The sequence below is a fragment of the Mercurialis annua genome, linkage group LG8, assembly GCF_937616625.2.
Source record: "Mercurialis annua linkage group LG8, ddMerAnnu1.2, whole genome shotgun sequence".
NCBI lineage: Eukaryota > Viridiplantae > Streptophyta > Magnoliopsida > Malpighiales > Euphorbiaceae > Mercurialis > Mercurialis annua.
In genome coordinates this window covers 31,621,695-31,693,783 of record NC_065577.1, presented here as the reverse complement: position 1 = coordinate 31,693,783, position 72,089 = coordinate 31,621,695, and the positions used below count along the sequence as shown (strand labels likewise).

At 31.4% G+C, this 72,089-nt stretch overlaps 5 protein-coding genes and 1 long non-coding RNA gene across 10 annotated transcripts in view; 4 read left to right on the top strand and 2 right to left on the bottom strand.

The window, feature by feature from the left end:
* Nucleotides 1–1,115, bottom strand: part of LOC126660730 (uncharacterized) — a 12,494-nt gene extending 11,379 nt beyond the window's left edge. The window contains exons 1-3 of the long non-coding RNA XR_007635430.2: nt 863–1,115; nt 652–714; nt 1–139 (exon numbers count right to left, since the gene is read on the bottom strand). The exon at nt 1–139 is cut by the window's left edge and continues 8,716 nt beyond it. This is a non-coding gene — a long non-coding RNA (uncharacterized LOC126660730). The remainder of the gene's footprint in view (nt 140–651; nt 715–862) is intronic.
* A 4,099-nt stretch (nt 1,116–5,214) lies between these two features.
* Nucleotides 5,215–8,362, top strand: LOC126659540 (uncharacterized). Of its 3 annotated transcripts, none has more exons than XM_056104077.1 (3): nt 5,215–6,795; nt 7,666–7,746; nt 7,846–8,362. In XM_056104077.1, the coding sequence occupies exon 1, from the start codon at nt 5,259–5,261 to the stop codon at nt 6,636–6,638; it is 1,380 nt and encodes a 459-aa protein (XP_055960052.1). In that variant the 5' UTR covers nt 5,215–5,258; the 3' UTR covers nt 6,639–6,795; nt 7,666–7,746; nt 7,846–8,362. The 3 variants fall into 3 exon arrangements, with proteins under 3 accessions (XP_055960052.1, XP_055960051.1, XP_050208793.1); XM_056104076.1 differs by having other exon boundaries at nt 7,662–7,746; XM_050352836.2 differs by lacking the exons at nt 7,666–7,746; nt 7,846–8,362 and adding an exon at nt 7,573–7,647.
* Nucleotides 8,363–8,724: 362 nt separating this feature from the next.
* LOC126659967 (WAT1-related protein At1g68170-like) lies at nt 8,725–12,813 on the bottom strand. 2 transcript variants are annotated; one of them, XM_050353302.2, is made up of 7 exons: nt 12,591–12,813; nt 12,401–12,463; nt 10,585–10,701; nt 10,028–10,277; nt 9,756–9,914; nt 9,238–9,389; nt 8,725–9,146 (listed from the first exon to the last, which is right to left on the bottom strand). In XM_050353302.2, the coding sequence occupies exons 1-7, from the start codon at nt 12,788–12,790 to the stop codon at nt 8,954–8,956; spliced, it is 1,134 nt and encodes a 377-aa protein (XP_050209259.1). In that variant the 5' UTR covers nt 12,791–12,813; the 3' UTR covers nt 8,725–8,953. The 2 variants fall into 2 exon arrangements, with proteins under 2 accessions (XP_050209259.1, XP_050209260.1); XM_050353303.2 differs by lacking the exon at nt 10,585–10,701.
* Nucleotides 12,814–39,563: 26,750 nt separating this feature from the next.
* Nucleotides 39,564–44,492, top strand: LOC126661097 (ABSCISIC ACID-INSENSITIVE 5-like protein 2). Of its 2 annotated transcripts, none has more exons than XM_050354878.2 (4): nt 39,564–39,645; nt 40,038–40,725; nt 40,807–40,878; nt 44,057–44,492. In XM_050354878.2, the coding sequence occupies exons 2-4, from the start codon at nt 40,084–40,086 to the stop codon at nt 44,135–44,137; spliced, it is 795 nt and encodes a 264-aa protein (XP_050210835.1). In that variant the 5' UTR covers nt 39,564–39,645; nt 40,038–40,083; the 3' UTR covers nt 44,138–44,492. The 2 variants fall into 2 exon arrangements, with proteins under 2 accessions (XP_050210835.1, XP_050210834.1); XM_050354877.2 differs by lacking the exon at nt 39,564–39,645 and adding an exon at nt 39,737–39,834.
* Nucleotides 44,493–51,707: 7,215 nt separating this feature from the next.
* On the top strand, nt 51,708–58,371 carry LOC126660817 (serine/threonine-protein kinase CTR1-like). The gene is made up of 15 exons (XM_050354503.2): nt 51,708–51,983; nt 52,688–52,989; nt 53,083–53,227; nt 53,489–53,592; nt 54,183–54,388; nt 55,000–55,272; nt 55,354–55,394; nt 55,483–55,551; nt 55,632–55,732; nt 55,850–55,934; nt 56,093–56,191; nt 56,587–56,655; nt 56,747–56,878; nt 57,624–57,718; nt 57,959–58,371. Exons 1-15 carry the CDS (start codon nt 51,765–51,767, stop codon nt 58,068–58,070), a joined length of 2,052 nt encoding a protein of 683 aa, XP_050210460.1. The 5' UTR covers nt 51,708–51,764; the 3' UTR covers nt 58,071–58,371.
* Nucleotides 58,372–66,611: 8,240 nt separating this feature from the next.
* On the top strand, nt 66,612–67,892 carry LOC126662268 (protein TRANSPARENT TESTA GLABRA 1). The gene has a single exon (XM_050356191.2). The coding sequence runs from the start codon at nt 66,804–66,806 to the stop codon at nt 67,806–67,808; it is 1,005 nt and encodes a 334-aa protein (XP_050212148.1). The 5' UTR covers nt 66,612–66,803; the 3' UTR covers nt 67,809–67,892.
* Nucleotides 67,893–72,089: the final 4,197 nt, after the last annotated feature.

Here is a 72,089-nt window from a genome sequence, read left to right as displayed (position 1 = left end):
AATACATTGGTTCTATAACAATTTTGCACATTCATATATAAATTCATAGAAGTTACGGAGTAATTACCTCAATGATAACGCACATTTATTCCGACTTCATTATATTATTGCGCAACTTCACTTGCATCAAACCGAATACCTGAAACAATCAACCAATCAAAGAAAAAGAATTCCAATAATATCCAATTCAGCGAAAAATGATAGAATCCTACCACAAATTAAACTTCAATCTTTCATGCGTATAGAAACAAATAGCATAATTCATTCGTATGAGTAAAAGTAAACTAATAGGCGGATCCTAGAGAGTCGTCAACAGTAACAGAAAACACTAAATATCAACATTTTACATTTAAAGAACGCATATCCTACAGAGCTTTCTGCTCTACCTAAAACTACACGGATGAGAATAGGATTTAATCAGATTTTCTGTATATTATAATTTGTGCAATCAAACATAAGTGCAAAATTCCAGATCGCTGTTTTTGTGTGAATTTTAAATCAAGTCCGCAACTCGGTCAGATATTTTATTGGTAATTCGTTACAATTTCAATTAATTGTTTTTGCAAATTGATTGAACAGTTCCAACATATTTTATCATAGACAAACAAATCAAATTCAAAAGAACAGCTGTATATAAGTTGTTAAATTCACCTCCGCCTACGAACCAAAACTGAAGATTTTCATCAACCAGACACTCACTAACGCCATGTTCGCCTGCAAACAAAATTATCATCAGAACATCACAAGAATACAAGATTTAGAATTCAAGATTCACAAAACACATCCTACAAATACAAATCAACACATATTTTAAACTAATTACACTACTATAACTAAAATAAACAAAGATCCAAGAACGCACCGGATTGATTTGCTGCTATTAAAAATTGAAATTGATTTCAACCAAAAAATCGATAAATAATCTCTGTTTAACTCGATTAGCACGGCGAATTTAGGAATTTTGGATGTAAAATTTATTTATTTACATCTGATCACTATTATTATTTGAAAAGAAAATAAAGAAAATAAGAGAGACAGAGAAGAGAGAGTTTTAGGTTAACATAACATTAACATTTTGCCGCCTTTTACAATTCCTTCTCCCTCTCTTTTTATTTTGAATCGACTTTTCTATTGTGACGTGTTGCTGTACTGTATTTTCGTGCTACCAGATAATTACATTTTCTCCTCTAGATTCCAACATTTTTACGAGTTTGGTCCTCCGTGTTTTTTTCTTAACTAATTTAGCACAAAACTTGGCATTTTAATTAATAGATGAAACAAACTAATATAGCAATACAATATGTAGCACCAAAAGAATAATAAAATATGACTGAATATTTTTTCTTATTTTATTTTTGTGAAATTGTATGAGTAACACAAAAATTTATCATCACTTTTGCTATTTTTTTCTATTAAATAGCTTGTAATTAAAATTAAAATTATTTTAATTTTAAAATTATTTTGTACACAATTAAAAATTATTTAATTTTTAAATAAAAAACATTCAAATCTCATCTCATCATTATATGAAAATGGCCAAATGTACAGATTGGACCCTGACGTTTGGTTCGGTTTTAAACTTGGACCCTGTTGAAACTTTTTGTTGATTCAGGTCCTTGCCGTTTGAAAAAAGTACCCCGACGGAATGACACGCTGGCCTTTTGTTTGTGGCCAGCGTGTAAAAATCATCAAAACGGGGCCGTTTCCCCTTGGTTTTTATTTCTTTGTGCCTTGACAGAACTGTGTCGTTTTTCTCAACAGTTTATGACAATATTAGGGTTAAATGTAACCCAAAAACGATAATTTTTTTCTATCTCTTTCATTTTCACTTTCACCAACCTTTTCATCCTCCATTACTGCTCCTCACAACTTAAACCATTAATTGTTGAAGTATTTACGGGAAAAAAAAAAGGGACCACATGTTTAAACTTTGCTTGAAGGGTAGAAGTTGGAAAGAAGAACCACTTGTGAGAAGTGGTGGTCCCAGCAACGCACGGCTGAGGTAGGTCATTTTTCTTATCTTTTTCGCAAAAACAATAACTAACAATTATATTCAATAGCAATGTTAGTCTTTTTAGAAAAAGAATACTATATTTGTTGGTTTAATGAGTTAGGGTTTGGTTAGTTACAGTTTGATTAGTTAGGGTTTGGTTAGTTATGGTTCCATTACTTATGGGTTGTCTAACTAACACTAACTTAGGGCTGACCCAGTAAATTTGTGGAGTTAGGTTTTGTTGAATCCGGTTTAGCTGAGTTAGTTTTTACTGGGTCCGGGTTAACTGAATTAGGGTTGGATGTATAGATCAATTGCCTTTAATTTATAAAATTAGGGATGACTGCAACAATCTTAATTAGTTGATGAAATAACCCACTCAGCTTAATTTATGGAATATCTTTTCATGACTAAATTGAATTTAGGTTTGGTTTTAATGTTTGTAATTGCACAAAACTTTTACAGGATGGAAACTATAAAGTCTTAAATGCATAAAAAATCACCAATTTTCGCGTATTTTTGGTATTTAACACGAACTTTTAATTTTGGCATAAAAATATATGAACTATCTGATTTTTGCAATAATAACACGAACATCATTTTGGGTATAAAACGACACCGTTTCTCTCCTAAACGGCACCATTTTGCCTTAAAACGACATTGTTTTTTGAAAAAATGCAAACTTGGTCTTATATGCAAAAATTTGATAGTTCATGTATTTGTACGCCAAAATTAAAAGTTCGTGTTAAATACCAAAAACACGCGAAAGTTGGTGATTTTTTGTGCATTTAAGCCAACTATAAAATGTAGTGTTACATTTTGGTGGAAATGGAATGTGGAACCTAATGTGGCATATGTCAATGGTGAGACAGACCATTTTGAAGGGTTTAACATTAACTATTTATCATATACGCACCTGTTGAGAAGACACAATGAGGTATTGGAAGATAAAAAGGTTATTAATGTATTGGTTTTGTGTGGAAGTAGGCTACAAGAGGGGTTAGTGTTGGTAGAGAATGATAAGGGAATAAGAGAGGTAACATCCTTCATGGAAAGGTCTATGGAAGCACTCATGCACATATATCCTCAGTATGAGGTTGGTATTGCCCCCTTCCATGTTGCTGATCTTGAAGGCTTGCAAGTGATTGGTGATGCTGGCCAAGAGAAGGTTGATGGTAATGTGGATACTGATGATGAGATAGTTAAAGTAATTGCTACTGAGGATAACCAAGAGGAGATTGAGGCTAGTAATCAAGTTGAAACATAAGAAAGTATGGTCAATAACACACCAGCTACTCCACATTGCATAACTCAATCAAGTTTTGGTCAATGGTGTATAACATATTTGCAGACATTGATAACATTCCAGAATTATTTGATCTTATACCTAACCATGTTTATGAGGGTGATCACAGTGGTGGGAGTCGTGAAGAAGCCACATATCATGGCATGTCTGGGCAAGGTATGGAGGGTAATGCTGGGGAGGGTATTGGAGGTGATGGCATGGGAAGTAAAGGCTCTAGAGAGGGTAAAGATGGGGCTACTGTATGTAGTGAGGGTCATGGGGAGGGTACTTGAGGGGATAATGTGGGAAGTGCAGGGGCAGGAGAGGATCATGAGGGGCCTAATATGGTAAATGAAAATGATGTAAGTGAGGGCAGTGACTCTGAGGATTTAGATTACAACCAAGAAGAAGACATAGGAAAGGAGGATAATGAGGAGCCAGTTGATACTGAAGATGAGGAGGGATATGCCCATGAAGATGATATTGCTGATATCATAAAAAATACTCAGATAAGAATAAGATTTGATATGGATGATGATAACCCCCATTTTGTATTGGGGATGACCTTTAGAAATTCCATTGAAGCCAGAGATTCAATTGCAAAGTATGTTGATGAAAAGGGCCACGATTAGAAGATTAAACCCAATGAAAGGTGGAGGGTTAGGGCTACTTGCAAGGCTGATGGCAGTCCATTTTCAATGCTGATCTCAAGAGATGGCAAAACAGATAGCCTAACAGTTAAGATATTACAGCCAGAGCATACTTGCTATAGGGTGTATAAGAATTCAAGGGCCACAACCAAATTTATAGCTGCTGCTTTTAAAGGAGATGGTAAAAGTGAAGCTGAAAGACTTAATAAAATCTGCAGAGAAGGAGCTGAGATTGAATGTGACAGTAGGAAAATGTCATAGGGCAAGGAAAGCTTTAATGTCTGAGCTTGATGGTAGTTTTAAGGCTGAGTTTGGCTATATTGCAGCATATGCTACTGCAATAAGAAGGACTAACCCAGGAAGTTCAGTTGACCTGGAATTGTGCATGGAAGCAAGGAGAGTTAGGAAGATTGTATTTAAAAGGATTTATATCTGCTTTGATGCACTGAAAAGGGGATGAAAAAAAGGCTGTAAAAGAGTTATTGGGGTAGATGGTTGTTTCTTGAAGAGAAAGGGTCCATGTTAAGTGTTGGTGGCTGTTGGGAAGGATGGAAATGAGCAAATATTCCCAATTGCATGGGCTGTAGTGGACGAAGAGACAAAATGCAATTGGGTCTGGTTTCTGAAGTGGCTTGCATTAGATCTTGAACTCCAAGATGGAAGGACAATAACAATACCGTCAGACATGCAAAAGGTTAGTTCATGAAAGCTTATTTGTCTATATAGTGTCTGCTAGTTATATATTGCCTGGTTTGTGCATTATCAACCTATTTTATTAGTGTTTGTTAGTTATATAGTTTTTGTTAGTTATATAATGTATGTTAGTTATGTAATTTTGTTACTTATACTAATGTCTGTTAGTTATGTAGTTTTTGTTAGTTATATAGTGTCTGTTAGTTATGTAGTTTTTGTTAGTTAATAAATTTTAAGAAAATAAAAAATTGAAATCACTGCTTTTTTATCGGTTCAACCTCCAATTCATCGGTTCAACACCGGTTTTTAACGGTTCAATCCGGTTCGTTTCGGTCCAAACCGGTTCAATCAAAAGATTCCGGTATTATGCTGTTTTAAACCGGATCACCGGTCTGATTTCGGTTCGATCGGCCGGTCTTGTCCAGTTTTTAAAACACTGAAAAAGAGACGATAGAGACAGTTGAGATACATATCGAAAATTAGGAGACTATTTAAATACGTTTTAAACTTTAGGGACGGTTCGGTTGGAGGAGAGAGTGTATAAACTTAAGGGACCGTTGATGAAACTTACCTTAATTTCCATCAACAAGAAAAACAAACCAAAAAACCTAATCAACCAAATTAAACTCCAAACACAATGGCGCTCGACTTAACAATTTTCCAAACCATAGTCCCCTCTCGTTTCCTCAGTTTCACCATCCCTCATCCCACTCTCCCTACCCATCTCCTCCGAGTTGCCATCCTCGACTCACCCACTCCATCCACCGAGTCACCCCAGTCTGCAGCTCTCTTTGTCCCTCTAAACCGCGAGTCAGACTGGATTTTCTCCACCGAGTCGGGTCACCTACAGCTTCTCCTCTCATCTCCCGGCATCTCACGCCTCATCTTAATCTGTAAGAATCCAATCAATGACACTTTTGACTCACTTTATAAGAAAGATGATGATACCCAGTTTGTTAAAAGTCTTGTAAATCGCTTGAATCCTCTTTTTATTGCTTTATCTCCCAAGAATTATGGTAAAGATGAGATCTTTGATGTACCCATTTTGGAATATGTAGATAATTTGATTTCTAGTGTTGTTTTAGAGAGATGTAGGGGAGTTTTTGTTGGTGAAATGGTGATTGAAGATGTTGAGATAGAAAATGACAGCGAATCGCGAGAGTTTCGGAGGAGATTGAGGTTTAAAAGAATGCCAAACTTGATTCAAACAGAGATTCGTGTTGTCCCGGAAACAAGTAATGGCTTAGATTGTGTAATGATTGGTGGAGAATTGGAGTTTAGGCCTGATCTTGGAGTTTTAGTGCATCCGTATTTTACGCCGATGATGGCTAGTCTTTCTTTAGCTAGTTGTCATATTGAGGATAGGATTCGGAAGGGGTTAAAGCCTAGAGCTTTGTGTTTAGGAGTTGGAGGTGGTGCTATTCTCAGTTTCTTGAGAACTCAATTGGGGTTTGATGTTTTTGGTGTTGAAATGGATGAGGAGGTTTTAAGGGTCGCGAGGCAGTATTTTGGATTGGAAAACAGTGGAATTCAGGTTTTCGTTGGAGATGCGTTGGAGTTTCTTGAGACAATAGCTGGTCAAAGGGGCTCGTCAAATTTGGTTTCTAGCAAGGCCGAGGGAAATTATGTGAACCATGCATTTGGAACTGACTGTAAATTTGACGTTGTTATGGTTGATTTGGATTCATGTGATCCCAGGACTGGCGTTAGTGCTCCGCCGTTGGAGTTAATTCAGAGACATATAGTTTCAGCTCTGCGTACTCTCCTTTGTGATTTTGGAATCATGGTAATGAATGTGATCCCTCCGAGTAGACCCTTCTATGATACAGTATTAAGTATTTTCCGTGAGTCTTTCCATGATTTGTATGAAATTGATGTTGGTAATGGAGAGAATTTTGTTCTTATTGCAAATATGTCACCGGTTATATCTTCGGTCAGTAACAGCCAAAATACCTTTTTAAAGAAACTAAAGGAGGTGATTCTGGGAAAGTACTTGGATTCCATAAAGAAAATTTAAGCCTAGCAGCGCCGAATTTTATTTTTCAATGGTTTACATGGTACAAAAGCAAATCATGATTTTTATTCTGTTACGCCGTAATTTCTCCCATCTGTGAATTTTACATAAATCAAGCTTCGGAGCAAGATAAGTACATTTTATGGAGAACAGTTGCCAGGTAACAGATAGTCTATGAAGACATTGTATATTATTTATTACAATTCATAGTTCTAACGTCCCGGGTTGTCAATATTGAATTAATTGTTGCCAAGAATTCCAATCATATTAGACTTTTTTTTTTCGAATTTTTTTTATGTTGAAGTTGCCCGTATTGCATAAAAGTTACTTCTGGTCTACTAATTTGTGTAGCTTTTAGATGAAGATTGTTTATGTTGAAGTTGCTCTTGTTGTACTTTCTTTTCAACATTTGACCAGAAGTTACTTCTAGTCTTCTAATTTGTGTAGCTTTTAGATGAAGAAACAGTCGGCATTGGGTGATGCTTATAAATTTCCCAATTGATAATTTTTCTCACAGCTCAGATAGGCGAGATACATTTGATGATTTGATTTGTCTGCAGCTTATTTGTACCTTTCAACATGGTATATACAGTAAGAGTGTGTTGTTTTTAACTCGGAAAAACTGCTATAATTGCTGTGAACGTAAGTGTGAACTACAAGACAGTTATAATTGCTGTGAACTTCAAAAGGCGTTTCATTATAATATAGATATTTCTTAGAACTTTCATGATGTAGCTGAACATGATAGTATGGCTTTCTAGCCTTCATTCTACCCAGTTATGGTTAAGTTTACTACTTCATTCGAGGTTTTACATGATTAAGCTGTGAATGCTTCTGTGATTGAAGCTAAAGATTAAGAGTTCTCTGTTTCTAGCATAAACACCATGTATTTCTTTATTTTCATGTTATTTTCTGCTTTTGTAAATTGTAATTATAGGGTTTTCTTGCTCATTCTGAATTGAGCCTCTTGTCTTGCCTGGTAAGGAGCCTGAACCTAATCCGATAACTTAACATATCTTTCCTTAGGCAGTGTCAGGTCGGGATCTTGTTGGCAGCAGAGTGGATAACCTGGCGCACCTAAAAGGAAAAGAAACTAAGACAACTAGATAAGGTTGAAATATCGATAGCCATTGGATTTTCTTTAGTTCTCCTCTTCAACATTTTATCTTGTAAGTGCTAAATGCAATTTCTTGTATACTGCCTTGTACAGGGAGTTTCTGCATATTCCTTCTCGACGCAGGCAGCTCCATTGAAAGACTTGGAACATTCATATACGTGATGCCGATTTCATTGCGATTCTAGTTTATCTGACATGCACAAAGCACAGCAATGAAGTTGTTGTCAAGTATGTATATATAAACACTTTTTTTCCTATATGCACCTTATTTTCAGATTTTGCTTTCATGAGTTCTTATGCAAGTGCAAGTCCATAATTTGGAGGTTGGTTGTTCATCTTTTATTCTGGATTATCTTTGTTGCCTATTTGCCAACTTTATCGTAACCACTAACCATTTAATTATGTTTTGTTGGATTGCTCTACTTTATATATAACTATTAGCTGATCTCATTTATTCAAGAAAAACGTTCTGCAAAAATGCGTGGGCAAAGGCTGCAAGCATATGCATCCACCCTCCATCTATTCCAACAAAACCCGGGAGCAATTCGTACACTAGGCTATATTGCACGAGAACTTCTTGAGTCTTATGTTCGGCTTTTTTTTTTCCTGTTCTTTGGAAACACTTGTAAAGCTCTGAAACTCTGTGTATGACCTATTCTCGTAAAAAATTAGTTTCCCATAAAAATAAAAGAGATTGGAATTCCCTCAAGTTCATTTTGAACGTGAGAGGGTCATGTTCACGATCTACACCGTTCATTATAAACTAAATGATGTAGATAAAAAAGGTACAATTTTAATCAAATTAATCTTCACCATTCATTTTATAATGAACGGTGTAGATTGTGAACATGACCCCAACTTGAGGGAATAAGAATCCAAATAAGAGTAAAGAAACAACAGGTAGAAAGATCAACATAAGTACTAAAAAGTAGCTTATATGGCGAGATGATGAGCTTCCTCACTACAGAGATATAATTAAAAGTTAATTTATTTCCCGAGCCGATCAATTTATGAATAATAAAAACTACCTGCTGTTTATATGTTATCTGCTCACTACAACTGACAATAGCTATAATGTTACACTTTTAACTATTTTAAACAAAACATGAAGTAGTAAAAAAATATAAATTAAATATGGGTATCAATTAAATACATTAGATAAATTTTGGGCACTAAGGATGCAATTAACCGCAAATTTATCCTATGTTTTAGCCTCACTTTGGAGTTTGTTAATGTCAGAATGTTCCTTTGAGGTGTGATGGTCAGCTTGAGTAACAACTTCAATTGTGTGAACTTGAAGGGAAGTTGATTGAGCTAATTTTAGTTTCAATTCATTGGCTTTACCCCAAAGCACCATATAGAGTCCAAACACAATCAACCCTGCCCCTAATATGCTGCCATTACCAAAAAAAAATTAAGGTTATGTTGAATTGTTTTTGGCAAAGGAAAGAAGAAGAATAAATAATTAATTAGTCCGATACTTACGTTCCTATGTGCAGATTTTTGTGTAGGAACGTAGACTCGACGAGGGCTGTGAGCAGAAGCGATAAAGGGTTGAAGTTGGCAACGAAGACGGGGTCTCTCACTTGCACACACCATGCTATCACAATCACTACCACTCCAGATATCATTATCCCCTATTTTACCAAACTCGGTCGGTCCATTTTAAATCAAATCAGTCATCGGGTCAACTGAAAATTTAATATATATATATTAACACATCTAATTATTCTTGCATCCATATCAATATATGTTTAGCGTAAATTTGCGAAGCTTGTGTTTTAAATTGCTAAAAGGTTAAAGTTATTAAAAAACCCTTTGAATTTCTCAAAAGAGCACAGAGATCTTTTAGTAGTTTGTTTTGCCATTTGGACCTTCAACATTTTCAACTCTTTAAAAATGCTTTTTACATTATAAAATACGTTAAAGTTTATAATTTATTTTGCAATTACCCTGATATATAAAGAAGGTAAGAGAATGAGCAATAAAAGAATGTTACATACGGAATAGACAGCAATGAGAAGCATGAGATTCCAATGCAATTTCCATTCGCTCCAATTCCTCTCCATAGACAGCGAAAAAACGACGCACTGAACCGCCGCTGTAATCGACATTAAAGCTGCACTTGAGTAAGGACATGGATATCTCTTGCTCATCTTTGTCTGCCCTTCATAAACATTACAAACTCAATTCAATTTTTTTCTAGCTTTGTTTGATCAGTCAATATAATGGTAGACATATAACTACCAAATGGTGTTATTATGAAGAAGTAAACCTGGACTATCAACCAGACTGCATATGAGATTATACTGCACAACGCCATCAACGAGCCGATAGAGTAATTTTCATGAGCGTTAGATTGCGAATTTTGCAGCGGATTTTGTTTGACAAGATGAGTACCCATTGACCAGAACTTGATCTCCAAACCCTTGTAGAAACTCAGAACCATTGCTCCTCCTACTACTATTATTGTCCCTATCAACTTCGCCTTTCCGATTGTCGTCTTTAGGTTCAATTTCTCCATTCTATATTTCATCGTAGTAGCACATAACTATTATAATTTTTTAATTTAAACGTGTTCAATACAAAGATTAAAAAAATAGAAACAAAATAAAAATTTACGAATTATGTAATTTTCATTGGTTAATTTATTATAATATAGACTATAAGACAGACTAACATTATAGTTTTAGTCAATTAACATTTTAATCTTAAATTAAGCACTTTCAAAAATACAAACTCATAATTATAAACTTATGACTTTAAGCAAATTAGAATTCTAATTATAATTTTAAAAAATTAAATACATTTATGAAGAAAAAAGAAAAATACCTAAAAGAGAGAGCCAAAATCAATGTCAAAGCAGGGAGGAGATTGGACATAGCACTCACATATGTTGCCGATGTCAAGGCTATGCTTTCCACATACAAATTTTGAGTTACTGCCCCTCTAATATTGTTTAATGTATTAGTATTGCCCACAACATGAATATTTAAATCACCAGAATTTTTTTATTGTATAAGTAATATTCATTTTAAAAAATTTAACGAAAAGCTCGTATACAGCACACATCATTTTCCTTAGAAATGCCATGATTTTGAATATACTTTTAATTTTGTGAAATGAAATATACTTGTTTTTTATCATTAGAGAGGATTTTTAAAATTTATGGAAAAATTGAACTCATGATCTTAGCGGAGTGCTGCATGACGACCACTTGAGCTACTTATTGGTGAAATGAAATATGCTTATTCGCTCCTATTTATGTATTACATGTATCTGTTGAATTTGTAACATGTATACCATATTTGTAAATTTTTATTTCTCAGTTATAAAACACTAAAAATGTTTGTTGTAAAGTCAATGAAAGAATGAATGTAAAATGTACAATATAAATAAAAAATATTTGGAGTAAAAATTAGAAATGATATAGATTATAGAGTAATGTAATATATTTTTGATTTACAAATACAATTATTACTTAGGGAGCCAAATTGGTAAAAATTTAAACTAATTACTCACTCACTTTTTAAATGACACTTTAAATTTGGCTTAATACATCATTTGACCCCTAAACTATACCATTTTATTCTCTGCGACCTCTAAACTAATTTCGTATTCTTTTGGACCTCTTAACTCTTTTTTTTGTTCTATTTAACCCCTCATTCGGAATGTGCACACCACGCGCGATGACGTGGATAAAATTGCTGACATGGCTTTGCTGACATGGGGTTAAATAGAATAAAAAAAATAGTTAAGAGGTCCAACGGAACACTAAAATAGTTTAGAGGTCATAGGGAATAAAATGGTAAGAATTAGGGGTCAAAAAATATATTAAGTCTAAATAGTTTTTTTAATTTAAAATTAAAAGTGATGTACTTTACATATTATTTGAAAAACATCATTTAAGGCTTTAAAAATCATGAAATTTAGCGTGTTTTTCAATTTTAACACATATTTTAAAAATTCAGAATTAATTTGAAAAGTTTGAAATTATAAAAAAAATAAAAGATGATGTATTAAAAATTTTAAAATTAGAAATTTGTGAAACACACTAAAAATTATATTTTTTTAAAAAATTTAGTCTTTTTTAATATTATCACAGTATAGTAAATTTATATATTTTATAATATCGTTAAAAACAGACAAACTTCTATCATTATTGAAATGTAAACAAATATTTACATATATAAGACGTTATATTATGTAATTATTTGACTAAATTTCAATATTTTATTATTTTTTAAAAAGATTAAATGGATAAAAATTAAATAATTGTGTATTTTTGAGAAGGTTAAATGGGTAAAACTTAAAAGTTTGAAGGTGCAATAGGAAAATAAAATAAATTTAGGGGTCAAATAGAACAAAATAGTGTAGTTCGGGGGTTCAATAGAACAATTTATGCATTTTAATTATCCTTCACGCGCTTTAAAGCGTTTGAAAACACGCGCTTTTACCACGTTGGAGGAAAAAGGCCAGATGGGCAAAAGAGTTGCAGTTGACGGGTTAAATAAAACAAAAAATAAAGTTAAGAGGTCCAATAGAATATCAAATTAGTTTAAGAGTCTCATAGAATAAAAGTGTATAGTTTAGGGGTCAAATAATGTATTAAGCCTTTTAAATTTTATAGTTGCTAAAGTAATCTTACCCAAAGAATCCACACAGACATGCTTGAAAAACTACCATCCATGTTAGTTTTGGCCTCTTCTTCCTGCATATCATCAACCACAAATTTAACTTCCATGATTAAATTAATTACTTGAATTACAAGTAATCCACCTACTAAATTAATTCCAAATTTAAATAGAAAAAATGCACAAATCAAGAAGCAAACTGACCTTTCGACGATGAGAGCAAGCGGAATCAAGAAGGCAGTCGAAAAAATCCAACGATACGCAACAAGAACTCTCAAATTCAAATCTTGATTTGCAGCTAATTTATACAATATATTGACTATAGTAAGTGCAATATGAACTACCACCATAGCTGTTACTGCTTTTAAATCATTCAAAACTTTGCAATTTTGTCTCATCATCATCTTCTTCTTCTACAAAAATCAACTAATGTTTATGGTATTTATATATATTTAGTCAATGAATAATTGGGATGACTAGCAAATGAAAATGACCAAAACTGAAAAATATAAGTATACATTACTTGCATTGGAGAAAAAAATACTTTTTTTATTGAGGTAATATGCATCTTTTGTCTCATGTAAAGCATGTCTTTGATGCCCATATATAATTTCTATTGACATTCACATTTTTTTAAATGCAAACATGTAACCTCTTATTTTATGTCACATCATGATAATTTGACAATCAAACGTTCAAATACAACAAAAACAAGTAATGAAAAAAGACCTAAAAGAAACACAATTTGTTTTTGATAATTGGGAAGGAGATAACGTTTGTGAAAGGAATTGAACTCATGATCTAGTAGATTGCTGCCCAATGCTTATACCATTTGAGGCATAACTTATTGGAAGTAGAAACACAAAATTAACATATAATTTAATAACATTTTAGAACACAAAATCAATGAGTTATATTGATTGAGGTTATTACAAAAATTCAAATTTTTTACTAAAAAGTTGAACAATTCAATAAAATAAAAATAAATTAAGCAAATAAATTTTTTGTGAAAGCATCAAATTATAGTAACAATTAACTGTAATAGATTATCAATTAGACATATTTTAAAGATAACAAAAAACTTTCAAAAAATCTTTTTCAAGTTACTTTATAGCATAAAAAATTAAAAATCAAATTGTAATAATTTAATATAAATAAAACATCTATAATCAATCTGTATACATTATTTAATTAATAAGAGTGTATTTTAAACATTTATAAAATATTACCGGAGTACTAGGATGTCCTGATTAATTAGAAAATTTCTTAAATTTTAAATATAGAAAATTTAGTACTATTTTATAATTAATTTTAGGCTATTACTTATGGGGGTGCCAATTATTAAATTTGTAAATCGAACCAAACAAAAATATGTCAATTATTAATTGATTGAATTTATAAAACTTGTCTTGAATATTAATATCTTGTAAAAATATTTTTCGACTTATTTAAAATAATAGAATTGATATTGGTAATTTAATAGATTATTGTATACTATTTTTTAATTTTTTTTTTGAATTTGTATAACTTTATGAATTTTTAAAAAAGACAATAAGCTCATAAATCAAATTCAACTTTATATCTATGAACCGAATAATTATTACCAAATTATACATTTGATGTCAAAAATAGGTATTAATTTTAAATGTTTGGCATTAGACTAGATTTCTTATGTGGTGAAAATTTTAACTAAGATGCCACATCAGTAAAATTAGATTAAAATTTTATGTATGAAATAAAATTAATTTTTTTAAAATAAAATCAAAATTCGACAGATAATAAAAATATTAAATTTTAACTATCAGATCTAAATAATACAAAAATAACATGACATTCAGAGTTTAACGCCCTAGAGATTAAGTATTTTTTTGTATGAAAATCCATCTACAGATTTGTAAGAAGTGTGAAGTTAAGAAATTAGAATCCCAATAAAAAAGATGAATTTTATAGTTAGAAAAGAAAGCATAATTTTGTTTAGTTGAACAAATTATTTTCATGGATTTGTAATTTTTTTTTCATTTATACCTTAGAAGTTAGAACTAAATCATTTTAACATGGTATTTAATTATTAAAAAAAATATCAAATGCTACTTGTATTATCAAACTTTTATACGATTCTACTCTAAAATTGATTTCATTCGTAAATGAACCAATTTAGTAATTTAACATTAATTAATATATCCCATTAAAGTTTCAAAAATAAAATTATTCAGTAAATTTATTATTAGTAAACTAAACAATATTACATTCATTTATAAATAAAATATACAATTTTATTAAATGTATTTGAACCAATCACATAATTAGAGTGTTCAACATTAATAACAAATTATGAGGACAAACGAAATCGAAACGTAATTTGCTTAAGATATCAAATATTTCAAAAACAAATTACAAAGCTAAAAAAAATACATATCAAAAGGTAAAAAAAGTTACAAGATGAGGAAATTATACCCTATATGTTTTCTGTTTGAAATTTTTATAAAAAAACGTTTCAATTTTTTGCTATTATAATTTTTTTTTTTACAAAAGAAATGCCATCTACCAAAAAAATATAGTTTTATAAAAAAGTAAAGAAAACTAAAGCGTATTTTTATAAATATTTAACTGAAAATAAATATTTTTTTTAAAAAAACCCCCTTACAAGATTCATAGACAACCCAAAACCTAGATTAAGAAAGAAAAAATAAATTCAATAAGCAATCATTGCAAATCTAACATCAAAATATGAAGGAAAAAAATTCATAAAAAAAATATGAAGAAAAATTAACATAAATATTAAAAAAGAAAGAGGGAGAAGAAAATATAAATTATTAATATTTCAAAAAAAGTTATAGAATGCTGTGTGGGTTAAATATTTTATTTTGAAAAAATACTAAAAATATAGAGATTATTTTCCAAATACCTATTTTTAGCAAAATATTTACACCATTTTGGCTCATCTTTTCCTTATTTCTTACGATACTTAATAAGCTAATTTATTTACCAAAAATACCCACTATATAAAGAAGCCTTATCTTATTTTAGGTTAAATTTTTATATAGCCACTATTTTCTCTCTCTCTTCTCTCTCAAAGTTCTCTTTTTTTTTCTTCTTCTTCATTTGATTTTCAGTTTTTCTCCTCCGGTTATTTTTCCGTTCATCTTTTCCGTTCGTTTTTCCGTTTGCGCTTCCGTTCGTCTACTTCCTATGGATTTTTCGTCGTTTCTGGTCGTTTTTCCGTTCGTCTTTTCCGTTCGCGCTAATCCGTTCGTCTCTTCCGTTCGCGTTATGGATTTCTCAACTCGTTTTTAGATTTGTGTAATTTTTTTAGGTTTTTTGTAATGATTTAAATATTTTGTAAATAATTATTGTAGATCTATAATTTTTTGTTTATAAAATTGTTCTATTATTTATATAATTATTTATTTTGTCTTTCTCTTATTCATAGATTTGTTTATTGCTACTGATTTTGTAAAGAACAAATTGATTTATGGTGCATTTGTAGTAATTTTATAATATATTTACGTTTTAGTGTATTTTTGGTATATTTATAGTGTATTTCTGCCGTTTTTAGTATATTTATGGTGCATTTACAGTGTTTATGGTGTATCTGCAGTGTTTATGGTGTATTTGCAGTGTTTCATGGTGTTAACCACAAAAAAACACTACAAAATACCATAAATACACTAAAAATAATACACGCTACTTATACACTACTTATACACTATATATACACTAATCTTACACTATATAAACACTATATATACACTACTGTTACACTATAAAAAATAAAAAAAAATTCCAGGAAAAAAATCTATAAAAAATAAAAATTAACACTATATATACACTAATCTTACACCTATATAAAAAAACTGTCGGTCGGTTCGGTCGATCGAACCGGAAAACAGAAAACCGAAATTGAAAACCGAAAAAGGTATTTGTGAAATTAAAAAAAAATGGTATTTTTCATAATGAAAAAAAATCAGAAAAGAAAAGTCAAAACTTGCAATGTAAAATTTTAATTAAAATGCCGAAACATGTATTGTGGGAAATTACCACTTATCAAATTTCAATTTTTTTCGATCTATTTTTGATGGTGTGTCCATTTAAATTTATACATCACTTAAACTAGTATCTATTTTTTAAAAAGTTTATTCTTTGATAACCACTGTTCACAGATATTTTTAGTTTAGATGGCTATCTAAGCAAAATTAAATTATAAACATCTTTATAACAAAAATAAAATTTGGTTTCTTTTAATTTAAACGATACTCGCCTGCACTTTTATCACGTCCTTTTATCAACATTGATTAACTTGGGAGAACTTTCATAATGGATCTGACCTCCATTTTATTTATATACCTAACTATACAATATAAGAAATCTTATATCTTATGATTTTAAAAAAAAAAGAAATCTTATATCTTCTTTTAATTTATTTTTGATATAAAGGATTTTTCGATGCCCGGAGCTGTTTCTTGTCACGATTAATTCAGACCGAATAGAAAATAATCTATTAAAAAGGTGAAATTCTTTCATAATTTTTTTTTATAAAGTTGATCCATACCTATGACATGAACTCAAAACCTCCCATTAAATCCCAACTTCTGCTCGAATCTATGTTAATGGGATCTAAGTGGATCTATTTTTCAAATTTATGTGTTAAACATGACATTTATATTTTATAGAATATTTATATACTTGATTTAATAAAATTTAGCTTTTGATAAATAAATAAATAAATAAATAAATAAAGCCCAACTCAAATGAAAGAAAATAAAATCATACTGACCTGGGTTTGCATTGTATAGCAGCTTATTTTCACTTTCCATGAGAAGAGGTACATAGAGAATAATGTCATATTTATCTATCCATTTTTCTCTACCTAAGGACTGCATCTAATTTTCATCAATAACTACTTTCCTATGCATATTTAATAATACTCATTTTCGGATTTCTCAAGGCATTTCACTTTTTTAATTATTTATTTCTTTTGTTTTCTTTGTTTCGGTTTTATGCTCAATTCTCCATTGCTATTAGCTCAAATGGTATAAGCGCTAAGCAGCAAACTGCTAGGTCGTGAGTTTGATTTTTCTCACAAGCGCTCCCCCTCTCCAAATTATTAAAAAAAAGTATTGTAATAAAATAAAATGAGGACAATTTGGAATTATTGTACTATTGAGATTCTATGTATTCTTTTAAAGTGCTCGCTGAGTAAAAATTTAAGTGAAATTCGAATTAATAAAAGTTTATTTTGGTCCTTTAACTTGACATAAAAGATCAAATAAGGCTAAACTCGTAATTTTGAATAAATATATGTCAAAACTAGGCTTTCTGAAGAATAATACCTTCAAAACAGATCTTTTGACTCATTTGAATCTTTTATCTTCAAATGAACCAATAGTTTGTTGAGAAAATATTATCATATAACTCAAAATCTGAAAAGCTTATGTTGACCCAATATAATATTTTTAGCAAAAATTCATCTTTTTTAATTTTTCATTTTCAGCTTTACCCCTTTTATTAGCAAGTTACTTAAATAACCCTGCTCTATAGTTGCTGCTCTACAGTTGTTATAGTGTACTTCATACACTCAATTCCCCCCCCCCCCCACACTTTCTCTTCTCCTCTACGTTTTTTCCTTCACTTTCTCCATTACTCCATTTTCTTACTCACACAGTCTCTTCTATTCCCCATTATCTCCGAAAATCACTTACCACAAACCTCCGTTTTTGTTATTAAATCATTATCGATAAATCATACACGTAGTTCTTCTGCAAAACCGATTCTTAAAAAAACTCTGAATATGAAAACGAAGAAAGCGATTTCTAAGAAGAAGAAGGGTGAATCAAGCAATGTCAAGGCTAAAGTTCAACAAGAATCTGTCTCTGGTGAAGGAGTAGTCCGGCAATCTCCTCCTTCTCTGAAAAGTAGACATGCAACCGAGATTATTAAGCCAAAGAAGAAGCAAAAATTGATTTCAATCTCTGAACCAAAACAACAAAGTCCTAAAGCACTGTTCTTGATTTCATTTTCACTTTTTAGGTTTTTGATTTTGTTAATTTTATGATGTTTGTTTATTTACTGATTATATGTTTGTATTTGTGATTTTATTTGATCCTTATTTGTTTCATTTTGTTATTTATTTATTTTTCCATGATCTAGTTCAATTTAGATTTTAATACTTAGTTTGTTTTGTTAAATTGATTAATTCTATATTTTAATTTTTTGTTATTGTCATTAGGATTGTTTATGTCACGACCCAAAATCGAGGGCCGAGACCGGCGCTAGGGAACGGGAGTGGTTGCTCCAGAACCCGTAACAAGCCTAAAAACGAGTAAATTTTTTTTCACAAATCAACCACAAAATTATGCACAAAACGTTTTCGGGAAAACATCGTAAAACAATATTCCATATGTGTCGAAAACGTTCTTTGAAAACCAATGCATAATCGATAGGAACCAAGGTCTTACTCTGCGATAACATAACTCAACATTGCCTTGTTCCAAATCATCCAACTTCATTCATTGACAATTGGTGAAAATATCAAACGGATAAAAACGTAGTTTTATAAATCGTATAGATATATTTTATAAAATCAGAGTTAACAGTTGGATCTCGTTTGATACAAACAATCAAATATAGACTGACATTTACTTACTACTGCAGCACTACAAATTGAAGTGTACTTCAATACATACTTAATATATTGCAGACTTCCGAAACAAAAATGGAAGTCCATCTCTTCAAATACTATCACCTGAAATAAAACACTGTTGGGGGGTCAGACAACGTTGAGTGAGTTTACACGTTACTAATGGTGTTATATAGAATAACATCGCATTTAAAAACAAAACATATATATATATAAGAACATAATGTATATCAAGTATTAGATCCGATCAAAACCTTAATCTTAAACAAATACTATTTCCTATACATATCCTACTCATACTGTATCTGTTCATATTATATCAAATCATTTTAATCTGAGTGGTACAGTCCCGAGATAGTTCGACCGAGTTACCGCTACCATGTGGCATAGTCCCGAGATAGTTCAACCAAGTTACTCATGCCACTGCTTAATCCCAAGGTGTGAGTCCCGAGATAGTTCAACCGAGTTACTCACTAGATACGAGTCCCGAAATAGTTCGACCGAGTTACCTCGTATCTACCAAACACAATCCTCCTCGTTTCCAAACATAATCATCATATAACGAGCTCAAATCAAACGTTTTTAAATACTAATATCTATCAATGCTAATTCTATGACTGACCGGACACTGGTGATCACACAGCCTATTGACGCCAAATAGGTAGTTCGTTTCCTCGGATCACTATACTAGTTTTATTTTATAAGAAAGATCATTCAATAAGAAATAATAATCATTATAAATAATAATACTTTATGCGATACATTTATAATAATGATAATTAAATTAAATAGCTTTAGTTAATAACACACAAAAGTAAATTATAAACTCACCACTTGCTAACCATAATTTTCGAGAATTCATAAAGCGGTATCGTATTCATCATGTTCCGGGTCCCGTTGGTGGTCGTCTCACCGGGTCTATGGAAATCCGATAATCGCACTAATTAATAAAAATCTAACTAGAATTACTTATCCAAAAATTGGTTTCTAGCCAACTTCGGCTATCGAAACCGCTTATTTTAAATAGCCCATACTCAAAATAAATTGGACATCTTCATAGTTCATAACATTGTCTACGACTCTCATTTAGATTCAAACTTCATTCGACGTCGTTAAAGTTTCCAAAATTTTCCTCAAAGATAGCTCTTTAAAATTTTTCTATTTATTTCGTGTTTTTGGACCATCTTTGAGCTACTAAAATTGTCAATTAAAGTGGTCCAAATTCAAAATAAAATTGATATTCGTCTAAAACTTTTATTTAGACCTCAGACTGAAACTAGCACCCGTAGGTGTCGGAAATTAGTCCTGAAGTGTGTACCTCAAATCTGGAAATATAAGCTGTTAAAAACAGCCTTCTAACGCTGCTATTTCAGACAGCGGAACAGGGTATCTACAGCGAATATTTTCCAAAACAAATTTGACATTTATAAACTTCACACTTCCATCTATAATATCCGTGAAGATTTCAACTAATTCCGACTTACCATTTGTTCACAATTTAATCCCAAAGTTGGCCCTTTTATTATGTTTTAACACTTAGTTTACTTTTCTAACTTATATTTCCAGTTTTTGACTTAACTTTGAACACAGAGAATTTTTAATCCGACTAAACAACACCACATTTATTTTTCTTAAATCTCATCTACGCAACATCATGTATTTATTCTACTCATTTTTGGGTTAATATTATTACGGATTGAGGTCCGTTTTCATAGGCGAAGTAACCTTCGCGACTTGATTCCAGGATTTCCAGATTTTAATATTTTCAACTCCCTCTCTATTTCAATCAACCCAATCATATTCACTCGTGCAAATCTTAATCCGACTACCACGATGTATTCTCTGTATATCCCTTACGATATACTACTCAAGCCTTTTCGCAAAACATCGTTCAACGACCTCCGTATCGTGGCCTAAACTTAGTGTCATGAACTGTTTTGGGGCTGCAATTCTGCAGTCCCTTAATCAGTTTTAAACCCATCAAATGCTATGATGTAATCTCAAGACATTTACGTATTTACTTAAACCCGAGGTGCGTGCAAAAACACCATTCCTGGCCGGTCGGGGACTGCTCAAGCAGTCCCCTTTAGGGGCTCAACTCTGCTCGTTGTGAGCAGAGTTCATCTGCTCGCTGTGAGCAGAATGGATTCTGCTCACACTAGCAGAGTTGGTTCTGCTCCTTTGGAGCAGAACCGAGCTCTTCGGTTCATCTCGACACTCATACCTCGACACTCAAACAAACTCCTAACATTTCTAACAATTATATCCGTCAAAATTTACTCAAAACCATCAACCAATCATCTATTAAAACTGAATTCCAGCAATTACCAAAGCATAATATTTAATCAACTTAACTCAGCAATTACCACTTAATTTGTCAATCAAATTCAGAGTTAAGGATTATACCTTGATCCTTGGTGTGTTGGCTTTGTAACCGAGCTTGAATCATCAGATTCAGTGGCAAAATGGTGAAGCTTTGAGAGTTGCCGTAGTGATTGTTCCATTTGAAGAAGAAAAGAATGAAACCTTCAGCAATACTTGAAGGAGTAAGGGTTTGATCAAATTTTCATTATCTGATTGTGGGTTTGCTAAAGAAATTGAAGAGGTGAAAGGGATATGTGTATTTGTCTAGTTAAATTGGTGGAAGAGTGACATGAAATGCTTTAATTGCACACCTCCTACAATTCAATCCTTCGATTTTCAATTTCTTCAATCTAATCCAAATCGTTCTCATAATTAATCAGAATCTTGATGATTACTCTTTATCGATAAATAATGGACTCCATCGCATTATTTATTTATCCGGTCCAATAATTTATTTATGTCATTTCCTTTTTCGATAATCAAATTCCGTTTAATTAAAATCCTTTCATCCAAATTTTATAAAGTTTAATCTTAGTTCCTTAATTTTTTTATTTTACGAACTTTATCGTAAAATTTATTAGCTTAGGAATTACCATTTATTTTATTTTAATTTATTTATTTTTCTTAGTCCCGCTAAATTTCAATTTATCAAATAATAAATTCCATTTAATTTATTATTTTACGATAATTTTAATAGACCACTTTGGTCTAATTTCTTATTATTTAAACTTAATTCCAATGTCCTTGATTTAATTCTCACACTCACGCCTCGTGGCACCTTACTTGGTACTTTAAAAGTACGGGGTATTACAGTTTATGTTGTATTTTAAATTTCAATATGTAGTTCACTTTTAGGTCATATTTTGTTCATTTTTGGTTTTTATGGTGTCTGACAGTTTTATTATTTATTTTTATAGATGTGGCAGTTAAAGCTCTCACGTGAAGATTGACTTCATTCGAAAATCGATGCTTGTATGTCCTACGATACTATTTCTAAAAATACAATCAACTTTGACTCCTTTTGAGTTAGAGTTGTTTAGAAAGTCTTGTTTCAGTTATTTTCTTGATATTCCTAAGATTAAGGTTCAAAACCAGATTATTCATTGTTTGTTGTTGAGGGGAGTCGAGCAATATAACAAGTCTGAGATGTGGTTTGAGGTCGGGGGTCATAGGCTGAAATTCGGTATTGAGGAGTTTGCCTTAGTGCCGGGTTTAAAATGTCACGGGAATGTTAGTAGATATGGTTACCTGACGGTGTCTAATGAAATTTTGGACAAGTATTTTGGCGGTTTGCAGTCTATTTCTAAGCGAACTCTTCGAGATATTTTTAGGTCTAAGCGTTGGGATTATCCAGAAGATGGTTTCAAGCTTGCTTTTATGCATTTTTTGCATAACTTTTTGTTAACTTCCCCTAAAAATGCTCGTATTCCTCTAACAGATTTTGATGTTGTTGATTCCAATGAGTTGAATGATTATACATGGGGTGTTGATGTTTTTGAATATACTTTTAATTCTTTGTCCACTATGGCTGTTTTTGGTTCGGGTAGTCTTAGGGAATCTAAACCCATCTACAAATACTGTCTTCAAGGTTGTCCTCTTGTGTTTCTTTGTTGGTTTTATAAATGTTGTCCGAAGGTGCAAAATTCCTTTGTTCAGTTGGTTAATAAAGCTGCCATTCCTCACATTTTTGAAGTGGCAAGCTTTTTCCCTTTTTACATCTCAGTTCGTAGAGATCTTTTTGATGAAGTTGATTCTGAGCAGGTTTGTCTCTATTTGCATTAATTTTCTGTTTAACCTTTTATTAATAATCTGTGGTAAAAAATGGTTAATATTAGGTTCATATTTGGTTTTAATGCTTCAGGTGAATCCGCGGTCCATTGTTCCAACATCTGCTGAATGAGAAACCCTTCTTTTAAGTGATTTTTTCAAAAGTTTCAAAGGAAAGAGTAAGTCTAGTGATGGTGTTGGAACTAGCAAAGAGGTTGGTGCTAAAAATGGCTATTTTCCGGCATTACTCGTTACAGATGATTTGGATGAAAGGAACAAATCTAGCGATTTAGGCGCTATGGAAGAGAAGTTCCAACTCATTTTTTCTGGTCAGAAGAAAATCCAGTCTGAAATTTACGAGTTTAAACGCCATATTAATAGTCAAGTTTCCGAAGTGTTAAGTGTTATGAAACGGTTGTGTTTAAAGATTAATTTAGATGTTGCTTCTAAAAAGGTAATGTATTTTCATTCAATTTATAATTTTCTTTTTATGTTTTCTGTTTGTCTTAAGAAATAATTTAATTAATCATTGTTCATTATTTTATTATTCTTATTTATATCTAGGTTGATGGTTTGTCCACTTCGAAAAAAGATGCTACCTCCTCTCGTGACGATAACAGTAGTGATAGTGATGAGACGTACGTTGCTGGTAAAAAATCTGTCTCTAAAGATCTTACCGAGTTAGCTAAGTCTTCTTTTGACGATTTTGAGCCTATTTTGAAGGTTTAGTTGTATTCAAGTTTCTGTTATTTCAGTTTATGTTTTTTGAACTGAATGTTAACTATATATGAACTAAATATGAACCATATTTTGTTTATCAGGTTGCCAGCAAAAACCAGCAACAATCTTCGAGCATGCATATTTCTGGGGTTGTAAAAGAACGAAAAAATAGATTTTGCTGCTGAGGATAATCTTAAAAAAGATAGCTTTAATGCTAGCTTTATTGGAGTTGAGCAAGACATTGAGGATTCTGTCAACCGATCAAATTTTACACTGGAGAAAGAATATGCTGACAAGTTTGTGTTTATAAATGCAAATATCGAGGATAAGCGCTCCGATGACATGCCATTGAGCGAAAAAGCTGCAAATGAAGATGCAGATGATGAGAAGGCTGCTAATGAAGTTTCTGTTGAAGGTGATGGTTCTTCATCGGACACCACAATTTCAGAGAAGGCTGGCGACATTTCAAGTGCCTATATTGAGAATGCTACAATATATGGTGTTGCGGATTCCGTAAATGCAAACATTGAGGATAAGCGCTCATTGAATGAAAAAGCTGCAAATTAAGATGTCGCTGATGTGAAGGCTGCTAATGAAGGGGCTATTGATGGGAACAAGGGCGGAACCACGTTCAGGCTAGGGTAGGCTTGAGCCATGGCTGCCGTCGGAAAATCGAGAGTCGGAGGTGTAAGCATCGAAGGCCGGCGTGAAGTTGTTGAGTTTCAGCCATGGCTGACGGCCTGGGCTGTATTTGTTGAGGAAGAAGATAGGAAAAACGTGGGAAATTATGATTCTTTTAGGTTTTACTTTTTGAGGAACAAAACGAAATGTCGTTTAATCACTTTCCTTTGAAATTTGAAAGGGCTTACTTTACCGAGTTTACTAACAAATTAGTCAATTACTATGCTATTAATTTCCATCATTACCCACATTTCTTTTCTCAAATTATAATACCCAACACATAATTCTTAAAAATTAATTTCTATTAGTTCTCCATTTTTTTAACCAAATTTTTTAAACTACTTAACATAATCCTCAATTTCTTTAATGTTAACATTTCTATATTTTTAACCAAAAAGTATCAATTTTAGTAATTTTCTAATCTTTTCTCTTTTAAATTAATTCCCCTCCAATTTGGGTAGGTTTTTTTTTCTTTTTATATTTTAATAGCTCAAATTAATTTAGTTTATATATCTATATTGTTTCATAATAACTATACAAAGTAAATTTTTAGGTTATTTAAATTAATTTATTATGTAAAATCAAACAATTGATTAGACTACTGTAATTAATTTTTTCAATTATTGTCATTTTATTTTATTTTATTGATTACTGATTTTATTTTATCCATAATCGATGAATTTTTCTATTTGATTTTTTTTTTGAATATTTAAAAAATTTACTTTGAGAAAAACTGATCAAAATAAATCAACCGAAGACCATATATTATTATTATTTTTACAAAAATAGAATTTTCGGCTCACTGTTTGTAAAAGTGCGTTCTATTTTTTTTTCAAAAATTAATATATTATTTTTACAAAGATACGTTTTTGGTAGATTTTAGTAGATTATTCGGTAAGTTTTAATAAATCGTCATGTATTTTGCAAAAATAAAAAATTAGTAAACACAAAACCTTGTACAAATCTAAAAAAACATACAAGGCATTATTTTCTCTAAATTATTTGCTATGTAACATATGTTGTTGTTTTTTATATTATAGATTTTGTGCGAAATGATATTTATCATACATTAATTATATGTCATTTAGCCCGGACTGGAAAAAATTCCTGGTTCCGCCACTGGATGGGAATGACGATGGTTTTTATTGGAGGCCACAATTTTGGAGAAGGTTGATCGTAAAGTTGATGACATTGAAACTGCCAATATTGAGAATGCAGCAACTGATGGTGTTGCTGATTGTGCAAATTTTATTTTTTCTACGGATGTTGGGACATCTACTGGCATCGATATACTCGCTGATGTTGTTACAAAAAAAAAATTAGACTCTGTTGTTGGAGCTTTTGTTTCCAATGAGGTATATAATCTAATTTGTTATTTTTTTCAAATTTTTTCTGTTATTTATCACTTATTCAATTTGACAGGTTCCAGTTCGACCTCTATCTATAATTGATTCCCCAACTTAGAATATATCTGCTGAGGTTTTTGATCAAACGCTTGAAAATGCTATGGCTTCTTATGCTGAAAGGCAGTCACATGTTGAAACTGAACAAACCTATTTTTTCCAAGTACTAGTATGGTATACATTTAGTAAATATTTAGTTCATATCAGGTTACTAAAACTCTTTCTAATGCTTTTGTAGGCTTCTTATACATATTTTAATTTTGGTACTTATTCTCTATACCCTTCTCTTCTGTTCATTTATTATCAATTGCTTTATTCATTTAGTTTACACTTAATTGGTTTCCCTATTATGTTTTTGCTTTGTTTAGGTTCTATTGTACTGAAGGAAAATATCAGTAATGATTGTATCTGTCCTTTCGATGAAAATGGTAGTATGTTTTTTCATGTGAGTAAACACGAGGCTTTCTTGAAATGGATTGAAGAAAGACATGTTAAGAGTTTCAACTTAGTATCATAATATATGTTACTTTAGTTTTTGTTTTATTATTTATACTTATGTAATTTTGTATGTGTATGTTTTTAGGAAGAAAATTACGACGAAGCGCATGTTTTATTGAGTCTTCGACTTCATCTTGGTGTTGCTGAAATTGAAAAGAAAGTTTGGTTTTATAATCTTATATGCCTGGTCAGCCAATTGACATAGTGTATGTGTTTTCGATTGTTCGCTTTTGTTTTTCCGTTTTTTAAAATATTTAATTATATATATGCCAGTAACAATAACCACATACGAACCTTATGTCAATTTAATTTTCTACATCTTGTTTCTTTTCAGCATGTTGATATATTGTTTTACTATCTAAGAAAAAAAAGGTGAAATTAGGACATGGTGTGAGCACTAGAATCACAACCACAGATAATCGGTGCTTGATTCACCCCAGGATCTTGAAAACTCGATAAACTATTTCTTGAGATCACAAGTCTATTTCTTCACGGAATCCACGACTTCCCCGCTTAGCTGGTTGTGAGCGGAGCGGGGTTCGGGGACCGCTCTTCCAAGGCTTATGGCTGACTTCTCGATCTATAAGTGGTTTGAAAAATGGAGTCGCCACCTAGTTCAATTAGGAAATGCCTTTCAACCGACTAGATAGCCTTACTCGCCTCCGGTAAGACTATCATGCATCAGACCAAAGACTAGGGTTCATGGACCTACCCGAGACTCTTGTGCTTGGCTTATCGGTTACCGGCTTTATTTACTGGACATATTCGTATTATATCTCATCTCAACAGTATATGCAGTTCACAGAATATGAAAGCTGTAAAAAAACATGTATGAAAGCAGTAAACACGTTTGACGCGCATATGACTCGATTTAGACTGACATTTGAGGCAAGTAGCAGGTACTCCTAAGCATTCATCTAACCTTAGATGTTTCTAACAAACAGCATAAGTCTGGCGGTTCTGGATTGCTTACATGCACAAAGCCTAAAAGCGGATGTATAAGTGTGATTGATTGATTTTATTAGGTGAGTCTTGAAAAACCTACACAACCATTACGTTTTAATCCTTCAAGTTAGTAACTGCGCACTGATCTAACCAGTTTGAATCCAAACAAGCGAACCACAAACTCGTCACCCGGACCATTTCTAAAGAAATCATCATTGGACGCTTCAGTCCCTTATCACTTTTTACATGTCCGAAAATAGGTGCCTACACATGTATAAATAATAATTTATTTTACGATAAAAAAAATTATTAAAATTTATGGTAAATCAAATATGTTTTTTAATTTTATTTTAAATTTAATGTTCACCTAATTTTCAATATTTAATTGGCCTAATCATTCAAAAACCCCTCACCTTTAAACTTTTTTTCAATTCCACCCCGACGTTGAAAATTTGTCAATTTTACCCACTTTTGAATTTTCTGTTTTCAATTGTACCCCAATATTTTAATTTTTGTTAATTTTTTTACTTAAATGATGAAATCATTCAATTAATTAAGTCTAAACATGGAATTAAATTCTTTTTTATTCAAAAAAGTACAAATAAGTCCTTTATTTTTAAAAACTAACTAAAAACCATAATCAAATTAACACTAATTTAAATTCTTAATTAATTTAACTAAATTTAAATAAATTTTAAAAATATACAATTAATATATGCGAGACATGGAGAATGTTTTAAACAAATTTCCAAACGCAAAAGACGTTAATTTAATTTTCCAGGGTACAATTGAAACACAAAAATGGAAAATAGGGTAAAATTGACAAATTTTCAATGTCAGGGTATGATTGAAAACGGGCTAAAAGGTCGGAATTTTTTAAGACATTAGGCCTATTTAACTTTAATAAAAGTAATTTTTTGAGATTTTTAGACAAATACACCTAAAACGGCTAAATAATCTCACGGCTACCACAACAATTTAATACTAACTATAATACCGTTTGTCATAAGTTTCTTTTAATAAATAAGCTTCCATATTTGCCAAATTACGACTCTCTTAAATAGGAGCTGTTCTCTTCCAAAATTCAATCAATCTCCATGTCGCAAGATTCTCTCAAAATCAAACTTACAGTTTCCTTTCATAATCAGTAATTCAGAGACGATTCCAACAAAATCAAACGCAGTACATTACCTCAAAGAAGATTCGATCAAGAACAGAACATTCATCTGTCAAATTTGAACAAAAAACAGGTTAATCAATACGCGATTCAAGATAAAAATCGAGGAATCACACCTGATATGAGTTTACTAAGTGATTCAGGTTAGTCTCTGATCAATCGCGACTCGAATTCAACTAATTTTTTTATCAATTTTGAAATTGATCAATCGCGACTCGAATTCAACTGTTATCTCTGATATATAGCATAAATAGGTTTCTGTTTTCAAATTTAAATTGAATGATTTGAAAACTGGATACATTGAAATTTTTTTTGCAGTTCTTAATTGATAATTCATTCAATTTTGTGATAGTTACTGATTTTTGAATTTACTAAATCTGTTATAGTAGTTTTAATGATTATTAATGTGTTATAGTTTACTAAATGGTAAATAAGCTTATACTAATAATATGAATGAATATTCATTCAATTTTGTAATAGTTAGTGTATTTTTAGTTTGATAAAGCTGTTATTGTAGTTTTAATTATTAATGATGTGTTATAGTTTGCTAAATGGTTAATAAGGTTATACTAATAGTTTGAATGAATATTCATTCAATTTTGTGATAGTTAGTGTATTTTTAGTTTGATAAAGTTGTATTGTAGTTTTAATGTTTAATGATGTGTTATAGTTTACTAAATAGTAAATAAGACTCTACTAATAGATTGAATGAATATTCATTCAATTTTGTGATAGTTAGTGTACTTTTAGTTTGATAAAGCTGTTATAGTAGTTTTAATGTTTAATAATGTGTTATAGTTTACTAAATGGTTAATAAGCCTCTACTTATAGTTTGAATGAATATTCATTCAATTTTGTGATAGTTAGTGTATTTTTACTGAATGGTTAATAAGCTGTTATATTAGTTTTAATGATTATTCTGTTTATAGTTTACTAATGGTTTAATAAGTGTTACTAATGTTAAATCATTAAAATGCAGCAAAAGGAACACTGAAGGCTCTTGTGCACTATAATGGAGTATGGGATGAGCATTTTAATTACTCCAACTATAAAATGAAAGGAATACTGATAAGGGAAGACACAACCTTTGAAGAAATTAAGGAATTGATAGCAGGTATACTAGAGGTAAACAGTTGGGAAACCAAAATGGAAATCAGATTTCAGTTAGAAAGCAACTACCAAACTTTAGAAATTGAAGATAATGTCAGCCTGCAATTCTACATTGAAATGAAAAAAAGATGAACCGCGAGTAACCAGTTTTCCATTATGTGTTACAACAAGAAAATTTGAAGATCAACCACAAATACTGAATGTCAGCAGCGAACCTTCTATTGGAATGATTGAAGAGCAATTTGTGGATACAACATCCACTAGTGACACAACATTCGATATTGTAAAATATGCAGAAATTTTATACAAACAAACAAGAAAAGAAGATGAGGAAGCTGACAATAAACCACAAGAAATCAACATCGTCACTGATCCAAAAATATCAGAAATCTATGTCGGACAGATCTTCAAAGACAAAGAAATCATGAAGACAAGTTTTTGTTTCTACACAATTGCTAACCAATTTCAGTATAAAGTCAGTAAGTCTTGCAAGAGAGAATATATAGTCAATTGCATTGATGAAAATTGTAGGTGGACAGTGAGAGCTTCAAGAGATGGGAAGACAAATATGTTTGTGATTAGAAGAATGATCAACATCCACACATGCCCACCAAATATAAGAATGGACGACAAACGGCAAGCAACAGCTTCTATAATAGGGGAACATATAAAAATGAAGTTCTTGGATATAAAAACCATCTATAATCTAGCTGATATTATTGCAGATATTCAGAGAGATTTTGGGATTGTTTTGAGTTACAATAGGGCATGGAGGTCAAAAGTAAAGGCACTAAATCAGATTAGAGGTACTCCGTGCGACTCGTATTCCATTTTGCCTCGATATTTGCACATGCTTTTACAAACTAATCCAGGGTCTATTGTAGATCTTCATACAACTGATGAAAACAATTTTGAATATATGTTTATGGCTCTAGATGCTTCTATTAAAGGTTGAAAGTACTGTAGACCAATAGTTGTAGTAGATGGTACATTTTTGAAGTCGAACTACGGTGGAACATTAATAACAGCAAGTACACAAGACGGGAATGGTAAGATTTTCCCCCTTGCTTTTGCTATTGTTGATTCTGAAAACGATGATTCCTGGGAATATTTTTTTGTAAAATTTAAAGAAACATTTGGTGGAAGAAGTGGGCTGTGTATTGTTTCAGATAGGCATCTGAGTATATCCAATGGGGTCAAAAAAGTTTTTCCTGAAGCAAGTTATGCAATATGTATGTACCATTTGCTAAGTAACATCAAATCAAATTTCAAACACGATCCGGATACATTGAGAGACTGTTTCCATGGAGCTGCAAGATCATACACAACTAAGGGATTTGAATACTACATGAAAGAACTCGATTCCATTAATGTAGGAATTAAAAAGTACCTAACAGATATTGGGTTCGACAAGTGGGCAAGAGCATACTGCATAGCTAATAGGTATGACTACAAATTCTGATATTAGTTACCTGATAGTTCTTTATAAATTTGATATGACTATGGAATAACTAGTTTACTGACAGTTTGCTTGACATTTAATGAGAGTTTTTATGTGTATTACAACAAGTTTGATCATGTTTTACAATAATTAATTTGCAAAAATTAGGTACTCAACAATGACATCGAATATAGCCGAGTCTTTGAATGCAGCAATCAAGGCAGCTAGGGAATTACCAATAACAACGCTTCGTGAAAGTTTAAGGCGTTTGATGTAAGAATGGACTTACTCTAACAGAAATATTGCAATTTCTACATTTACTAAGCTGACAAATAAAGCAGAAGATGAACTCAGAAATCACTATGCATCATCGTTAAGAATGAAGGTAAATTTTTAACTATAGTAAATTATATATTCAACTATACCATGTTTTCTAAACATTATCTAACAGTTGTCTGATGGTCAGTTAACTGTGTAATATGTTTTTTCACAATAGGCTTCAACATCTGTTAGAGGTTTGCACAGTGTGGAACATGGTGATAAAACCTTTATAGTCAAACTTAATGAAAGAACATACACATGCTGCAGATTTCAATTGGATGAAATGATGTCCACATGCTGTTGCTATACTAAACAAACTTCACCAAGAACCATATCAATACTGCTCAGACTTTTTCAGTAAATAAAATATGCTTGCCACATATGAAGGAATTGTCTATCCAATGCCTAGCCAAAATAATTGGGATTTACCAGCCAATGTTGAAAGTATGAAAGTTCTTCCACCAATAGGAAAAATTCCAGCGGGAAGACCAAAGAAAAGAAGAATACCGGGACCAAATGAAACAAAGAAGACAAATCAATGTGGAAGATGTAAAGAAAAAGGACATAACAAGAAGACATGTCGAAATATACCAAAATCATAAAATTTAGTTTTCAAATAGATTTCCTATATACATTGATTAGTTGATTTGTAATTCATTGATTTTTGGCTCAATTAAAGGATTTTTTTTTTGTGATTTTTTCTTATAATTCTAACCACTGTGTTACCATACAAATTAAAGGATTACCAACTAGTTACCACTGTGTTACCATACAGTTACCAAATATTTATGGTTTCTGTTCTATAATTATAAAAAACATTTTGTCAAATTGTTACTACATGTTCAGGAAGTGGTAAATAAACAAATTACTACAAGATTACTAAAGTGTACCTACATGTTTTATAAATGTAAAAAAGACAAATTACTAGTTGTTTCCTAATAGGTTTCTTAATATTTTTTATAAAGTTTTATTAAAAATATATTTATAATTCATTCAATTTTTCTTTTATTAATGAATATCTTCCACTCTTGCTATCAACTTTTTTAATTTCATATTTGTAATGATTTAGTCTGAAAAAATTATTTATTCAATGGCTATAACAGTTTACTAACTGTCAACCATTAGTTTACTATTAATTTAACAAATTTATTTTTTATAATTTAAAATAATTTAAAATACTTTTAATCTCATTTAAATCTATCAACTTTTTTACTATATTTAATTTAATATTTATAATGATATAATCTTAAAAAATTCTTTATTCAATAGCTGTAATAGATTACTAACTATAAAGCACTAGCTTACTATTAATTTACTAAAACAATATCAAAAGTTTATAAATATATTAGTTAGTTAATATCTATAAAATTATAACAGATATTATAAGTTTACTACTAGTTACCAAAACATTACTAATAGTATAGACTAAAAATATAAGTCAATTATCATTTACTAACACTAAAACAGTAGCCATTCAACATTCATAGGTTTAGAAACCTATATACAAACAAAGTCATAACAAAATAAAAAACAAATATTGTTCAGATCTTGTTCAGATAAAAAAATAAAAAACTTAAAGTACTAGGATAAAATGAAGAGTTCAGATCTTGTTCTTCCCCTTTCTCTTTGGATTTGGGACCTCCTTTTCAACCTCCTCATCACTAACAATATTGCTCTCTATTCATATTGCCATAGCGGAATAGCAGAAATGCAACACGCTCACGATAATTCTCAATATTGAAATCACAAGGTATTTCTTTACGCAGACACAAACACTCCGCAAAAGCAAGCAAAAACGCACCACAATCACTGAATAAAAGATATAAAATTGAATTATTCATCAAAACTGTATAATTTAGAAATAATAAATTTGAAAACCTACCTTTCCTTTTGAGTTGGAAGATCCTCCACAACTTCAATACGGAAAGCTTCATTTGAATTCTTATTCAAATAAGGCTCAGAAGTCAGATCAATGTCACTGCGCAAATCATAAAAATTCATCTGAGCTAAAAAAAGTGGAATTAGAACAGAATATTTTGTAGCTGCTTCAACTCCAGACTTCCTCGCCACATTTGAATTCATAGAATTATACACATATATGCATCTTTCTTTGAAGACCAAACGCCCCAAAATCCAGTGCTTCTGCTTCTTCATGTTCATAGGAAACAACACCTCATCTACATTCTTCCAATGCGTATTGCAAAGCATATTGTATCCACAAATATACTTTGCAATAAGACTACGTTCAGAAACTGAAGTAGATTCAGACTTCTTCATCTTCAAGTATGCCACATAATATGAAGTCATTCTATCATCGAAGAGGCAGTCAGTTGTCATAATTCGCAAATCATTAACAGGTCTATACTTGGCTCTTTTACGAATGTAGTACATAACGATGTTGATATGCTGTAAGAAAAGTAAAATTAGAATTAAATATAATAATTAGAAAATAATTAGTAAATAATTAGTAAACAATTAGTTCATAACAGCAATGGTAAAAAAAGAAATACTTACACCACTCTGTAAGAAAGCACCCGAGTAATTAAGTGAATGAAACCAAATTTTATTATCCACATGTTCCACGCCATAATTGAATGAAGGTTCGATAATGTCGAAACCTGCTTCATAAGAACTTCCCCTACAAAAATAAAAACAGATAAAAGGTGAAAAAAAAAAATCAACGAGTTATTAAAACTCAGCAACTTCTTCTATCAAACATTGGTAAAAATAACATAGCACACTTAAAGACTTACTCAAATTTAGCGTCAACCCAGTTATTAAACTCCATCTATCCCGCATAACAAGTATCTCTGATAACATCATAATCAAGAGGATCCAATCCCTTCTTAAGAATCACATCCTGCTTAGCCTTAATAAATGATAGAGGCACCACATCCGCAACTTTCAATTTAGAGGCAATCTTTGCAATTTGCTGTAGTTAAGAAGAAAAAGAGAATGCAATGATTAAATGAAAGTTAGTATTATTAAAATAACTATGGTAATGAATAGTAAACAGTTAGAAAACATTTAGAAAAATATAAATTGTGATAATGAATAGTAAACCACTAGTAAACACTTAGAAAATAAAAAGTAAAACAAAAACTTAAAAATATAAAAAAAAGTATTACCTCAGATGGACTGCCTCGATATACAGCAATTTCGTTCAGAGATGCCTTCTTTATCTATATAAAAAACATAAAAAATGTATTAATAAAGTATTAATATGCGAATAATAAAAAAAACAGAAATTAAAAAAACAGCAACCTAAAAAATATACCTCAGAACGATTATCCTCAGATTCTTGTTTTTCAACAAGACCAGCAGCTTCCTTTTTCAAAAGGGCATGAGTAGCTTCCTTTTCAATCTTATCAACCATATCAGACAGTAACGACTCATCATATCCTAAATCCTCGTCAACGCCATGGTCCAACTTCTTATCAGCAGCTTCTTTCTCAGCAAGCTCACGGCCCAACTTCTTATCAGCAACTTCTTTGTCAGCAAGCTCTGCAGCTTTCGTAAGGGCACTAAGTTCGCTAGAATTGAAAGTAGAGCAGGTTTCTACCCCTAGGGTACTTTGACTACTTAATTCATCAAACTTAAAACTTGGACCGCTATCAAAACAGAAACCCTGAAAAAAAAATTAATAACAATATAGAAAAAACAGCAGACAATTTACTTAAAAAATTAGAAAGTAAAAGTACCTTTCCGCTATATTTCACAGCTCCGTCAACCTCTTTAAAAACTATATGACCCTCATCAGATTTTTTCTCGCCCCTATCAACATCGCCCTGCTGCTCATGTCCACTGTCATCAGCGACATTTCCATGACCTGAACCATCGTTCTTGTCATTATCTTCGTCTTCATCCGGTTTCTTACCATCTTCTTTAGTCTTACCTTCATCATTTTCATTATCATCGTCATTACCATCATTATCTTTATTGTCATCTTCAGAATCTTCATTTTCATTGTTGATGTTAACACCATCATAATTTGCATATTTTCTCACCAGCCTGATTAAAAATAAAAAATTGGTAAACCATTAGAAAACTACAAGTAAATTATTGGTAAACTAAAATATAAAATTATAAAATTAAAAGTAGTAAAACATTAGCAAACAGCTGGTAAACTAAAAGTAAACTGGTAATAAAAACCTCAGGAGGAGGAACAACATAATCTTTTTCAAATTCCATTTTAAGAACAACAGCTTCCTCAAGGGCACTAAGATCGATGGAATTAATTTAGACGAAGTTGCTACACCTACAGTACTTTGAGTATTGCCTTCTTCAACATTGGAAGTTGAACCATGATACAGTGAAAATACCTTAAAAAATATAAACTTTATTAGTAAAAATATAGATATTAGACCATTTACTTGAAAAATAAAAATATAAATAAAGATTACCTCGATATTATCTTTTGTAACATTGTGACCCTCATCACATTTTTTTTCACCACTACCAACAGCATCATCATCTTCCATCATATATTCATAATTAAACCTCTCACTCACAACGGAATCAGAAGCAAAATTACTAACACCATCGTCCTCTTCATCATCATCACTTTCTTCTTTCTTATTATCTTTGACTTTGTTATTATCCTCCTCTTTCTCGTTGTCATCATTACGATGAAAATCATTGACACCATTCTCATCATCTTCAACCTGCAAAACATTTCAATAAAAAACAAGTAAATACATGATTAAACTAAACAAACAAGCATGGTTTACTAAATGTAAACAAAATAGTAACTAAGTGATTACCTCAATAGGTTGTCCACCAATAATATTTTTTATCAAATCTTTCAGTTCACCAAACTGAGTATTAATACCAGAGAACTGAGTCTCTACAAATATCTTGAAATTCTGAAACTCATGGTAGAACTTAGATTGATCCCAAAACAATTTATGAATTTTAGTTTTCATTGAAACCCCTTCACTCGCTTCTGGCTCATTTTTAACTTTACGCTTTCCTTTGACAAACAAACCTTTTAAATCCAGCGCTGACCTTTCCTCGCCAGTGGGATGTATATTGCTTAATTGCAACTAAATACAAATAATAAAACTGGGTCAGTTAACTTAATGGTTACTAAAAGTAAACCATCAGTGTACCATAAACATATTGGATAAATATATATTAAAGTAAAAGCTAGAAAAATATATTAAAATACCTGGTCAGCAGTTTGATCAAACAGATTTCGCAAGAAATAAGAGCGTTTTTGGACCTCTAACACCTCCCACCGCAGTATACGAGGAATTTCATTTCCTGAACTAGAAGCAACTGAGCTTTCAATTGTAGGGCAACACTCAAAAAACCAGGTTTGGAAAGCCAAAGGGAATCCATCATATCTAGAGGAACTAGGATGACCAGTTTTTGAACCTTTTCTCTTTAAAAAATCACAATTTTTCCAAGTACTCAGTTTACTTTTCAAATACTCGATTGTAAAATGAAACAAATCCTTCCCCCAAGGATAATTTTGAAATTCCCCACTACAAACAAGATCAAAATGCTTATCACGAACATTTGACTCATCTTTGTTGTTATATAAAAAAAGCTCAATAAAATATAAAACAGCCATTTGAAAAGCCTCTTCCTCGTTATTCCAACACTTAGAAACAAAGCTATCCTCCAAAAACTTTTTTGAAACTTTTCTTACATTTCCAAAACAGTTTTTTCTGAAGTCAGAAGACACAGTATTCAGAGACTTAAAATCAACACTGCCATTGACTTTCAAACCGGTTATTAAAGCAAATTCGTCGATTGAAAACTTAAGTAACTTTCCTGACACCTTGATCCACAACTCATATTTAACAGGCTGTTTAACTTCTCTAAGTAGTAAACAGTGAATCAACTGCCTTGAAGTTTGTACTCTTTCATGCGTAAAAAGTATCCAAAAACAGATTGTGAAAACCTTTCTAAAGTTTCAGGTTGTAAAAGATTTTTGATATTAGAAATGACAGAAAGACCAGCATTATGAATTATCTTGTGGGGAAAATGCTCATCAGGCCTAATGAAATAGTCCCAATCCTGAAAAGTACAATTAAAAATGATAAATATATAAAGAGTAAAATATATAATTTAGCAAAAAGAAAAAACATCATTAGAAAACCTATAGAAAACCATATAAACATTACAATAAATATAAAGTAAAAACTAGATTCCCATTAACAGACATTAGGTAAACTATGATCAAAACTAAATTTGGACAAGAACATTTGTAATAAAAATAATGAATGGAAAACAACCTCTTAACTAACACATAGTAAAACAAAAACAAACCTATATACAAATATATGTATATTATAAAAAAATTAGAAAACAAAACTAACGACAGATAACCATTAGAAACTAATAAGATAATTATAATATAAATTAACAATACTTAAAAAAGAGACGAGTAAATTAAACACATAAGCATTCAAAAACTGATTAAAAATTCGAAATCACAAAATGTCAACATTAGTAACTAATAAATAACAAATGAAATGCAATTAATAAAAAAATGTAACAAACAAAATAATTAAAATATCTTAACATTTCTCATAGCTTTAGAACTCTCACCAACAGAGAAGTGAGATTTCATTTTTTTTAACTTGCATCGGAACTTCCTGGAAATCGTCGTCATCATCGTCATGATCATCTGAAACTCTCATTTCAGTAGTTGCATTCTCCACAAAATCAATCTTCCGTTTCATCGCTGGATTCTTTCGTTTAGGAATTTTAGAGGGAGATTTAAGATTTTTTTAGAAACTGAGCGTGTAGTAACCATTTTGAGAAGACGAGTATGAAATTAAAAAACTGAACACGAACAACACTAAGTAATCGTGGATAAGCAGTTAAGTAAACAAAAATAAAAAAGGAAATGGAACGGTTAACAGAGAAAACGAAGGAAATTCAAACATGTAATGACAGACACAACACCTAGATTATAGAGAAAGGATTAATAGCTATGAGATAATTAAAATGTATTTAATGGTAAAAAAGGGAACGGAAAAGTACTGATTTGCAATAAAAAGGAAGCAGGTCGTAAAATAGATGAAGGCCGGGCCACGTAGTGCTGATGAGAATATTTAGGACTTTTGACGTGCTGGGCCTAATTTCCACTAATTTTTTTAGGGACGATGACAAAATTACCTAAAATTTTAAAAATATTTACAAAAGTACCTGTAAACTTTTTTTATTTACAAAAATATGACTGATTTAAAATTAATTACAAAAGTATCAAAAAATGAAAATTAATTACAAAAGTACGATTTGTATAATGTCGGTATAATTATGGTATAATTTTGGAATATTAAAACTATAAATCAGATAATTTAAAAAGAATATTTTGTTTATTATTGGTATAATTTCAGTATATTTTTGGTATATTGATTATAAATTTTTATATATATTTTCTAGTTGATAACATGTATTTTGTTTTTATGTGTATTTTTCACTATAGTTGGTAATGAACTAGAAAATTTGTATACTCTTGGTATACTGATGGTATAATTTTGGTATATTATTAATTTAATTTTCAGTATACGATTTGATGTAATTTTGGTAAATTTTTATTTAATATTAATAAAATCTCAGTATGTATAATGTTGGTATAATTTTGGTACAATGTTGATATAATGTTAGTTTATTAGTATACTAACATTATACCCACAGTATACACCGTATGTTTGATATTATTTTTTATTTTTTTATACTTTTGTAAATATTATTAATATTTTTGTAAATAAAAAAAGTCAACATATACTTTTGTAATTATTTTCATTTTTTTTGGTAAATGGTGTAATTTCCTCATTTTTTTAATTTTTCGAACCGTCCAAAAACAGAACCTTGAACTGTAAACCGATAAATTTGAACTGTAATCATCGATATATAAACCTAGTAAAATGCTAGGTAGCTTTTATACCATTTTAATTATTGCTCATTAATAGTAGTATTGTATTTGTATTCTATCTAGTATTCTAATTACAACTTTAGTAAAACAAACAAAATTTAAATAGGTAATCGAGAAGTATTTAGAATTATCTACTACAAATATATTTTGATAAATTAAATAAGTATTTTATTTAAGTTGGGAATATATGATTTAATCGTCCCAATTATCTAAATATATAGATATTTATCATAGTTTATTTAATTTAGCCCTTAAAGAGAAGAAGAAAACAATAAAGTATTGTGTTTGATCAAAACTAAAAGTAAGCTTACATTTTTGCTCTCTTCTTCTTCACTCCACATTTTACACTTTTTTTCCCAATACTTTGTAATTCTTTTTAGTTTTGTAATTTTTCTGTTCAGCTTTTATGAATTGAAGGGTAGTTTTAATTTCATGCAAAGTTCAGTTCTTGATTAATGTTAAGTTGTATATGATTGATTTAGTTTTGCATGTAAGTAATTGCTTTTGATTCTAAATAGTTTATTAATGATTAATGCATTGAAAGTAATGTTTTTCTTACTATTAATTTGATTGATTTATTAGGGTTTTGCCTTTGAATCCATAGAGAAAAATTAAATTAAATTTAAAGTCCCATTCTTTTGTGTTAATTACTTGTTTTGGGACATTGAATTGGTTTTGGGACTGAATTTGCAGATCTGTTGGTTAAATTTTGGATTTTGGAATGATTATTTGATGTTGAATGGGGATACAAACTATGGGATCTGAAGCTGATGGTACTGGTAATAATGGCAAAGAGACTCAGTTACAGCGTTTAGGAAGAAACAACTCTATGTACAGTCTAACTCTGGATGAAGTTCAAAGTCAGTTAGGTGACCTTGGGAAGCCTTTGAGCAGCATGAATCTCGACGAGCTTCTCAAGAACGTATTCACCGCGGAATCTGCTCTGCAGCGTCAGGGGAGTAATCTGTCGTTAACTGATTCTCTTAGCAGCAAGACGGTTGATGAGGTTTGGAGAGACATTCAGCAAACCAAAATTAACGAGCAAAGTAAGCCGACGTTGGGAGAGATGACTTTGGAGGATTTCTTAGTTAAAGCAGGGGTTGTTGGGGTTGATCCAGATCAGCTTGCGCCACAAACCCAATGGATGCAGCAATATCAACATCCACAGCAAGCTATGATGGGTGTTTATATGTCCCAACCCATGCCACACCCTCATCATATGTACCCTGAGAATCAGTTGTCTACATCTATGGGGATATTATCCGATGTACATAACCCTGCCCCTGCCCCGGTGCATATAGTTGAGAAGACAGTTGAAAGAAGGCAGAAAAGGATGATCAAGAACCGTGAATCTGCCGCTCGTTCACGCGCGCGCAAGCAGGTACTTCTTGGTGCACCTTAACTTTAGTTTTAGAGGAAAAAAAAGTTTGTGTTGCATGATCTGAAAGCTCATCTTTAACAGGCATACACAAATGAGCTTGAGAACAAAGTGTCTCGTCTGGAAGAGGAAAACGAGAGGCTTAGGAAACGCAAGGTAAGGGCTTTCTTTTATATGCTACTTTTGTGCATCTTCCTTTTGAATAAATTTACATGCTCAACTATGGTTTCATTTCCTTTTCCTGGAATTTAAGGAAGATTAACTCTTTTCTTTGACTGTGGAATGAATTTGTTAAATTAGAGTTGCTAGCTAGTTTCAGAATTACTTTTGTGGGGTCTTAGTGATTAGAGTACTGTTCATGATTGTGGATTTTCATGAAGAGCAGACGTACTCTTAAACATTATTTTCTTTCTTCATGTTGGGAGGAAAACTAAAAAAGGGAATGCTGATTTGATTTCTTCCTGGGTTGTTTTCTAAATTCTTCCATACCATTGGGCGGCTACAATTTCTCAAACTTTCAGTTTTAATCTTCACTGTTGTTTAGTACTTTAACTTGTTGGTATTCCCTCAACCACGAAGTCAGAAGGACTGTAAAGTATTTGAACCAATGACTAAAAGTAGTGAGAGGGGTGCAGTTTGTCTAGTAATCAGTCTACCCCTAATATATTAAGAGGGCGTGAAAGTATGCAGTGCATGGGTGTTAATCAATTTATTTGGTCAGTTTTAAGGTTGATACTCAGGAGAATTCTAGTTAAAATCCCTTGATTAATATGATTTTCATTTTGATACTTTTTCATGCATCAACATTTAGCTGATCGGATCTTTTGGAGTTATGTGTCTTTTAAACCAGGGGCAGACATGTGTAGAGTTGTATTCTTTGCCCATGGCTGGTGAAATTTAGTTACTGGTGTCTGAGTTTTTAGATTCTAGTAGCTTCCTTTATTAATGAACAAAATGCTTTTTCTTAATGATGCATTCATTTGTGGTTTCTAAAACACAATTCTATGCAAATATATAATAATTTTGCAGTTGTGGATTGTTGCAATTGACTGGCGATGTTTTCTAGTTTCATTCTTAAAGTTGCAATATACTTGGTATGAAACTAAAACTTTAAGATAGAAATTTCCTGTATTCTATCAGAAATTTATCTTTGTTCCTCAGTGTACGATCATTAAAGGATTGTGCTTCGCATACAAAGCAGTAACAAGTATGGGTGCTATAATGAGCTGATTTTGTTTTAAATGTATCAACCCAATCTTTTTCTGAAAGCTCAAAATGATGCAACCATATCATAAACTGACTAAACTCTCAAGTGATCCATACAAAAATATAGGAACGTATCTAAACTCCCAAATATAGTGTCGTAACATCAGAAAACCTTCTTGTTGCACCATATCTTATAAGCTATTACGCTAGCTAGTTTTTTAGACTCTTTGTCCTTTAAGTCTTAACCAATTTGTCAATTATCTCTCTGCTGTACTATGAGAAATTAAATTCTGTTAGGTTCTCTAATCCTTGCTTAGACCATATAATAAAACAATTTTGTCTTGTTGTAAGACCAAAATTATATTAGCACAGCATTATACCTCCAACAATGCATTGAGACATTCATTAGCTTTGATAGTGCATGTGATACCACAAGCCTATCGTCCAAAAGTTTCAACAGAGTTGCTTTTTGAGCCAATTGAAGACCAGTCATCCTGAAGCTTTATTTAGAGTTTTTTTTTGAGCTTATAGAGGCCTAAGAAATGTACTAGATTCTCCTTCTTGTTCTTGTTGTACAATTGCTTTATTTTGAGCTTCATTGCAAAATTCAGCCAAATTTGCTGATTTTCTTCTTTTGGTCTTTAGTGTTGTAGCAAATCGTGTGTTCGGGATTTAGTGGAGAAGCACTTTTGCAAACTTGATGCTTCACAAAGCAAGTTTGAGATAAGCGGTTTCAAAACAAAAATTGGGTATTCAAATTACTTTTAGAAGTGCATTTTGCCCTAAAAACAGTAATCCCAAACTATTAAAATTAGATACTCTATCCTTAGTTTTAGAACAAAAAATTTCCCTTATGTTCCTTAATATTCAATTGAAGCCAAAATATATTTTATCTTCTAGGAAAAGACGTTTTTGTTTGGCATAAATAGGATGTTTGAAGGAAAGGAAAGTATTGGGTTTTTAACTTGATATAAGTTAGCAACCCATTTTAAAAGTAGCCAAGCTGTTTGTAGTTTGTACTATTCGGTAAAAATAGATCATCTTACTCTATCTTAACAAAAATACAACTCCTTTATGTTCTAAGCAAATTGACACTCAATTATGCTATCTATATCTGATGTTATTGGGGTTCAACAATATGGATCTTTTGTGTTATTCTTTGTCCATATCCCTATTACATATAGGATTAATGTTGCCAAATCCCTTTTTACTATTTTTCCCGGTCATTTTAGGTTTTGCTCTTACCCTTTACTTTTATAATTTGGATGTGCTCAGGTTTCATCTTATTTTCTTTCTGAAAGTTGATTAATTATCCTTGCAAGAGATAGTTAATTAACAAAAAAATAGAAATAAACAATAACTCGGTTCTTTTAAAGAATAAATTATTCTAGAATTCCATAAGTGACCCACTAATTGATCAATTTAATTAAGCTTTGATATATACTCTATAGGAGTATCAATTTAATTAGATAAGTAGCATTTCTGCGGACATGAACATTGGAGTATTTATCTACAATCTTCTTAAGTTCGAGTGTTTCAAATTCAAATGAAATTTTATTTGTCAATAATAGTTTTTCTTCTGATTTCAAAGTTTATTTTAAGTATAGGATTCCATTCATCTGTTATCTTTTTTTTTTTGTAATTTCTTCAATAAATACCCAAGTTATGCTAACTCATTTGACATCTGTATTTTACCTGTATCAATGTCAAGCGCTATATCGTGTTATTTTCTTTGAAATTGATGTGTTAAGTTCAAGGAGGTTTAGTAATAATTTCTTTCAATTTTTGGTTTGGGTTTTATGCAACCACTCTAGCTTGATTTGTTTATGTTTGAACTACGAGGGGAACAACTTATTATGTTTCAAAGCTTTCCGATAAATATTAACCGGACCTGACTGATTTTCCAGTTGAACCAGAGCATTGTATTCCGTTTTTGCAGACAGTAGTTCTGGGTCAAAGCTGTATAGAGGTTCTATTTGTTGATGATTATGATGCTTGAGAGAATATTTCAACCCCGGCATTTTAACTACTTCGGTGTTCAGAAAGAATTGAAATGATCGTATAATGTCTAAAAATTAAACCTCGTTTAATATTTACGTATTTCATTTTATCGACCTTGACTTTACAGGATTTGGAAAAGATGCTGCCTTGTGTTCCCCTCCCTGAACCAAAATACCAACTTCGCAGAACGGCGTCAGCCCCATTCTAGCATCCACATATATGTTATCTGCGCTGAAGTCGTGGAAGTTTTGTAAATGTAACGCATTTGATTTTTTGCTTTACGGAGAAAAGGTTGGTTACGCTTAAGTTATATTGAGCTCTTTTAGAGGCAGCTCATTGTCAGTTCTTGTGAAAAGTATAGTTTAGCAAGTTTTCATGTTACATTTGTAGTTTTCGTTAAATGCTGCTAAGAATTTCCTTTTCTGACCGATAGTTTTTATATGTTGTTCACCTTCTAGCAGCTATGCCATTTTTGTTCTTTTCAGCCTGACAAGTTACTTTTGTTAGAGATGTAAATAAATTCTATATTAAATAATATTAAAAAATTAAGTGATTTATAAATAGATATTAGTATAATTAACTGATTTTATTATTCTTCCAAAGATACAAGAGTTGCAAGATATATAATACTAATTGATTGTTCACTTTACAAAATTTGTTATCTCATTTTATTTTCTTTCATGTATATCAAGTATTTTATTTCTATCTATCATTTGGCTTATTTAGTTATACTTTAAATTAGTTTTCATATAATTTATCTTCTTATAAAAATAATTACGGTACTAGACTTTCTAGTATTTAATAAATTTATAATTTTAATAATTAATAATAATTTTGGGAATTAATTTTATTTTATGTCGGATAATTAATAATTTTGTTATTTAATAATTTATAAAAATATGTTTTATAGATATGTTAATTTTGTAAAATTTAAAATATACTTTTTATTTTATGTCTTAACTAATACTTATTTTATTATGTATTATATACAAATTAAGCTATTTTATTTTATAAATATATTTTTTTGATAATTATTTTTTGGTTGAATGTCAAGCAGACAATTGTTTGAGTTGAATACTATTTTCTTTTGGATTGAAAATAAAAATATGCAAGGGTGATTTTGCCCTTTTTAATGAACGTATCCGAATTTGCTGATTTAGTGATAGTTGTGAATATTTGAATTAGCTTTTTAGGGCTGTTTAAACCAGTTCAATCAGATGTCGAAAAAAAGAGTTATGTCATAGATATTCAGATTGGAATGTCAAAAATACTCATATTTAGAGTATATATACTGATTTGGTAAAGAGTCACCATGCCTTTACATATAGCGATTTTGTCCTCTTTAGAGGATGAATCTAAATTCGATGTCTTCATGAAAGTTGTAATTATTCGAGTTAGCTTTCTAGTGCCGTTTGAATCAGTTAAATCGAATCTCAAGATAAAAAGTTACGCCATAAATAATCATACTGGATATAAGTAGATACATCGGGATGTATACTTATTTGATGAAGAGTCGCCATGCTTTTACATAGGCAATAGTTTCAAGGGCGATTTTTTTTTTCAAAGAACGAATCTAAAATTGCTCTCTTCATAAAAATTATAGGTATTCGAGTTACCTTTTCAGTGCCGTTTGAATCAGTTAATTCGAATGTCGGAAAAAAAAGTTATGCCATAAAAGTTCAGACTGAACTATCGAAAATACACATATAGATGGAATATCACTTGATTATCCGCCAATTACCGCCAAGTAAACTTAAAAATAAGGCTTAATTGCACCAAAAATCACAAACTTTCGCGTGTTTTTGGTATTCAACATAATCTTTTTTTCTTGACATATTTAACATTAACTTTCATTTTTTGGCATATAAACAGCGTCATTTTGCATCCATATCGGGACAATTTTTCAAAAGAAACGCGACCGTGGACAAATATGCCAAAAAATGAAAGTTAAAATTAAATATGCCAAGAAAAAAAGATTATATTAAATACCAAAAACACGCAAAAGTTTGTGAGTTTTGATGCAAGTAGGCCTAATAACAATGAATTTCAATCAAAGAGAATTAATGGAGTAATCCAATGTCTGGTGATTTAATTGGATAAAATAAGTTAGTTAAAAATTAATAAAAATGACATATATTTAAATTTATAATAATTGAATATATTTATTTTAGGGTTAATTTCATATAAAATCACCACCTTTACACGTTTTTTTATTTTAATCACGTCATTTAAAAAGTGTCAAATAAAATCATCACCTTTCATTTTTTTGTAAATCAATCATCGATGAGTGAAATTCGATGTCTTTTTCCTCCCAAATAAATGTTTTAATCTGACTAATGCCCTATTAACACACAAAATACATTCCTCTTATTCTTTTTTTGTTGATTCCGATTGTCAAGTCAACAAAGATATACCGAATTTTCACATTCGTGATAGATTTGCAAAAAATGAAAGGTGATGATTTTATTTGATACTTTTTAAAGGACGTGATTAAAATGAAAAAATGTGTAAAGATGGTGATTTTATATGAAATTAACCCTTTATTTTATTATAATTTTGATATAAGTATATTTAAACTATTATTAAATTTACATTTTTTAAATAAATTCATCTAATGGTGATAGGTAGACAAAGTAACCACAAAAAATCCTTTTAATAGAGTTACCACGCCTTTACACATGCATCATCTTCAAGAGCAATTTCATCTCTTTTCAAGGACAAATCTAAATTTGTTGTTCACGTGAAAAATATGGATATTCGAGTTAGCTTTGAAAGGCTGTTTGTCGGTTAAATCATATGTCGGAGAAAAGAGTTATTTTCATAAATAGTCAGACGGTATATAAAGTATATACATGTGGATATAGACTGATTTGGTGAATATTCACCATGCCTCTACATAGGCAGCAACTTCAAGGGAAATTTCGTCCTTTTAAAGAACAAATTTGAATTTGCTTTCTTAAAAAAGTTGTTGGTATTCGAGTTAACTTTCTAAGACCGTTTTAATCGGTTAAATCAGAAAAAAGTTTTATGCCAGAAATAGTCAGGTATGATATAAAATAGATATACGTGGATTATACTGATTTGGTGAAAAACTATCATGCTTCTATACAAGACAATTTCAAAAGCGATTTTATCCTTTTAAAACAAGAATCTGAATTTAGTGTTTCGATGAGCAATGTAGGTATTGAAATTATCTTTTAAGAGCCTTTTGAATCAGTTAAATCAGATATAAAAAAAATTATACCATAAATAGTCAGAATGTCTATACCCAGAAAAGAGATATGATAGATATTAAGGGACTTAAGTAGCGATTTGCCCCTTCAACTTGTAAGCAATGGAAAATTAACACATAAATTAACTTTGTTGGCAAATCAATACACGAATTTGATGATTATGGGCAATTAGCCCATTTTGGCAAATTAACTTACAAGTTTAGAGGGCAAATTGCCTCTTTAGGATATAATTAACTTACAAATTAATGGGGCAAATTGCCAAAATGGGGCAAATTGCTCATAATACCAAATTCGCGTACTGATTTGCCCACAAAATTAATTTATGTGTTAATTGCTCATTGCTTACAAGTTTAGGGGGCATATTGCCACTTAAGTCGATATTAAGGTGATGAGGATTTGTCGTGATAAGATTTTTAACAAATAAATTAAAGGCTTAATTGCTTCAAAAAAATCACAAACTTTCGCGTGTTTTTGGTATTTGACACGAACTTTAAATTTTGGTATATAAATACACAAACTACCAATTTTTTGCATATATAACACGGACACCGTTTTTGACATAAAACGACACCGTTTTTGACCTAAAACGACAACGTTTTATACCTAAAACGGCAGTGTTTTTCACCTAAAACGGAAACTTGATCATATATACAAAAAATTGATAGTTTGTGTATTTATATGCCAAAATTAAAAGCTCGTGTCAAATACCAAACACACGCAAAAGTTGGTAATTTTTTATGCATTTAAGCCTAAATTAAAAACAATACATTTCAATGAAAAAAATCATGGAAAAATCGAACACATATGTATATTTAGTAAGTCAAAATAACTAGTAAAATGCATTTACTTTAATTATCAAGTGACGAAAATATCATACATTTAAATTTAAAAAATTAGTAATTTATAAATAATTGTATAACTAATTCTATATTTTATTAAAATTTAATGTTAATAAATCTATAATATTTTAATATTCATCTATTTTTAAAGACATGTAGTATTTTTACTATATTAATTTTAATAAATAAATATATATATTAAATAATATTTATATTTAAACAATTAAATCTACTCATATCAACTAATTATAGAAAGAGCAAATTATTCTAATACCCCTACATATGTCATAATTTACAGTTTGCTATTTATTTAAAAACCAAACCATTTGATAGCTCACTTTCAATTTCGTTAAAAATTAGGGGTTTCTATAGTTCCGTCAATAAGTTGGTTTTCACTTTCAATTATATTAACAATATGGTACCTCATTTTCAAACGATTTGATATCTCACTTTTAATTCGTTAACGATTTGGTACGTTGTTTTCAATAGTTTTGATACTTCATTTTCAAACTATTCAATTCTGTTGACAATTTGATATCCAAATTTAACAGAAGGTTCTAATTATTTATAAAAATAAAAATGAAATATCGAATCATTTGATTTTTAAATAAAAGATACCAAATTGTAAATTAAAATATATGGGAGGTCGCACATAAATTTGTTCTTATAAAAATTTCACGGGTCCATCAGTCATGTATAGCTTTAAAGGTAATTGATTTTGAAGGTCATTAAACTTTCGAGTTTTTTCATTTCAGTCACTAAACTATTTTTTTTCTTTTTGATCAACTAAACTTTCAATTTTTTCATTTTAGTATTTTCCAGCGAAAAATGCTTAGGTGGCAGCCGAAATTATTATTTTTACTTGAAAACTTGCCATATGTGCATAATTTAACCTAAAAACTCATTTTCCAAGTGAAATTATGTAAATGTGATAAATTTTCAAAGTAAAACTAGTAAAATCCGGTGCCACATGTCAATTTCCGGCTGCCACCTAAGCATTTTTGGCCGAAAATACTAAAATAGAAAAAAATAAAAGTTCAATGATCGAAAAGAAAAAAATTAGTTTAGTAAAAACTGGAAAGTTCAGTGATGGTTAGAATCAATTATCTATAGTTTTAATGTTTTTTAAGAAATTACCATACTTTTGGTGTGTGGACTTTTTAAAAAATAACAAGTTAGTTTTTGAACAAAAATTTATCACGAATCAGTGTGTGAACTTGTTAGAAAATTACAAATTGGTGTTTTTAGCAGGTCACCAACAAGTTACATGTTACCCTAATGTATTAAATTGACATTTTTTTATTTGGAAAAAAGTTCAAAATAATCTTTTATTTTTATCCTATATACAAATTAGATATTTATGTTATTAATTATAAAAAAAACCATTTTCATCACAAAATTAGACAACTAAATATTTTTTTTATTTAATTTATATTAATTACTAAAATTAAAAATATTCAATATGACCTAACATCGTCTACCGTTTCATGGATCAACCATTATCCGATTTACGGATACACCGCGAAAAATAAATAATAAATTAATTTTTTCAATTTATAATAAAAATATTAAAAGTCGAATTACGGACCTTCCGAATTACAGATGGGTCCGAAATTTAAACCCACTAGACCCACCGGAGATGGAGCTCTCAGCAGAGCTCCTTCTCCAGTGGTGAGAAGGAGCAGCTCCTTCACGAGCTGTTCCTCAATCCCGTTTTGAGAAGTAGCAGCTGCTCCTCTTGAGAAGGAGCGACGCTCTTGCTCCTTCTCAAAGAAGGAGTTGCTGCTCCTTCTTACCGGAGAAGGAGTTGCTGCTCCTTCTCCGGCGGGGCTTCGTGGGTCCGAAACCGTAATTCTGTATTTTAATTTTTTTATTTAGAAAAGATTAAAAAATTTAAAAAATAATTAATTAATTTTTTATTAAATTAATTTTTTATTTAAGGTCTGTTTGAACGTTTTTAACGATGAAGGACTAAAATTGAAATAACTAAAAAGTTTGAAAACTGGTTAAAGTCAGAAACTGGCAAATACAGTGCTTTGTGATTATTCAACAAGTTGCAACACCAGTTTGATATAAAATAAAGTTCAAACACCATATCGTCATTTTGTAAAAAGTTGAAATACTAAAAGTATAGTAATCCCTTTTTTTAATGATCTTTTTAAATTTTGAAACATCTGTCATATATAGCTTTAATGTTTTTTGAACAAAGGATCAATTCACCCCCTTAACTTGTCACGAAATATCAAATGAGTCATTTTAAAGGTTTTTAGATCAAACTAACCCACAACTTGCATTTCCGTATCAAAAAAACCCACAACTTGTGTTTTCGTGTCAAAAAAGCCCCTCTGACACAAAAAAGAGAGTGAGATTGACTAAATATAAATTTTAACACTAATTAATCATAATTTAATACTAATTAAATACATTAATATTCTAATTAAAATCTAACTATAACCTAATTTAAAACTAATCGAATTGAATTAAACCCAATCTGCAACAATAAAAATGACGGCCTTGCTCCTCAAACCGTCGCCCTCAGTGCTCCTCAAACCGCCGCCGGCCCTGCCGCTACTCTTCAGCTTGCCCTGCAGTTGATCCTCAACAAGAAGAAACGATCAATTGAAACCCGTCGACCCTGATACATACAATACCCATCAATTGAAATCAGCAAAATCAATTCAAAATAACAAAATCTTATACCCATCAATTGAAATCAACAAAATCAATTCAAAACCACAAAAATCTTAAATCAATTAAAACAAAAAAATCTCAAATAGAAAACTAAAATATTAATCGCCGTTGACTCCCTCTGTCCAATGATCTTCTTCTTTATCCTCGACATCGGTCCCATCTGGTTTTGTTTGTCATCGCCGTCGTCTTCTATCACCTCTGCCCGTCGCACAGACGCACGGCAAAACGAACGACGACGATGATGTTATGAACTAGTTCGATGAAATGCAGAAATTGCAGCTTGAAGAAGAATATGGAGGATAAAGAAGAAGATGAAAGACAACCACTGGTTGTTGCTAGAAAAACAACTATGGATGGACACAAGAAGAAGATTGAAGAGATGACGGCGGTGGGTTAAGATTTACCCTTTGTTCATAAATTAGGTTAGGTTATTTTTTTAATATAAATTATATTTTTTATTACATAATGAAAAAAAGTTTAGAAAGATCCTTTCATTTTTATGTAAATGTTAATTTGATTTTTGAAGTTTTGAAAAATAAAGGTTATAATTGAAATTTAAAAATGTATATACTAGTATAAGAAATGAAATAAAAATTAAGGATCATTTTAAACTTTTTTACATTTTAAAGTAGAGAGTGTATTTCACTCGAGGGTGTGAGAGTGGGGAAGGGCCTTTTTGATGCTAAAATGCATAGTTGTGGGTTAGTTTGATCCAATTTCTTCAAAAATGACCTTTTTGATATTTCGTGCCAAATTGAGGGGGTGAATTGATCCTTTATTCAATGTTTTTTCACAACAAAAATTCTCCCATGATGAAGACACGCAACCACTTGAATAAAAAAACGAACACCCCCAAATCCATCACCCAAATCAGAAAACATAAACCCGGACACACCCAGTAAAAACCCAGCTCCGGTTCACTGTATCGGGCGAAAACCAGTTACATTCGCCAGTGGACCCCCCACTAACGACCACAGTTAACAGAAAACAAAAATAAAAAAATAAAAAAGAATTCAATTCCCTCGCTTTCCTCCGTTTCTCATTAAACTTCTTTAGGTTCAGCTGAATAAATATGGAGTACGGTTACTGGTTAAGCGGCGAAACGACAGCAGCAGAGGCAGAAACGACGACGTGTTTGAACAGCTGGGTGCAACAAACGGAAGAGAGTTACCAACTGCAGTTAGCATTAGCTTTGAGATTATCATCGCAAGCTGCTTTAGCGACTGATTCCTATTTCTTGGATTTCAATTCCACTTCTCATTCTCCTCAGTCCCTTTCTCATCGATTTTGGGTAAATTTTTTAATTTTTATTTTTGTGCTGAGTAATTTTTAAATTTTATTAGTTTTTTTTTGTTTAGCTGTGTATAACAGTTTGATTTCTTTTATATTTTTTTTAGTTTTGTGGATTTATTGTGTTGGCAAGAGTCTTGTTGTAAGTAGAGAATTTTAGTTCATCCAAGTGCATTTTGGATGAAATAGAATCGTATCAAAAGTAGCCCGTACGGGTTTGGTCTGGTGGTGTAAGTCTCAGCCATCTGGGCGCTATTACGGGTTTAAACCCTGGTTACTTCCTTTCTAATAAATGGAGTGGTTGGAACTTGATTGCCGGGCATTTTGCCCGGAATTGCCAGGAATATGGATTTGCGGGTGGTCCATATCCTGTGATCCTGAGCTGAAGCTCGGGAGAGTGAGTCCTTGTCACGAAAAAAGAAATATCATATAAAAAGTAGTAACTTTGCTAGGAATTCAATTCAATTTTATTACTCTTTATTTGCTCTTAACAAACTTGATTTTTGCTAGAATTTTATAGAATTGAATTCATTCCTATCAAAACAAGGTTGTGTTTTCATTAGCATATTTCTTTTGTGGATTTTCACATAAATTCCATAAAGAGAATGAAATTTATTTATATCAAAGACAGTGCTAGTCGTAATCTTTAAAGAATTTAGGGTGGTTTGATTGATGTGTTGAATGTTTTTTGAAAATGTCTTGTAGGTAAATGGGTGTCTAAGTTACTATGACAGAATCCCAGATGGGTTTTATGTAATTCATGGAGTGGATCCTTATGCTTGGACTATAAGTACAGACCAAAAAGAGATTGGCCTGATCCCATCTTTTGAATCCTTAAAAGCTCTCAATCCTTGCGATGATTTGTTTGTTACTGTAATCTTGATGGACAAATTTACGGATCCTGGTTTGAAGGAGCTAAATAATAGAGTTATTAGTCTTTCTAGTAACTGGATAACTACAAAAGATGAGATTGATCAGCTTGCTAATCTTGTCTGTAATCGCATGGGGTGAGTTTTCTTATAGTACTGACTGGACATCTTGTTGGTTGATGTATCTTTTTGTCTTGTAATTTTATGGACAAGTTTTTTGATTGATGACAGGGGTGTGACTGCTACTGAACAAAATACGTTTGCTATGTGCTGGAAGGATTGCACTGAAGTTCTGCAAAACCGTTTAGGATCCATTGTCCTCCCTATTGGAAGCTTACCTGTTGGCCTTTGTGTTCATCGTGCCCTACTCTTTAAAGTAAATGCCGTATGATTTTAAGTGCATCGTTCTACTTTTGCATGATCGGTTATGCAATTGTTAAAATCTACCATTTTGTTTGTTCAATGCAAAAGTGCACTACATTCAGCTATTTATATCTGCCCTTCAGATATTCCAACTAATTTGCACTATAAATGTTTCTTTTGTACGATTGTTAAAGAAGCATTTCTTTCTCAAGCATAGATATGTCTATTGCAAAAATTTACTGGATGAAGCTTTCCTTTAATTGTGATTTTGTAGGTGTTAGCAGACTCAATTAACTTACCATGCAGAATTGCTAAAGGCTGTAAATACTGTAGAAGAGACGATGCTGCTTCTTGTATTGTACAAGTTGGTGATGAGAGGTATGTGCTATTTAAAGTCATGAAAGCTGAGAAAATGTGAGGTATTTAGCTATGCAGAAGTTTGTAGAAAATAAGGATATCGAATGCGCAAGGGTGTATCTTTGTCGTGTTTGTTAAATGTTTCTTCTTTTACTAGTGCATAAAAATGACTTAGCTTTATCTTTTTCAGTTTTTACAAAATTAATAGAAAAACAAAAATTGACAAATGAATATAGAAAAATGAACCCGCTCACTATTTTCTGTACAAGCTTGAATGAAAGTAAATGATGCCAAGAACTAAGGAGCATAGTTAGATAGAAGCTCTACCAGTGTGGAACTTGTTCAGGTATTAGAGATAAGTAGTTGAATTTTTAATCTGTTTGCGGTTGGACAAGAAAATATATGCCCCTGGCTTCTCGTTCGTTTTTCATCTCTATCTTAAGAGAGTAAATCAACTGTATTAAAATAATTTTTTTTTAATCAATGAATTGCATATGACCTTTATGCTTTTAGCATCTCCTGTGCAATGAGTGAATCTTCTTGCTCTCTACTCAGCATTGCAATTGGAGTTTTAGATGTCTGACTTTGAATTTATCTACAAATGTTTCTAGGGAATATTTGGTGGATTTGTTTGTGAAACCAGGGTCATTAAGCCAGCCTGATTCCTCACTCAACAGTACTTCTTCAATCTTAGTTTCTTCTCCATTATCTCATACAACTTATAAGCCAGTCCAAACAGCTGATGATCTCAGGATGTTGGCCAAACACTTCTTTGACTCGGACTCACTTAATCTTGCATTTGATGATACTACTTCAGGTGATTACCTTGATTTTTCTCAACTATACATTTTTAATCTTTCCATAAGTACCATTGATTCTTTTGGCATCAATGAAAAGCTTATCTTCCTCTACTATTTTCTTTGGCTGTCAGCCTCATCCCTGAAATCTATCTCATTTTTATTATTGTTTGAGATACAAATAGTTGCTCTGTTTCCTTAAAATTGTGTACTAGTTGTCTGATTTCATTTTTATATGTTTGTATCATTCAGTAGTGCACTTCTGTGGTGTTTTTATTTGATTTTCTTTGTGTGTGTTGACGTGGATAATCCCATATTGGTTGTGTGTGTGAATGGACTTGTGTTTATATATCGGTTGGACCTCTCAACTTAGTACCAATTGATTTTAAGATGGAATCTAACAGTGCATAAATTGAAGAACATCAAACTGAGATTTGCGTCTCTAAACAGACACAAAAGGGGAAACATTATATCGATTCTTATGTCTTTATGATGTCTTACATGCACATGTAATGCATCTCATATGCCAAAAATACTCAAGTAATGCTGTTACCTGGATATTTCATTAGAACTGATATTTAATCAAAAGATTTATTACTAATATTAGCACCAAAAAAAAATTACCATACAGGCAGTGCTATTGATCAAGATGACAAAATTAGTCAAACTTTCTTCAAAGACGAAAAATATAGTGACTCGAGTAGCTCACCTGAAGATACAATTCTGCCAACTCATACTAGAGGTCGACATCCAATTTCTGTCTTACCCGATGCTTCAAATAACCAGTTCTTCTTCAAAGAAAATCAGCCATTTGTAAGTAAATCAAGAAGCGAACTTCAACTTGAAGAGGAAGATTTGGATATTCCATGGAATGAACTTATTCTCAAGGAGAAGATTGGAGAAGGTATTTTCTTATTTGAATGTTTAGCATTTCACATCGATGATCATAAATATTCACATTTCCCTTAATACGTGTGCTTTTCAGGTTCTTTTGGAACCGTCCGTAGGGCAGACTGGCGCGGTTCAGTAAGCACTTTTTTAAATGTTGAGTTCATAGTTCATCCCTGATCTTGGTTTTACTGCCTTATCTTTAATGTTGAGCCTGTCATGCTAGGATGTTGCTGTCAAAATTCTTATGGAGCAAGATTACCATGCAGAGCGCTTCAATGAATTTTTGTGTGAGGTGCACAAACATTGACTAGTGACTGGCTTTCCCAGTCTCATTCTCTTGATCTAATTTAACTGTATTGGTCTGTCTATCAGGTCTCAATCATGAAACGTTTGCGACATCCAAACATTGTTCTTTTCATGGGTGCTGTTACTCAGCCTCCGAACCTGTCCATAGTTACAGAGTATTTGTCAAGGTATTTAAGCCTCCATACATATTGATGATCTAGTAGATGCTTCTTCATTTGGTCATTTTATCTCAAGTAAATGCATCATATTAATAGATGAAAGGAAATATCTTATCTTGATACCAGGGGTAGCTTACATAGACTTTTGCATATGCCTGATGCTCGACGGATACTAGATAAAAATCGTCGCTTAAATATGGCTTATGATGTGGTACGCTTCTATTTCTTACTTCTAGAATTTCAGTTGGCAAATGGTGTGTCAGTTGATTGTTATTGCTTGGAAAAGTTTGAACCATTGGTCATTCTTAGCATTTTCAACTTGACTTAATTCATTTCTTGGGCTTACTAGCTGTTTACTTCCCTATACAGGCAAAAGGTATGAACTATCTTCATCAGCTTAGACCTCCCATTGTACATCGCGATTTGAAGTCTCTCAATCTCTTAGTGGACAGTCAATATACAGTAAAGGTTAGTAACATCGCCTTTCTTCTAATAGAGATATCTGCTTTATTCACAAGCATTGTTGTAACAATAAAACCCTTCAATGGAAGGGGACGAATGCAACACATCACCCTATTTTTACCTCTCGTGTTACTGATGTATTGCACCAAGGCCGTTCAAATCTTATGTTCTATTGAAGATCAGAAAAATAAACAAAGAAAATAAATAATCGACCCAAGTGTCTTTTTACTCCCTTGGTGTCAGCTGTCAGATGGGGGTTATTTTGAGATTGCTGGTTGAATCAGTATAGTTTAACTGCAGAACATGCTGTGCTCACTTTTGATATCTACATATTGCTTATCTATGTAGTAAGGACAGTAACAATTTTTGCCTCTGGGAAAATGACACTTATGATCATTTAGGTTTGCGATTTTGGTCTATCCCGTTCAAAAGCAAGGACTTATCTTACATCAAAAACTGCAGCAGGAACTGTAAGTTGTACTAAAAAATTTAGAAGTTATTTTACAAGGTATCTTGTGCTTTACTAGACTAAAACATCTTGTTGTTGCTTCTTTTTTGTAGCCTGAGTGGATGGCGCCGGAAGTTCTTCGTAATGAGCCATCCAATGAAAAATCTGATGTATATAGCTTTGGTGTGATTTTATGGGAGCTAATGACACTACAACAACCTTGGAGAAGTCTAAATCAAGCACAGGTTTATCTATCACCATGCTGCATGCGGCATGCTAAAAATTCAAAGAACATATTGATAATTGGTTATGGTGGTCATTTAATTTGCATTAACTTAACAAGTAATAGATATTATATTCTCTAAAAAGGAGATTGTAACTTAAATAAGTTTCTCTAGTAAATAAAATATGAAGAACGGGAATAAGCTGTGGTTGATATTGGAGTACTAATTAGGATAATTGGACCGATAATTCCATATAGGAGCACTGTAACTGATTTTGACTGGGTTCTTGTAGACTAGCGACCGAGAGAAATGCTCTTTTGACTGTTTTTCTATTCTAGAACATTTAAGCTCATTTACATAATAAAAGTGATGTTTTAGATGAACAAATATTTTGTCCGTTTTAGTTTCATAGAGGGAAATGGACTTGCACCTTGTACCTTTGATGATTTTGTGGGCTGTCAGAGTCAGACGAATGAACCCAGATTTTCCATTTTTATGGATTGCACCATTATAGTTTGCTTTTGTCTAAAAGCTGCAACTATTACTAATAAGAATTGGTTGCCAAGTTGGTGTTTCCTTAGCAAGTATTTGGGTTCTGATTATCAAGGAGGAATCTTAAATGCTGAGAGAAGGACATTTCAGATAGGAATTAGCATAGGGACAACGGAAACATTAGCCAAATTGCATATATCCTTAAATTTTAGAGATGAGCATATTTTCTCTGTGCATTTCAATATTAAAAACATGTTACTTTATCATGTTGCAGGTTGTCGCAGCTGTTGCTTTTAAGGGTGAAAGACTTGAAATCCCGACCAGTGTAAATCCTTCAGTAGCTTCCTTGATCGACTTATGCTTGACTCCGTAAGTGAATTCAGTAATTCTGTGAACTAATAAAGTGTTACGAATTAAAATTTTCTGTTAACAATATCCAGGATAAGACACTAATTTTCATGTACTTTTCTCCTCAGTAATTTCTGTGAACTAATAAAGTGTTACGAATTAAAATTTTCTGTTAACAATATCCAGGATAAGACACTAATTTTCATGTACTTTTCTCCTAGTCTCTTACAACCTAACTGATGGCTTGACACTTTACTGCAGCGAGCCCTCACAACGTCCATCATTTTCATTTATAATGGGAAGTTTACAGAGCATTATCAACAACTTAGCGTCTCAACCAATTGATGTACCAAGACATGATAATTCTGTATGAGGGGGAAACTCCGGTAAATTATGTATATCTCAGCCATGTTCAGTCCATCTGAAGCTCGTCTGGTTTATCTTTCAGGTGCGCTATCATTGTCTAATTAGGCTATAAAATATATAGATTTTGTTGGCATATCCATGGCTTACATATTGTGTGTTATTATCTTTTCCTATTTCCGAGTTTCTTGCATGTGATCCTCCAGTATCTAACTGTCCTCATGTTTTGGTCCATGTTATTCTGACAATAATAGCTCAGAATCCATTATTGTAAGAACCTGTCCACCGGTTAGTGGCAGAATTTTTTTTCAGCCTGGGCTTAATTTCTATCTCACCTGTAATTTTCGGGCAGCCTGGGCTTAACCTCCATCAAGCCCTGAATGCACCACAAAATTACCTCTATTTTTAAAAATTTACTTCTATTTTTAAAAATTACGTTGATTTAACCTAAGGGTAGTTCTGCCCCTGCCACCGATCACTGCATAAATCACTTGATTCCTTGTTCAAGTCTCTACATATATTAAAAAAAAAGTCTACACACGTAACAAAAATTGTAATTTTCATTGTTCTAAGGTGTAAAATGTTGTCATTTTAGCTGAATTCTATGACCATCAATAATAGGATTCCATTGACTAGGAAGTCTCCAACAAACTACGTGTTGTTACTATGTTATATGAATGCTCTATATCTAGGGGTGTGCTCGGTTTGGTTTGGTTAAGCAAAATCTAGAACCAAGCCACCATTTTATAAGGCGATATAATGAAAACAAGATTGCACCAAATATTTATAATATATATTGTCGATTTAGTTAATGAAAATTAATAATTTTCTACTCACTGACATCCAGATCAAATTTGCTTAACAAGTTTAACTGAACCAAAATAAACATCGGTCTGCTCTGATTCGAAAAAATAGCCGAGTTCGGTTATTACTCAGTCCTATCCTATCTATATCAATATGATTTAAAATTTGAGTCCCGTCACGTGTTCTCCAGCATTTGTTTTCCCTTTTAATTTTTCTGCCAAATAGTTTTCTGTATATTAAAAAGGCACCAGATGCTCTGAATGTTTTTAAAAGGTGAGAATCCTTCAAGATGCTAATTATCATACAGCATTTGAAGCCTGTAAAACCAGTTCATTGTTCTGGTGTTTTATATTGTGTGGTAATTTACTCTATAGTTGTAATGTACACAGGGGCTCAAACTCTTCAATCCTTGTACCTTTAAATTCGGAACAAAATTGTTAATTTATGGAAGATGTAGTCTTGATGATGGTCTATTCGTTTATGCCTGCTTGAGATGCATTGTGATATATCTAATTACAAAGCATTGTCAATTATTGGATAGTTTGAGTTTTCTAGCTCTAAGTTCAAGTAAGCATGTCTAGCTTAGACTATATTCATTAAGCAAATATAATTACATAATTATCAAAAAAAAAAAAGATTAATACATATAGGTAATAAATGCTCAGTAATTAAAATGTTGAATAAAATCCATTCAAAAGAATTCAAAAACAAACATAAAAAATAAAAATCATACTAGTAGTACTAATTTTTGTTGTGGTAATTTCCTGAAATACATGTTTTGGTAACTTATTTACACATTTACCTGCCAAGTTTTGATTTTTCTTTTTTACATTTTTTTATTTACGAAAAATACCTTTTTGTTTTTTTAATTTCAAAAATACTTTTTTTAGGTTTCCAATTTCAGTTTTCGGTTTTTTCGGTTCGGTCGACCGAACCGACCGACAGTTTTTTTATATAGTGTAAGATTAGTGTATATATAGTGTTAATTTTTATTTTTCATAGATTTTTTTCCTGAGTTTTTTTTTATAGTGTAACAGTAGTGTATATTATGGTGTTTATATAGTATAAGATTAGTGTATATAAAGTATATAAGTAGTGTATATATAGTGTATAACTAGTGTATATATAGTGTATAAGTAGTGTATATATAGTGTATTTTTAGTGCATTTATGACATTTTGTAGTGTTTTTTGTGGTTTACACCATGAAACACTGCAAATACACCATAAACACTGCAAATACACCATAAACACTGTAAATGCACCATAAATATACTAAAAACGGCAGAAATGCACTATATATACACCAAAAATACACTAAAACGTAAATATCTATATCTATACTATATATAAAAGCACAGATGGGGGGGGGACAGGTAAATTTACTGAATAATCCTTTTCAGTTTACAACTAAATAAAGGTTTTATAGTCATTAACTAATTAGTTATTTAATTAATCACTATAGTAATTAAAGTCCTAATTAGAATCAGTAGCTAAATTATCTCCAATTTAGTTTTTAGTATGTAAAAAATAATTAAATTGTCTTCAAATTAGTAGGAATATCTATCTTTTAGTTTGATTGAACTATTAAATTAAAATATGTATTTGGTCAATATAATATTATTTAAATTTCTATCTTATTATTTTTAAAGATATTATTAATAAAATTAAGTTAATTATTTAATTATGATTATTATAAAACCAAAAGAAGAATAAATTCAGTATAGAAAAAAAATTTAATACCGAATATATTATATTTACTTTTACAAAAATTCTTAACTAATTTAATATTAATTATAAATAAAAAATTGATATAATTTTAATAAATTTACTAATATGTTCATTGACGAGTTACGTTATGAACCACTTGCATAGCACGTAATGCGAAACTAGTATTATAAAATTACTACAAATGCACCATAAATCAATTTTTTTCTTTTTAAAATCAGTAGCAATAAACAAATCCATGAATAAGAAAAAACCAAATAAATAATTATATGAATAATAGAACAATTTTATAAACAAAAAATTATAGATCTACAATAATTTATTTACAAAATATTTAAATCATTACAAAAAAAACCTAAAAAATTACACAAATCTAAAAACAAGTCGAGAAATCCATAGCGCGAACGGAAGAGACGAACGGAGTAGCGCGAACGGAAAAGACGAACGGAAAAACGACGAGAAATCCATCGGAAGTAGACGAATGGAAGCGCGAGCGGAAAAGACGAACGGAAAAGTAATCGGAGGAGATAAACTGAAAATCAAATGAAAAATAAGAAGAAAAGAAGAGAGAATTTTGAGAGAGAAAAAAGAGAAAAAAATGTGGCTATGTATAAGTTTAACCTAAAATGAGATAAGACTTTTTTAGGTAACGTAGGATAAGAAGAAAATATGAGTTAAAATGGTGTAAATACTTTAAAAAAAGTAGATATTTGGAAAATAATTCCATTTTTTTTTATCAAAGGCTAAAGACCATATGTCTTAACTAGGATAATCAAACACAAATATCTAATAAATCTAATCTATATATCTCCTCATATTATTCACTTTCTCAATAACCGGAATTGTGAGCGAAGTATTTTCCGTTCATTCCTCGAGGTAGAAACATAATTTACTATTTTCCGAATGTACTTTCTAAAATAAGCGCGAAGACGAAGGCAACTATAGAAAAATAATTTGAACAATTAGCATCTCTTCTAGCCAAATCCATTTAAAATCTTATGACTGAATTTCTATAAAAAAATTAGGTCGACGCTTGCGAGATCAAATTTTATAATTGAATTAATGTTTAAAGACTATTCTCTCCATTTTTTTAGTTGTCCATTTAGCCAAAATTGTACATATCAAGATAGTGCACTTTTTGTCTTAACTTATAAAAAAAATACTAATTTAGCCCTACTAATTAATAAATGCCTTTTAAATTAAAACATGGAGTAATTTATTAGGGATAGATAAATTAGAAGATAAGGATTAAAATAATCTAGAAAATCTAAATGGACAATTAAATATAGACAAAAATATTTTGCTAAATGGACAACAACAAAAAAATGGAGAGAGTATTAATCTTATGGCCTAATACCTTAAAAAACCATGATCTTATAATCCATTTTCGATCCTATCCTGATGTTGAAAACATGTCAATTTTACCCTATTTCGCATTTTATCGTTTCAATTGTACCCTAAAAAATTAAATTGACGTCTTTTTCATTTGGAAAAGATTCAAAAAAAATTTCCATGTATAACATATATTAATTGTACATGTTTAAAATTTATTTAAATTTAGTTAAATTAATTAACAATTTAAATTAGTTTTAATTTGATTATGGTTTTTAGTTAGTTTTTAAAAATAAAGTATATTTGTATTTTTTTGATGGAAATGAATTTAATATTATCTTTAAATATGGTTAATTGAATGATTTCATCATTTAAGTAAAAAAATTGACAAAAATTAAAAAATTGGGGTACAATTAAAACAATAAATTGTAAAATAAGACAAAATTGACAAGTTTTCAACGTCAGGATATGATCGAAGAGGGGCTATAAGGTTGGGATTGAGATTCCCTCAAATTCAAATGAACTTGACAAGGTCATGTTCACGATCTACACCGTTAATTGTAAATTGAACGGTGTAGATTAATTTGATTAAAATTATACTTTTTTAATCTACACCGTTCAATATAAAATGAATGGTGTAAATCGTAAACATGACTCCCTTAAATTCATTTTGAACTTGAAGGAATCCCAATCCATAAGGTTGGGATTTTTTAAGTCATCAAGCCTAATTTTACTTAGGGTTAATGTAAAAAAAAATCACGAACTTTACACGTTTTCTCATTTTAATCACATAGTTTAAATTTTTTCATTTTCATGCACGAAGTGCCACTTTTTCTCAAATTCATGCACGGTGCTGAGGTGGTACTCATTCATTGGTGTTAAAATGACCTCCACCTTAGCGAATTACACCAATAGAGCCATAATACCTCAGTACTGTGAATGAATTTGAAAAAAGTGGTAGTTCGTGCATGAAAATGAGAAAATTTAAACTGCATAATTAAAATAAGAAAACGTGTAAAGTTAGTGTATTTTTATAACATTAACCTTTTTATTTATATATTTAATTCTTTATAAAAAAATAACTGATTAAAAGAAGAGAATGTGTTACCAACAAGCTGTAACTCAAATGGTATAAGTGTTAAACACAAAGTGTTAAAGTTGTGGGTTCAATTCCTTCCACAAGCGCTCCCCCTCCCCAATTATAAAAAAAATGTCTTATTTTTGTGTATAAGACTTTTAGGACTTAGTATTTGTAGAGTATAATTTTCGTATTATTGTCTGTTCATATATATATATATATATATATATATATATAAATATATAATATTAAAACTAATCTCTGTGTTTGTTTCATTTAATAAAATAATTTGAAAAAATAATTTGTATATTTATTAACTATTGGAAAATAGATTCAACTAGAAAGAGAAGGGAAATGGAGAATGATAGGGAGTTTTGTGGCGTACCTTGCATGATGCTTCATCGATATTTGCATTGTGTTTATTATGGAGCAGGAGAGTCTCTAAATCTATACCATATATAAAAGCACGGATTGGGGGGGGGGACAGGCAAATTTACTGAATAATCCTTTTCAGTTTAGTACTAAATAAAGGTTTTATAATCATTAACTAATTAGTTATTTAATTAATCACTATTATAATTAAAGTCCTAATTAGAATAGGTAGCTAAATTATCTCCAATTTAGTTTTTGCTATGTAAAAAATAACTAAATTGCCTCCAAATTAGTAGGAATACCTATCTTTTAGTTTAATTGAACTACAAAAATAAAATATTATATTTGGTCAGTATAATATTATTTAAATTTCTATCTTATTATTTTTAAAGATATTATTAATAAAATTAAGTTAATTATTTAATTATGGTTATTATAAAAACAAAAGAAAAATAAATTCAGTATGGAAAAAAATTTAATAACCGAATATATTATATTTACTTTTACAAATTTTTTTAACTAATTTAATATTAATTATAAATAAAAAATTGATATAATTATAATAAATTTACTAATATATTTATTGACGAGTTACGTTACGAGCCACGTGCATAGCACGTAATGCGAAACTAGTATTTATTAAAAGCTTAATCATTCAAAAGTCCTTTATTTTTAATTTTTTTTTCAATTGCACTCTGATATTGGAAAATTCTTTAAAAACCCTCCCATTTTTAAATTTCATTCCAATTGCATACTGACATAGGAAAATCCTCTCAAAATCCCACCACCTTTAGATTTTTTTTTTCAATTGTACCCGAAATTTAAATTTTTTTATGGTTTTAATTTTAAAAAATTATTCGATATAATTTTAAAAAGAATGATTTTTTACATTATTAATAATATTAGTGTTTAATTAGAATATAGATTAAAAATGAAAGGTTGTTTTAAAAAAAATTCATGTGAAAAGAGGTCAATTTAATGCTTTGGGGTACAATTGAAAAAGAATCTAAAAGTGGGAGAGTTCTGAGAGAATTTTCCTACATCAGGGTGCAATCGCAAAAACGTTTAAAGGTGGATGGCTTTTGAGTGATTAAGCATTTCTTTACAATGTTCATTTGCGTAGAAGGTTTGGTTTTTTGTCTCCTTTGGATTTATAGTCGAAAAATATGCCTTTAGGGAAGCTCCACGTTCGGCTCGATAAAAGCTCAATTGTGTTGGTTTATGTTATAAACGAAACATATTCGAGCTTAATAAGTGTTCATTTATTTGAATAAGTTGAACATGAATATAGAGATGTTCAAATCGTTTACTTTCACAAACATCTCGTTTAATTGTTCGCAAACGGGCTCAATTAAGAGAGTTCACGAACAATCGTGATAAAGAATTCACAATCTGGCTCGCATGTAAACTCTATAAAGAGCCTACAAACTAGCTATATATATTTAAATTAAATTTAAATATTATTCTAATACTTTAAAACTATATTATTTAAAATAAAATTACATAGTTTTGATTAAAAAAACCATGTGGTTTATATTCGTGCTCGTTTATATAGTTGTTAAATGAATAAAGACGAGCTGAACACGAGCCAAATACTAACATTGTTACATTTTTTGGGCTGTATTGCTTGGCGTTTTAGCCTTTTTTTTTATAAAATCTCGGTTTATTGACCAAAAAAAAAAACATTGTTACATTTTAAATTAACCGGATATGAACACCTTAATTAAAATTCAAATGAATATGAATCGAGCATAAATTCTTTTTTCATATGATGAGAATTGAACATAAATAGATTTGTTCATATAAAAATTTGAATATAAACACCTCAACACTCGATTCGGCTCGGTTGTCTACGGCCATATATGCCTCATTTTCCTTTCTCACTGTTATGGTTACGTCTAGTTCATGATCTTAGCCAAATGGAAACATCTGGTGCCTTTTTAAGATTCCACCTCCTTTTAGTCTTATTACGATCAATTATGATATTTTCACATCTAAGGACCATCATTGTGGTTTCACTGCAGCAACTAATTCGGAGGGGTTTATTATTTAACAAAGGGTCAACGCGCCTCTAAATTTGTGTCACGGGGTCATCTAATCCAATTTATACTTTTTTGAATAAATAAGCCCAAAACTTTTCATTTTTAGGTCAAGTAATCCCATAATTGTATTTTTAAAACGCGTAAAATACAAATCGGAGGTGAGGATGTAAAAAAATAATTCGATACTTTCCTAATTATTGCGATAAAATTATTTTAAATCTGTTTTTTAAAATAAAAATATAAATTATGAAGTTATTTGACTCAAAAATGAAGAGTTTTGGAGTTAGTTGCTCAAAAAAGTATAAATTGGATTAGATGACCCCATGTCACCAGTTCAGAGGATGCGTTCTATCCTTTGTTCCTTTATTATTGGTAATTTTCATGTCATTTTCAACATATATGAAATCCATGTATTTTAAAGTTTTTGGCTTTGCAATAAGCTCTTAATTTGGGTTTTACTTGAGCGATTGAATCGCGTAATTTTAACAGCAGGCACTCTTTAAACAAATTACATTAAATCGCTATCTTTAGAGAAAAAAAATTAATTTTCTAACTTATCAATGTAAATGTATACCATATTCATCCCACAAATATAATTAAATTTTGATAATAGGCTAAAAACTATCCATCTTTATTTTTTTTTCTAATAACATCATAACGTTGTAATTTCATCAATTGCACCCTATTTCGTATTTTTACGATTCAATAGCACCCTATATTTAAAAAAAAGATTTTAATATTATAAAGATTAAATTTTATAAAATAACTAAATTTAATAATCATTTTATACCTTTTTCTATTTGGACAAATTCAAATAAGTCCCTTAACATAAAAAACTTTCAAATAAATCATAAATAAATAAATTAAATAAATATGTAATTAATTATTTAAAAATTAAATAAATAAATTTATTATCTTTTTATGTGCTTGTAGAAGGAATTAAATCCAAAAATTAACATGTTGCTTATACCATTTGAAAACTCATAGGTATAAATTTGTTATTTAATTTGACAAATAAATTTGAAAATCAAGTTTATCATTTATTAAATTTTATAAATATTATAACTTTTCACAATTTCAGACTTCATTAAATGATTATTTTAAAACTTACAAACTAAATTATTGATTTCTAAAATAAAATTAAACTAGCAATTATTATTCAAATCCTTCATAAAAAAATATTATTGAAATTGTAATGTTTGTTTTGGTTGATTTGGTTGGTGACATTTCTCTCTTGCTCACTATTTTCCCAACTAACCGGGAAGGTAAGGGTTCTTCTTCCCCATGAATTTTCCCTCCTCCAATTCTTGACTCTCCCTTCCATTCCAATCAAACCCATCAATCCACTAAAAAAAACACACCCAATTCAATTCGATTCAATTTAATTCAATGGATAATCCCACAGAAGAAACCCATCTCAAATCCAAAAACTCCATAACCTACGACTCCCCACACCCAATTTACGCCATGGCTTTCTCCTCCGCCACCGACCACCGCCGCATGGCGGTGGGCAGCTTCATCGAAGAGTACAACAACAGAGTAGACATCCTCTCATTCAACACAGACACCCTTTCTTTTACTCCTCATCCGCCGCTTTCATTTAACCACCCGTACCCACCAACTAAGCTCATGTTCAACCCGTCTTCTCTTCACAAACCCGACTTACTAGCTTCCTCCGGCGACTATCTCCGCCTCTGGGAGGTCAATGGTAACGCTACTGAACCCGTCTCGGTTTTAAATAATAGTAAAAGTAGTGAATTTTGTGCTCCTTTAACTTCATTTGATTGGAATGAGATTGAACCTAAGAGAATTGGAACTTGTAGCATTGATACGACGTGTACTATTTGGGATATCGAAAAGGGTTGTGTCGAAACGCAGTTGATCGCGCACGATAAAGAGGTTTACGACATTGCTTGGGGTGAAGCTAGAGTCTTTGCTTCTGTTTCTGCTGATGGGTCTGTTAGGATTTTTGATTTGAGAGATAAGGAGCACTCTACGATTATTTATGAGAGTCCGCAGCCTGATACGCCTTTGCTTAGGTTAGCTTGGAATAAGCAGGATTTGAGGTATATGGCTACTATTTTGATGGAGAGTAATAAAGTTGTGATCTTGGATATTCGGTCTCCTACTATGCCCGTTGCGGAGTTGGAGAGGCATAAGGCTAGTGTTAACGCGATTGCGTGGGCTCCTCAGAGCTGTAGACATATTTGCTCTGTTGGGGATGATGCTCAGGCTCTTATTTGGGATTTGCCTAGTGTTGCTGGTCCTAATGGGATTGATCCCATGTCTATGTATTCTGCTGGTTCTGAAATTAATCAGCTTCAATGGTCTGCAGCTCAGCCTGATTGGATTGCTATTGCGTTTTCTAATCGAATGCAGCTTTTGAAAGTTTGAGATGTTTATCTGTAGCGTGTTAGCTTTTTATGTGAAATTGTATTATTGACACTCAAGTATCTTAAATTAGATTTTGGCTTTCTATGGGTGAATCTACTATTTAATCTTCCTGCTTTAATTGTGTTATGTTGCTCGTTAAATGTAAATTTTTGGAGTTTCACAAGTGTTTAAAAGATGAAATGAAAGCTGAAACGTACAACTTGTCGAGTTTCAATGCAACATTCCTCATAAATCATTCAACCTCTGGTGAGTGTTTTTAATATTTTCTTGGCAAACTAGTATAGGCTTTTTATTTCTAGAATTTTTTTTCTGATGATTTTGTTTCAATTAGTGAAGTCTGTTGTGCAACTCTGAGGAACGACTAAGTGCTTTACCAAGCTATGGTATTGTTGCTAGTTGGTGTCTCATGGTTCTGCAAAATGGGGTATCTTGACTTTCATTTGGTACTGCTATTTTGGAGTTATTCAACGTGGTTTGAATCTGGTGGCTGTTTGTGATACTCATTCAAGTTCTGATGAGTACGGTTTTTTTTGCTATTTATTGATTCTGGATGTGTAGTATTTAGAGCTAATTAGTGTATCTTTTTGTGCTAAGTGTTTCTGGTGGGTGTTTTTCTATCGCGTAATGTCTACTTAAATGCTGGTGGTTCTGTGAAATGCTGAAATGCTAACCTACGTTTTCTTATGTGTGTAGTCTTTTTGTCTATTTTATTTTCCTTCACTCTGAAATGACTCTAAATTTCTCTTCTATCTGAGCATTGAATTTCCTTTTTCTCATTCCTGGAATATCAGTTGAGAAGGATTACATGCTAAATTTTCCAGTTAATTTATAGCTTCTTTAGATGTAAGCAGAATTGCTAAAGGCTGCAAATACTGTAAAACACAATTGTTGCTGTTGTCTTATGCAGATTGGTAATGAGAGAGGTATGTAATGCATATAATATCTATATGTATTTGTTTTTGCTTTAAATATTATATTATAGGTATGTGTACTTCTAATATTGTGTTGAATCAAATCCTGCATAAAATTGAAGGCTCGATACTTAGAAGTTAGAATGGCTGGGGTGGTAGTGGTCATGGTTCTTTCTGCAAAAGAGACTGTAGCAGGGGCAGTAACAACTACTATTATCAATGAATATCTTCTGGGAGTACCTTATGCAGTGACGCAATATAATTACGTACCTCGTTACATAAACAGCATACTATATAACAATCTACAACATCGTTGGGATGCACGTAGTCTCTACTCTTCACCTTGTTATCTGAATTATATTAGGAAAATCCTCGTGTTCATCAATTAACAGCTTGTGTTGGAAAGGAGTTATTTTATACCCTCTTGCTTCTTATTTTCATTATGCTTATCAAAAAAGAAGGAAACCAGTTGTAAAGTATTTTTCATTTATGGCTTAGAAATTTTGTTTGTGACCTTTATTTTCAGCATCTCTTATGTTAAACATCACTTTCTGCATATTCTAAAGCTGCAAGGAAAGATATATTTCATATTGCATCGTGTGATTTGTAGAATCCTTGATACGGTTGCCATTTGGTGATTATCGAGTTAGAGTTGATACATAACCTGCATAATATCCATCAGTAATCTATTTTTATTTGCACATTGGCCTTCAGTGCTTATTTTGCATTACATATACATTTTATTTACTTAATTTCTTATCAAGGAGTAGCCAGCAGAGTTATATAAATAGCTGCTGCAATTAAGATTTGTCTTCTTGTTATTATTGTCCAATAGCAATTGTAGGATGATTGGTAGAGAATTTGGGGATGATAGGCTAGCCTGATTTGTCACTTAATCATACTTCTCCACTGCAGTGTTCTCACAATTTCAAGTTCTCAATTATATAAATGACATGATTAAGTAGTTTATTTTTTATTGAAAATTTACGGAGGTTGTATTTACTCATTGTTACAGTTACAGTGCAAATATATGTCAGTTACATAGCTTAATAGGGATTAGATTAGCATAACTCTAGAAATTCCTTTCCTTTCTTTAGCATATACTTGTGTATAAATACCTATGATTAATCTAATACAAATCATTGAGAATTCCACCCAACCTTAGTATTTCTATTTACATGATATCAAAGCCGCCCTAGTATGCAGATCCTTTTTTTTTTTGGTTTGCCCCTATGTGCAAACAATAGTTCTTTAGTTTCAGGAACATAGGGTTCCACTACTTCTTCTTGCGACCAACCTCTGGCTATCACTTGATCTCACCGCCCCTCTCTACAGATTCGCAGCCTGCCGAACTGTCGGATTCTACTGCTCCGGTTGCTGTTCCTTTAACCATGCGCCACCACGCGCATCCTCCCTTCGACCACGCGCCGACGCGCGGGACCACCTCCGGCCACTGGTTCTTCTCCGGCCTATTTTTTTTCCAGATCAGTACCTTATTTCCGGTCTTCCCATCTGGTCAATTTTCAATTTCAGCAACTTCTTTTTTGGTGCACCTGGTACTGTGGTGATTTGCTTCTGTAATTTTATTTTTGTACCTGCTGGAACTGTTCTTTACTGTTCTTATTTCTGATTATTATGGCTGAGGGAAAGAAAACTAAAACTAGTGGGCATAATAAACCTATGGTTAGTGATATTATGGCGGTATCTCCTAGAATTACTGATCGTGAATTGACCGGGGCGTCTAATTATGTTGATTGACCACCAATGTTACGTTGTACCTTCGGAGTATCAGAAAATCCCGCCATTTGACCGACGACCCGAAAACGGATGATGAAGATTGGATAGCTGATGATGCTCGTCTTTTACTCGGCATCAAGAACTCTATTAATGCTAAGATTGTTAGCTTGGTTCGTCATTGTGGGTATTGCAAACAAATTATAGATTATTTGAAATCTCTATATGCTGGAAAGGGTAATGTTTCTCGCTTATATGGTACATATAACTCGTTTTATACTACTGATCGCCAAGGGCAATCTGTTCAGGATTACTATATGCAATTAAAGGACACTTTTGAGCAATTGAATGAATTGCTACCTTTAAGTACAGATATCGCGGTCCTTCAAGCTCAACGAAAACAAATGTTTGTTCTCATATTTAAATGGACTCGATTCAGAATAGGAAGGAGTCACTTCTCAGATTCTCTCCAGTGTTAACATTCCTGATGGTGAGGAGGCTCTGACTCATATTCTGCACAGTAACCTAGTTCTTTAAGCCAATCCTTCTGTTCCTCCTTCTAGCGCTCTTTATGGTCAAAGGCATACTTTGGACCGCTCTTTTAAGGATCCAACCAGGGGGAGCACCCGGGACATTTGAAGTCCAAATGATGCCAGTAGATTTGTTAAACGGGACATGCGAAGTCCAAATGATGCCAGCAGATCTGTTGAATGCTTTTATTGTCATGAGCCTGGTCATACCAAACAAACTTGTCCTCTTCTCAAGACCAAGGAGAAACGGTATCGGTCTGCCCAAGTTGCTACTACTGATGTTACACCTTCTGCTCCATCCTCTGCTCAATCCTACACTCTTACTGCGGAAGAATATGCCAAGTATCAAGAATCATTAGCTTCAGAGCGTTCTTCGTCTGTCACTGCCATTGCTGAGTCAGGTAATTCCAATAAATAGCTCGTTTCTTCGTCTTCAAAATGGGTCATTGATTTTGGTGCTACAAATCATATGACAGGTAATTATAAACTATTCACTTCTTATAATAAGACTTTTCCTTCCCACGTTGCCGTAGCCGATGGTACTCACTCTTCGGTTACTGGTTCTGGTACTATTAATCCAACTTCATCACTTTCCCTTTCCACTGTTCTTAATATGCCTGGTTTTTCATTCAATTTGATTTCTGTGAGTAAACTTACTCGCTCTCTTAATTGCTCTATCTCATTTTTGCATGATCATTGTTTGTTTCAGGATCTTATGACGAAACAGATTATTGGCAGTGGACGGGAATCTGGTGGTCTCTACTTTTTGGATACAACCGTTAGAAGACCTGTTGCTTGCTCTATTGTATCCACCCCTTTTGACGAGCATTGTCGGTTGGGACATCCTTCTTTACCTCTGCTGAAAAAGATATGTCCTCAGTTTCAAAAGTTGTCTAGCTTAGATTGTGAGTCGTGTCAATTTGCTAAACATCATCGTTTGACTTTTGTTCCTCAAGTCAATAAAAGGTCTAATTTTCCGTTTGAATTAGTTCATTCTAATGTTTGGGGTCCTTGTTCTGTTGTGTCTAAACCAAGTTACAGATATTTTATGACTTTTGTGGATGATTACTCTCGAACTACTTGGTTATATTTAATGAAACAACGTT

Bases quoted from the DNA above. Each gene is read 5' to 3' on its own strand.
- LOC126659540 (XM_056104077.1), top strand. From the start codon at position 5,259: ATGGCGCTCGACTTAACAATTTTCCAAACCATAGTCCCCTCTCGTTTC.
- LOC126659967 (XM_050353302.2), bottom strand. From the start codon at position 12,790: ATGATGATGAGACAAAATTGCAAAGTTTTGAATGATTTAAAAGCAGTA. The intron at 12,464-12,590 runs GTCAGTTTGCTT...GATGATATGCAG, and splicing joins CTTGCTCTCATCGTCGAAAG to GAAGAAGAGGCCAAAACTAA. The intron at 9,915-10,027 runs GTTTACTTCTTC...TATGAAGGGCAG, and splicing joins CAGTCTGGTTGATAGTCCAG to ACAAAGATGAGCAAGAGATA.
- LOC126661097 (XM_050354878.2), top strand. From the start codon at position 40,084: ATGGGGATACAAACTATGGGATCTGAAGCTGATGGTACTGGTAATAAT. The intron at 40,726-40,806 runs GTACTTCTTGGT...CATCTTTAACAG, and splicing joins GTTCACGCGCGCGCAAGCAG to GCATACACAAATGAGCTTGA. The intron at 40,879-44,056 runs GTAAGGGCTTTC...TTGACTTTACAG, and splicing joins AGAGGCTTAGGAAACGCAAG to GATTTGGAAAAGATGCTGCC.
- LOC126660817 (XM_050354503.2), top strand. From the start codon at position 51,765: ATGGAGTACGGTTACTGGTTAAGCGGCGAAACGACAGCAGCAGAGGCA. The intron at 55,733-55,849 runs GTATTTAAGCCT...TCTTGATACCAG, and splicing joins GTTACAGAGTATTTGTCAAG to GGGTAGCTTACATAGACTTT. The intron at 55,935-56,092 runs GTACGCTTCTAT...TTCCCTATACAG, and splicing joins TAAATATGGCTTATGATGTG to GCAAAAGGTATGAACTATCT.
- LOC126662268 (XM_050356191.2), top strand. From the start codon at position 66,804: ATGGATAATCCCACAGAAGAAACCCATCTCAAATCCAAAAACTCCATA.